Source organism: Phalaenopsis equestris, unplaced genomic scaffold (genome assembly GCF_001263595.1).
Source record: "Phalaenopsis equestris unplaced genomic scaffold, ASM126359v1 Scaffold000150, whole genome shotgun sequence".
NCBI lineage: Eukaryota > Viridiplantae > Streptophyta > Magnoliopsida > Asparagales > Orchidaceae > Phalaenopsis > Phalaenopsis equestris.
This window is the reverse complement of record NW_018164592.1, coordinates 331,419-403,507: the sequence shown is the minus strand read 5'-3', so window position 1 is coordinate 403,507 and position 72,089 is coordinate 331,419. Positions and strand designations below refer to the sequence as shown.

Genomic DNA, 72,089 nt, shown 5'->3' with positions numbered 1-72,089 from the left:
AACTACGTTTGTGTGGGTGTTGGTGTGTGCACATGCGCACTTGTTTGCCCACTTGTATGCATTTTTATTAATTCTATAAGGTTTTTTGTAGTTTGGAGATGTGTTCTAATTATTTTGTTTTATGGATAGACTATGGAGATTGGACTAGAGCCCTCCGCCGCCTATGTACATGAGCGAACCCACCGGAGGCGGTCCAACCAGTCATGGATCGACGACAGATCTCGTGCAACCTGGGTAATTGACGAGCAAAAGTAGTTTGATGTTAATACATGTTTGTTTTAACTGAATGTAACTACTTTTATTATAAGGAGAGATTCCAGCAGTTGAAGAAGAGACGATCCCAGGCATCGAGAGGTACTACAATCCGCGAGCGTGATTCTTGTGAGTATGACCTGCGGAGGAAGGCTACTGGAGGGAATAAGAAAAGTTGAGTCTACGGGCTCGGGTTGTAAAGGTTTGCCTACGACACTCACTCATCCACTAACGCATCTATAGATTCTACCTCTACCATACAGGATGAGGAGATCTCTAGGCATGTTCCGACATTCTCTGGTGAGATGGAGGTCCGCTTCTCTCAGATGAGGTCAAAGTTGGAGGCCAACATGAAGGCTGAGTTGGATTCCCTCCGACAGCAAATGAGGAAGAGTGGCAAGACAGCGACAGCATTGAAGGAGGAGAAAGCGACGGAGTATGATGCAGATGAGGTTGACGAGATACAGGATGATAATTAGGAGAGATATTTTTCATTTTTTTTATATTTATGTACATTTAGATATATTTTTCTATGAATAGTGATACATATTTTAGAGTAAATATATTTTATTTATTTTATTATTTGAATATATAATTTACTATTTAACAGCTATGTTATTTCGTTAAATGCTTGAAATTGTATATTAAATGTTGTGATAGTAGGTTTGGTAATTTAAATACGATTTTTCTTCTCATGCTACAGGTTTTCGACGACTTTAATAGTTTTATTTTTTACTTTTGCTTTACAGGTGTGGTAATATATATACGATATATATATATATATATATTGCTTATGTTACAAGTTTTCAACAGCTTACCGCCGGTTTTGTGATGATTCCAAACTTATTCGTAATTAAAACCGACGGCTAGTTGATGGACATTTTTAACGATGTCTAACTGACACATAATCAATGACATACAGTGTGTCACACAAAAACAACAGGTGCAACACTTTTCTGACAGTTAATTCATCAGTTATAAGAAACAATACATAAACAAGGCTTAATTGACGGATTTGTCTGCGTTAAAAACCGACGGGTGTGACACTTTTCCGACAATAAATCCGTCGGCTATAAAAAACAACGCACAAACGGCGGTTTTGTCTGCTTCAAAAAACCAACGGATGTGACACTTTTTCGACGTGTACTATGACCGACAGAGTAACCGTACGAACCGAAGACTCGAATTTTCTCGAAGAAAACTACAACATTAAATTGTTGGAAAACTGTCGGCAACATTTATTCAGTTGGAATATTAGTCGGTTTTGGAATTACCGACAAACTGTTTACCTTCGAGCATCAAATTGTCCATAACATTGAAAGCAAAGATTTTTCTTATCATAACCGACAGATTGTGACCGTCTGAAAAAGCCTAAATTCCTGTAGTGACCACCGCTACTGTCTTCTCACCACAACCATCAGTCACCTGTCTGTCACCACCAGCTATGACCTAAACTACTCGCCTTCGACCATCCTCTACCCGCTTTTTATTGATGCATATCGTTGTTAGGTGTGGTCGCCACCAGCTCTCATGCCCGCCCTCTACAAACTATTTGTTGCCATTCGCCACCCATCTGCATGCCTGGTCTTCTTTGTAATCTATATTATTTTTATTCTACAATAAATCAAAAGAAAAAGATGAAGCCCCCATTTATTGTACACCAAACCAAGCGGCCCCAAATAATCTAAACTTTAATAATACATTAGTTCTATAACGTATACATTTTGCCATATTACTTTTTGAGCAAATCAAACAGCCAAAAAAGTTTAAAAAGTAATCATTATAAATAAGAACTAATTGTTTATATAATAATGTTAACAACATAATGAGGCCCATGACAACCAACTAGATTTGACAGAGCCTTAGCTGATCATGATAAAGTCTACTTTGAACAACCGACCCTAACTTTACGCACTAATGTTTAAGAAGATTGGTGAAATCCTCGTTGGCGGTTCGACTTTGCCAGATAAAACATCTGCTTTTGAAAGCAATTTGAAGCCTACCACGTTTTTATTATCACGAGCGTTTAATTCAATTGTTGGTGGAGTGGGAGTGGGTCCAGTCACATTCAGGAATTTGACATGAATTGTATTTAAATTGAAGTAACAAAGTTTAAAACATTGGTCAGGACCATGCATTCGGAACATTTAAATATGGACAGATTAACGATGCTTTTCTCCATCTTCGATAGGCATAATTAATGAAGTGGTTATTGGATTTCAATTTATTTGTGGACTCAGACCTCAGAGAAAGAGTTGGAAAGGAGAGATAATGAGTCAAATAAAAGATAAATCATTATATTTTTGTAAGAGAAAAGGAAGGGAAAAACTCTCATTTACATGATTTCTCCTAAATTTATAGAAGGTATTTTCATTTATGATAAAATAGCTATTCATTACATAGATTTCTAGAGATGTCCGATATATCATTTGTTATCTTCTCTCGACTTCGACATTATAATTAATATTATCTCTGGTATGGTCGTATCTCAAGATTTATTTTTCTTGCCGCTCTTCTTTTTCACCCTACTTGGCATTTGAGGTAATTCGACGATAAGCAATTTCGCTTTAGAGCGAGTTATCCTCATCAACTGAGTCAATCTCTTGAATAATGAGGTGTACTTAGTCCCTTCAGCAAGTGGGTGAGCGATCTCGGCCACGCTTCACGCTTATGGGCTAACTGTGATAGATACACTGGCACTTCATATTCGGCAGTTAGTAATGGGCTGCTCATATTCGTCAACTTGTCAGCTTGGCATTAGATGGCAACACTAGGAAATTTGATGATTTACTTTGGTTTGTTGTCCAATTCTTAAGCCTGAATTCATTCTATATAAAAGTCATGCGCAAATTTGAAGGAGAACTAGAGAGATGGCATAACAATAATGAGAAAAGAAAAAGGCTAGGGTTATCCATTAGCCACTTTGGTTTTGAGATAGAGGTTTTTTAGCCAGGTTGAGCCACGCAAATATTGGCTGCCTTGTAAAGGCATAATTGGCTGTTTGAAGTGAAAAAAAATGTTTAAATAAAATTTGCTAATCAATTATTTGACTGGAAACACTAAATTTACATTAGATAAAGTTTCTTAAATGAAACAAATGTTGTTTCACCACTAAATTAGTAAAAAAAAAAAGTATGAATCAGTTAACTCAAATAAGGCATGAATGTGTCCTGAAGAGAGGAAACAAAATCATCTTCGATCATTAATAGAGTCATGAAAATTGCAGGTACTAAAACACTAGATTTTAAGTAACTTAAAGTCTTGAATTAGTTTGGTGGTTAACTACATAGCTTAGGAGGAAAAATATTCTACAAATAAATAATTATATAGGGCTACTGAACCGACCAATTTTTCAACTAGAAATTTTTTATGAATTTGGGCAACAATTTGTTCTTATGTATGCTATCATATTTTTTTATGTGCCCTACAATATTTAAAGTATAGCCATTATTTTTTGTTGAAGAATTTTCTAAGCAAATTTTTTTTATGGAGGACCATTATCAAATCAATATTACTCATTTATTAATGGTGTGAATTATGAATTTTACTTTGAGAATAATATTAATTTTGAAAAATTTAATTTTTTTTTATTTTGTAATTAAATACATAATTTATAATTTATAACTCATTTTGTTGACCCTTTTATATATGATGAAAGTTTAGTTATTATTATTGGGCTTGGGTTTGTATCATTCTAAGAGGAAATTAATAATAATGAACATTTCTATATGATTGAGGGCTTGAAACTTGACTTCAGAAAAATCTCTATATGTTCTTAAATCTATCTAACCAATCTAATCAATAAGGCTATTGTATTTTTTATATTTTAAAGGAGGATTTACCCAAAAAACCTTTAATGCGAGTATGACTTAATAATATATTGGTAAGGCCCATGAATGAATTTGGATCAGGTTCATCAAAAAAAGAATTTGATTGAGCTAACCTAGATTGTTTTGAATACATTTAGCTTGCAACTTGGCCTGGAAAAAGTTTAGTTGATAACTAACTCGAAAGCTATGTAATACTAAGTTGATTGTCTTTCTATCCACAATTTGCCTTTGGGCCTAATGGTCCATGCAACTAAAGAAAATGACATGAATAATTATGTGACATGACATAATATTATGTATTTTTAAGTAGTTCTATATTTTTTATTAAATTCTTTTCAATTTTTGTACAAAGATTAAACGACACAATAAAATCTATACAAAAGAAGTCCAAAGTTGGACAATGAGTAAGAGAAAAATTATTATCCTAAACCTTAACTTTCTAAGCCTAGGAGTTCATACAACTTGAACTTTCCCAATTTCTCATTGCACCAAAAGTGTGAAGCTAAAGAAAATATTCTTACATATTCAAAAATTGACGACGGTGGATTGACAAATCTTTACAACAAGACAAATTAACAATCCGAAGGATATTACTTGGCATACCTTGCACACTTACACACACATTTATCCATAATCTAGCACTACAAATTTGTGCTTTTATTTTAAATTTAGAGATTATAATTGAAGGTGTTGTTAAACATATTGATTTGTTATGCTTCTAATAAACACCTATGAATATGTTCGTACAATCTTACTATATAAAAATAACATAATATTTCTAGCAAAGCTAATGTATACTTCATAAGAAATGTTTGATAAGGGCTTGTTTGCAAGAGTTTGAAGAAATAAATAAATAAATAAATAAATAAAAAAGTAAAATAAAAAAGATAATGATTAGTGGCATTATTACAAGGAGAGAGATAATTTAAAACTAGAATTAAAATCATAAGAAAAGCTAAAAAGAATAAAAAGTAAAATTAAAAAGATAATGATTAGTGGCATTATTACAAGAAGAGAGATAATTTAGAACTAGAATTAAAATCATAAGAAAAGCTAAAAAGAAAGGTAATAAAAAGCAATTCTTGCTTTGAAGTAGCATAAGTTGCCAAGGGGCAGAAGAATAGGCTTGTTATAGTTCATATAGCTATGAATTATTGTTTTTTATTAATTGAATATTAGACTCTTGAACTAGAACGTTCTATCACATGATCCTAATGAAGATTAGTTTACTTGTTATATATATCTATTAATGGTACAAAGGTTATATGGATTGATATGATATATAATATTGTAATAGTAGATATTCAACTAATGACCGATATAATGGAGTCGTGAGTGTTTTATGACAGGTCGAAAATGTATTAACTTAAAAAAAAAAAATTTAATATTTTGGGCCAAAGTTCATTGGACCAAACGTACTAGGGACTAATTTATTCTGACAGGTGAGGTAATATCAGCGCTAGGATACATTTTTATGTTTATAATATTTATAGACCATAGGTATGATTGACACGTTAGTTGTAATTATAGTAGGTCTAGGTAAAATTTGTATTCTACATTGGTTGTAATTGTAATTCAATTATCATAATTATGATCTTACAAGGAATTTCTATGAACTCTAATTGCGATATAAACACAATAATTCTACTTTAGATCAATATAAAATGTAGGAGTATATATAACAAAGGTTTTCACCTTTATCCCCCACCCCCCTAACACACCAATGTCGTACCTGCAGCGCCCCAACGCCAGGAAAACAGAGTCTTTGCGTGTTTCATAGTTCGAGAATGTAATATTACAGCACTACATTGCAGCTCCCTGGTGCCTGTAATCAATTTTGGGTAGTTTTTTTTATTTATTATGTTGTTTTTTTCTAATTGAGGGGGTTGGATTTTGAATTCTCTTGTGCAAAGACCAAGAGTATAGTGCTATAGAGTGTTCCAATGTGTGAAGAGCGCTACAGCAATCCAAAGTCTGGAGAGACTTAGGTGTAGCGTAATTTGTAAGATTCTTCTGATTTTTGTTATAGTGAATTTCTTGGTGTTACGTGATTTCGTGGCTTTTTTTTCACATTAAATTTTGTATTTTTTTTCCTATTTTGTGTGCATCTATTCATAATTTTGTTTCGGATTTTTCGAATCAGATTCAACAATTTAAGCTCATAACTCTGTCAAATCTTTTTAATATATATTTCTTCATTTTATATACCATGTTCTTTTTCTCTTGTCAGCACTTATCAATGTCTGCTATATCATATATATCTTAATATTTTCTTTTCAAATTTTATTTTATTAATTGTCTAAAATAGGCATTTTTGCATTTCATATTTATATTGTTTTCTATGTTGATCCGGTACTCTTTTTGGTAATCTCGAAATGTCAAAAGAGGGGGAAACATTACATTACAACAAGTTACCTATTTTTCTTAAGTAAGCTGAGCAAATTGAACGAGAGTCACCACAGTGAAGCCCTTGCCAAGGGGCTAAGCATTGTCTGTAGTGTTTACCCATCCAAATGAAAAGTATTTCTACATTTCTCCATAAAGGGGTAGTTTCATGCATATCACTTTACCTATAATTTCATATTTACTCATCTCATACATAAATTTTTGGGCCATGTAAATAGATGCCACCAATTTCTATGTTTTTATATATCTAACATAAACATTATTTTTTATACCTAAATATTTCATATCACATAAAAAATGTCACTTTTTTTAACTTTTAAGAAGCGAAATACATATTTTTATTGATAAAAAGATTAGTATATATAAGTAAAAGTTACATTTTAGTTGTTTGATATGTAATACATAAAATATGAGTGGAAAGCATATAAAAAGCCCTAAGTTCTTTATTTTATAAAAAACAACAAATATTCTACCCCTTTATTTATTGAATTTGTGGAGCTTGGGAGCACTCACAACTTCAGGAAGCACACGACAATGACTTTGTGCACTGTAGCATGGCATAACCACGTCTGAAATGGGTTTTGCTACGCAAAATGGCAAATTGAAGCCGAATAATAGCATAACCATGGTACTGGTTGGGTCACTTCATCTCAATAGCATTAAATAATTATGTTGTGTGATGGCGTGATCACACTGACACTTACCTCTGAGCGAATTAGTTCTTAATCCTTTTGTTCGAGCTGAAGATAAGTTCAGAGTTCTAACGGGCGGTGTATTCTCTCGAGGGCATTGGTGTGGAGCGGTAAATTTTGGGAGGTGAATTTCAAAGCGAGGGCTTTCTCTTGCGAGATTGAGATGAAATTTAGAGCAAACTTCAGTAACTTCTATTGACTGTAGAGAAAAAATCTAAGTGAATAATTATGTACATTTGTTTCTTCATAGTAGAAATTTTTGGTGGTGTGGCTCCATGGTTTTTTCCGTTATCAAGTTTTTTGAAGTTAAATCCTGGTGTGGTTTTTCTAGAATTCTTTTGTTGCACATCTATTTGAATTTAATAATGGATCTCTCGAATCAGTTGGATCATATTTCGTGATGTAGTTTTAAATTCTAACTGATCGAAGTACAATATGTTTTAAATCTCTATCTCAACAAGTGGTGTCAGAGTGGTGGTGTTTGATTTTAGTGTGAGCAATGCCCGATGAAGCGAGGTACCCAAGTGGAGAAGTTCAATAGGTCAAACTTTATGTTCTCGAGGATGCATATGAAGGATTTGTTGTATCAGCAAAAAATGTATATGTCACTACAAAGAGTCACCAAGGAACCTGAATCTGTTAATTTGAAGAAATGGGAGGTGCTGGATTGAACAACCCTTGGTTTGATCCATCCTTCAATTTCTTCATCTTTTGCATTAATATAGTGAATGAGAAAACAATTATGTATCTCATGGTAGTCTTGACAAAGATATACGAAAAAACTTTCTACTTCTAATAAGATTTTTTTAATAAAGAGGTTATTCAACATAAAGATGGTGGAAGACAATCCATGGGTATAATATATGAGTAAATTCACCAATGTAACGAGTCATTTCTGTTATGTGGGGATTAAATTTGATGATGAGGCCAGGGCACTATAAATTTTGTCTTCTTTATCAGACAGTTGGGATGGATTGGTCATGGTTGTGAGTACTTCTTAAAGGAATATGAAGACTAACTTCGATGGCATTGTGGGGCTAGTGTTGAATGAAGAAGTTTGCAGAAAGACATTGAATGATGAATTTTTAGGTTCTACATTGAATTTTGAAAATAAGGGAAATAATTAAGACACAAATATAGGTAGAGATATATTTAATTTAAGGAGAGGAAAATTTAGGTCTAGCAGAAGAAATGGTAGAGGAGAATGCTGGAACTACATAAAGAGAAGGCATTTCAAGAACCGCAAGACTCCAAAGAAGGCCAGTGGTGGAGGACAAGAAATAAATCTCTCTACAAATCTCCACAGGTAAAATCCAACGCTACTCTCTAGTTTTATCTCTAGTCGACACTGACGCTTGGATAGTAAATTCGGGTATCCAAGATTAAGGTGCATGTTTTCAAGCATGCCCCAACAAAGAGAGATTCAAAAATTACTCTCATATTCATTTTGGAAAATTTTATTTGTGAGACAACAAGACTTACAATATCATGGAAAAAGATAATATAAATATTAAGTTGCCAAGTAGAATGGTTTGGAAGCTTACTGAAGTTAGGTGTTTTCCTCATTCAAGAGAAATTTGATCTCGATGAGCCAGCTGACAAATTCATATTTTTTAAATACTTTCATAGGTGATTCATGTAATATGACCAGAGGATCAAAGATAATAGCTCAGGGTAACATTGGTGGCACACTTTACTTGATCAATGAGATGGCATATTTCATTGTTGTGGTTGAAATCAATGTTGATGCATGTCTCTAGCATCATAGGCTTAGTCATATAAGTGAGAAAGATATGAATTATTTAATTTCTAAAAATAAATTTTAGGCAAATTAAAGTTTTTTTATCTAAAGATGGGTCAATGATGAATTCAAATAGGCTTAGTCATATAAGTGAGAAAGATATGAAGTATTTAATTTCTAAAAATAAATTTTAGGCAAAATAAAGTTTTTTTTATCTAAAGATGGGTCAATGATGAATTCAAATAAACTAAAACTAGTGCATACAGATGTATATAATCCTACTCTAGTTCTGTCCATTAAGGGATCCCAGTACTTTGTCAATTATCATGTTTATAGATGTTCATACCAAAAAGGTATGAACTTACTTCTCAAAGCAAAAATCTAAAGTATTTAAAGTCATTAAGAAGTGAAAGATCGTGTTAGAAAATGAGACATACTTGAAGCTAAAGTATCTTAGATCAAATATTAAGCAAGTATCGTGATCAAAAGTTCAAGAATTTATTTGCTACAAAGGATATCATGCATGAGTTCACTATTTGAAGGATGTAGCAGCAAAATGGTGTGACTGAGTGCATGAATAGAACAATTATAGAGCGTGTTAGAAGCATGAGATTGTATAAATTCTTGTTAAAACAATTATGGGTTGATACAGTGAATAGTAATATTTATCTAATTAATTGTAGTCTATCAAAACCTTTAAAGGAAGGCTTCCTGAAGAAGTCTAGTGTGATAAGGAGGTGAATAAGTTTCATCTATAAAAATTTGGGTGTTCTATATTATTTTATGTTGAAGTAGGGTTCAGGAGTAACATTAACTCGAAATATTTTAAGTGCACATTCATTGGGTATGACTTAGATGAGTTTCAGTACAAGTTCTGGTACTATCAAAATAAGTAATTTATCAGCAGCAGGGATGTCACTTTGAAATGGAGATGTACATGGATATGAGCATAACTCAGAATTAACATTAGTTATTTTTAAAGAGTCCAAGCATGTTGAGATGGACGATATTGGTGATCAGAAGGAAAGAGAAACAAAGAAGTGATCAATTAGATGAAGTATAAGAAATTCCTCAGTCACTTGTTTTGAAGTCAAGAGGTTCAGTAGAATTATGTGACCCCTACACAGATATTCTCTTTTTGTGTTGTTGTTTGCTTCTAATTAATAATGGTGAACCAGGGTATTTTGAGAAGGCCACTCAAATTAAAGAGTTTAGGGAGTGAGAGTTTTCCATTGATGATATAATGCAGTTTATTGAGTCAAATTGGAACTATGATCTGATGATATTACTAGATGGCTACACAACAAATGGGTCGACAAGCTGAAAGAAGAGTTAGATGATATCATACTCCATAAGGTAAGGCTTGTTGTGAAAGGGTTTTAATAAAAGGAAAGAGAGGAATACACCGATTTAAAGATGACAACAATCATATTTGTGCTAATTTTAGTAGCATAGGGAGATCAACATCTAGAGTTGATGGATGTCAAAACAACCTTTTTATATGATAATCAAAATGAGGAATTGTATATGGTGTAATTGCAGGGTTACAAGATTCCAGGAAAAGAAAATTTGGTCTACAGTTTGAAGAAAAGTCTCTATGGCTTAAAGCAGGATGTAAGATAGTGGAACAGAAGGTTTGACAGGTTCATGTCAGCTAGTGGGTACATGAAGTGTCAAGCTGACCACTATTGTTTTATCTAATACTTTGGTAATAGTTATATCGTACTGCTTTTATATGTGAATGACATGCTAATTGAAAAGGTAGATAAGGAGAAATTAAAGAATTTAAGGAGTAATTATCAAGTGAGTTTGAGAAGAAGGATTCAGCTTCAACCAAAAAGATCCTCGGCACAATAATTGACAAGGGCAGGAGTGCAAGTATACTGAAGTTATCTTAGATAAGGTATGTTGAGATGATTCTACAGAGATTTAACATGAGTGATGCAAAGCCAGTTTGCACCCACTTAAGTAGTTATTTTAAGCCATCTAAAAAGATGTCATTAAAATATGAAGTAAAGCAGGCACAAATGGGGAGAACTATGTATGCTTCAACAGTTGGGATTCTAGTGTATGTTATAATTTATATGATACCAAATATTACATTTGTAGTAGAAATGATTAGCAGATACATAATCAACCCATACAGGCATCATTGGGAGGTAGTGAAGTGGATTATCAGGTATTTGAGAGGAACATACAACATGACACTTTACTATGGATAGTGAAAAAAGTACTACAAAGTATATCTTCACTTTAGGGAAGACAACAATGAGTTAGGCTTCCAATTTTTAGAATATTGTTATACTCTCAACTATAGAGGTTAAATACTCTGTCATTACTAAGGCTAGCAAGAAAATGGTATGTCCATATGGCTTTATGGAAAAGTTGCGCAAGGAACAGGGGATTATAAAGCTTCATATCATCTTGCTAAGAATATTATTTTTCATGTCAGGATAAAGCGCATTAAGTTAAGGTATCACTTTATACTTTTTCTCTTAGAAGATGGACAGTTGTTTTTTGAAAAGATACACACAACTCAGAATTTTGCAAATATATTGATAAAGGTGGTAACTATAGAGAAATTGAAGTTATGCTTGGCTTCAGTTAGAGTCCAAGAAGGTTGTGAATGTGATGAGCCGCCTACGATACATAACTATGAAGATGGTACAGATGAAGGTGAATATATGGCGGACATGAGTCAAGTGCTACTAGTCTCCAAGTGAGAGATTGTTGGATTGATGAAGCCTGAAAACACCCACAGCCATAAGAAGCACAAAGTAGGGACCATGTGCACCTATGGTTTGGTGTAGCCATGCCTGAAATAGGAGTAGTTACACCATATGGCATGCCTACATCAAACAATGGAGTAACCACGCCTCCAGTTGGGATGCTTCATTTTGAATGCATGAAACAACCACGTCATCTGACGACGTGACCACGCCGATGATTACCTCTCAATGAATCGGTTCTTAATCTATCGCTTCGAGTGACAAAGGTAAGTTTTGACATGTGTTGTATTCTGTTGAGGGGTTTGGTATAGAGCGGTAAAGTTCGAGAGGTGGATTTCGAAGAGCTTTCTCTTGTGAGATTAAGATGAAGGTTTGGAGCAAAGCTTTGTAAGCTCTATTAATTGCCGAGAGAATATCTAAGTGAGTATTTGTATAAATTTTTGGCTCTTCATAATGAAAATTTTTGGTTGTGTGACTTCATGATTTTTTCTCTATTTTGAGTTTTTCCACTTTAAATCTTGGTATGTTTTTTCGAGAATTATTTTGTTGCACCTATGTTTTATTTTTTGTTTGGGACATTTCAAATCGGTGTGATCCAATTCTGCAGTGTGGTTTTGATTTCAAATTGATCAAAGCCCAATGCATTTTAATTTTCCATCCCAACATTACCATCCCTAACCCAATTGGACGTTACTGTGTCGAATCCTTTTTTAACTCCCAAGCACTAACTTGACGTGGGCAACGGGGGTGACGAAACAACGAATGCACGGGCAGTTTGCTTGGGAGCAATCAACAACATGCTATTATAAGGAGTGAGGACAACAACAAGGCTGTTTTAGCAGTAGAAAAAATGGTAGAAAAAATGATGGTGAAGTGCAGTTGGAAGAGCAAGCAGCGGCATGCTCTTGTTGGAAGAGCAAGCAGAGGCTTGTTATTGTCGAGTGGGGGAGAACAAAATAGTATGTGTGATTGTCCACACGTACGGATAATTGCTCGCCGGGAGCTCACATCACCTCGCATATGAAGTTGGGGAGACAAGGCTTGGCTTAAGGCGGTGTATAGAGTACAAGCAGTTTGTACTTAAGAATTTACCTTGGGAGAGTGACCTTACTTTGTTGGCTCAACAAGGAGAGTTGGAGAACCAATATAATAGCGTTAAATAAATAAATAAATAAATAAAATTTAAATGTGGAATATATATATATATATATATAAACAAGAATATTAGAAGTTACATATGTAAATAAAAAAATAAAAAATTATATGCATTTTGTTTCTTCACATCAACGAAGCACAGAAAAGTAATCTACCCTGCCAAATAGCTACAAACACCCGAAATCCTCAAACCGAACTTACAAACTCAACACTCAAGCGTTGGCCATGGCCACGGAAAAGAAGCAACAGAATTAATTGCTGTGAAGAGTTTTAGAAACATTGGAGCTTCCCTCCTCTCTTACTACTCCACATCTCCCCAGTCCTTGCTCAATATCACCTTCAACAGGGCTGCTGCAACATGAACCACTACTCCTCTTTCCCCTGCTCAAAATCCTTTTTAAAGATCTAAACTTTGACGTTGCGGGTGATCTCATCTCCTCCACCGGCGACGTCAAGTTCTCCCCAGAACACCTGCTCGTTCCCGCTATCGAAATCGGATTGGGTAACTCTTCAGCAAATCTATTCGGTATGCTTATCACTAAACTCCTCTCCGACTGAAGCGACAACCCCCTAGTGTTAAACCTACCATTATTTCTCCAAAACAGCATATTGGTTGGCAAAGCAGGGGATTCCGACGAGGGTTGTCCGGACGCCATCACCGGAAACACTTCACCTTCTCCGGAAGCCACCGGGCCAACTGGGCTACGACAAACGGGACACGTAAAGTGAGAATGCAGCCACATATCAATGCAATCAAGGTGGAACCCATGGTTGCATTTTGGAAGCAACCGAAACTTCTCTCCCTCGGAGAGCTCGCAGAGACAAACAGAGCATTCAATCCCGTCCTTGAAATTGCATCGCCGAAATTCAGCGGATGGAAGAGAGCGAAGAACGCCTCTGCTAAGGCCTCGTCTGGGAATTGGGGCGTCAACAGCGGTGGTGATGATGAGTTGGGTCCGGCTTTGGTCGGCGAATCTTCGGATCCAATGTTCTTTCACGTAGAAATAAAGGAAGATAGCGAAGAACACAAATAGAAAGAGAAATATGACTGCAGCTGTCAGGACCTTTCCGCTGATCTTTACAGTCATCACTGAGCCATGGGATCCCATATCCATACCGGGAGACAAATCTGTGTTTCCCATCACGGCCACTGCCTTCGAGTCTGAGATCCGAGTTTTGAAAAATGCAAACAAAATTGGATTTTGAAATCTGGTTTTTGAAGATTGGATGAACAAGAGACTTGAGGGGATGAATCAACACGTGGTTGGTTGCTATATATAGCATGGAGAGAGCGGATACAAGCAAAGACCTAAAAACTCGAAGTAAATGGGCGAGCGCAGCGCAACTGAGGGGCGGGAGAGAGGAAGATGAGACGGGGCGAGGGGACTTCCAGTCAAACGTTGTCAGAAGAAATCTAAAAATTAATGAAAATTTCCAGCTACGTCTGTCGTCTTAGGCCCGTTCGTAAAAGGAGACAAAGAGATACTAATATTATATAAAAAGAGAATATATATATATTCCATTTTATAAAAGTAATTTTATGTAATATTAAAATTTTGAATATCTCATAAATAAACAGTAAAATTTAATATCTAACTTTTCACACAATATTAAAAAAAAAGATTTATATGCATAAAATATAATTCTTATATATTTATATATTTAATATTTAAAATTAAATATTTACTTATATAATATTTTATGAATCTGTATGAAAAAATAGACGTCATCTTAAAAAAAACAATATTATTAGATTTATGCATAATATGTTTCTAAGTATTGGAATGTTATATAAGTAATTATTAGAATTTATTTATCAGATATGTAAATAATAAAAAATTTTATGGTAAATCCCCCTAAAAGAAAGATGCATAATATTTCTTTCTTGACTAAAAAAAATGCACATCTGTGGTATTCTAAAATAAAATAAATTAAAAAAAAGGTGCATTAGGTAATCTATATCCTTTTAATGGTCAACTTACATCATAATAGTATTAGTTTGAGTGCAAGGCTGATTCGTTCAAGTTTTGATGGATTCTTTATACACGGCTTGAATAAGGTGTAAAAATTTGACTATTTGAATTGGAATAGAAAACTAAATTACACAATTATGGAGGTTGTAAATGAAGTATTCATTTTGATAGAAATGTGCTTGTTTAATGATGAAAAATAGATATAATGAATCTTTTTAGGTTGTAGGGTCCTATAGTTCGTGCATACATATAATCCACGAGAAACATTGAGTTAAGCGAAGGAGGTGGAAAGGGATAGAGTTCCAACTCCATCGAGAGAGAGAAAAGACTCGTCTATTTATATGGCTTATACGGTGCCTTCACCTTTGTAGGGCTACAAAAAGAAAAAAAATAAGGAAATGTTATATTATAGGTCACACTGATGAGTTAGAGTTTCGTTACATTTGTTGTTCATGTAATCTTGAAGGATTGATTGGTAAATGATCGGTGGTGAAGCTTGATAAATGCAAGCGAGCTCTGCAGACAAGCTTGATGTATATAAGCGACCTCGACCGAGAAGCGTGATGAGTACAAGCGAGCTCGACGAAAGAGCTCAATAATTTACGAGCGAGCTCGGCGGAGGAACTCGCCAGGTCCTCCTTAAAAGTAATCCTTGTAGCTATCACTTTGATGGATGTGGTTGGCAAGTACGATATGTCAGTTATAGGCTATACGTGCATGATAATATTTACATTCTAAGAAATGCACGATGTAATATGCCCAGAAGGCACATTTACATTTGGGTTTTCTTGGCAGCTTAGAAAAAGAGCTTAGGATGTATAAAATAGTTCAAGTTACTTGATGCCGGGAATTTGAATGAAATAACTTCGACAAATCTAAATATATAAAGATTATTTATCTCTCTTATGTCATCAAACCATTAAATAATTAGAATTTAAGAAAATCTAATGGTAAATAAAATATAAAAATTTATAAAAAAAATGTATATTATTTATTATGGCATAAAGCAAATTAGAACTTTTCATTTTAATTTGAAACAATTGCTTTTTTATTCAGAAGTTTTTTTTTTTTCCATGGTTATTTTTGCTAGATTTTTTCTTTTTAAGAAAGTATGGTATTTGAGAATACCTCTTCCCATATGTACTATCAGTCTTCGTAGGAATTGGACACAGGTCAAAGGGGTCTTATGACTGACAACGCATCTGCTTACCAACTTGTTAGCAAAAAACACACGGCTTGTTTTTTGCTATGTATGTGTGCACACATGCACAACTAATGTTGTTACAATTTTTTAAATTTATTTCGCTTTTTTTTTTGTCTGCAAATTTTTTCGAAGTTCTTTATTATATAATACACTTTAAAAAATATTAATATGCAATAATTTTGAGTGTAAATGTGCTCAAATTTTATAAACTTATTTCTTTTAGGCCTTTACATACATACCACCAATTTCTACGTATTTACATATGTAACACCAAAACTTTACTGTTTACAATTATAATTTCATACCACCGAATTTCATTTGCATATGTAACCCCTATATATATATATATATAAACTACCTGGAATGGGAAAAAATAACGGGTCTTAGCCTAAATTACCTGGAATGGGAAAAAATAACGGGTCTTAGCCTAGTTAAAATAACCTATTATGTAATCAAGAGTACAGTACTCAATTTTTCACATAGATTAGGGAAAATTAGATTTATGTTAAAGTAATAAATGCTTTGAAATAACCCTACAAATATAACTATATAAGGTAGTTGAGATTTTAATTGTTCTAGTGAAACTACAATTTTTTTGGTGGGGATATAATGGTCATAGTTGCCCATAAGAGGTATAGTTGACTATAGAATTAGTAATTGGTGGCTATAATAGTTGTAATAGAGCTTTCAAAATTATAGTTGAAGGTTATAATAGTTGTATTTGGCTACAAAAGTCATAATTACATGAGGCTGTAATAGTTTTAATTGGGTGATAAAATTCATAGTTAGTGATGTTCAACAACGGTTGTTAGTTGACGATTTGGTGGTTGATGGGCTCTAGTGGTCGGCTACGATCTCAGGTGATCAGGGACAACCAATAAGACTTTATGAGTTAAGCTTTAGATATCAACTCACTCTTCTCTTTTTTCTCTTCCCCTTTCAAGTGAAGAATGGGGGCCTATTCATAGGTTTTTATGGTCATTTTGATAAATTTGACCAATCTGTTTAAACACTCGATGGGATAATTCACATTAATTCCCTTGATTGCATGTAGTTTTTTCAATATAAAAGTGTTTTAATAACATCAGAATTGAATGATCTTGGACCCATTGGATTTCTCTCGCCGAAATGCTCAATTTGAATACCAGCTTGTCAAATTTTGAGATTATTTGGTCTTCCAATTGATGCGTCAAAACTTTCAATATAACATTTCAAGTGTTTGATCTGGGCTTATCTTGATTTTAATTAGATTACTATCAATGTCATTTGTTTCTTCTTATCGAGATGCTCATTTTGACTATAAACTTGTTAAAATTCGGGCTTGGCTGATTATGAATTTTGATTCTCAATGTTTCTTACTTAAAATGGTTTGAGATTTTTGTTTGATGATAAAAAATTGTTGATGACACGTCAGATATATAAAAACTAAAAATTGGGTGGTATATGGTAGTCATTTGGTAGGTGTCTCTGTAATCTATATGAAATTTGAGCCATAATTATGAAAGAACAAAAAAAATTCTACAGACACTACTCAGTCACCTCAACGAAAGAAGTTTAAACCATTAAGAAATACTAATTTGCCCCTTAAACCACAGAAATGTAAAACTGATTAGGAGTATACAACGCTTAACACTTCATATGTCAATATCTTGATAGCAATTAAGGATGATGAAACTCTTGAGTGTCTACATGTGTTGAAGCTGAATGTAGGGAATCAAAAGCAGTATTATCACTTCTATCAAAGTCATGGTCACAATACTAAAGTATATTTTCAATTCAAGGATGAGATCAAACACAAATCTAGCAAGGGCACTAGGGCTAATTCATTCAAATTAAGATCATGCAAACTAATAATGCCCTTGTTAGGGTGCAAGAATACTAGAAGTAACAATGTGAGAGGCGTCAGACCATTGGCAAAATTGCAAATATCATTGAAGGACCGCTGTTTGTCAAGCTAGTTCTAATTGATGTCTGTGATGAGCCTTGATCAAAAAAATTTCATGTTAGCCACTCCATCAAATTTGATTAACCTGATCTTTAAGGGATCCAAGTCCCTCACCAAGATCCTCTTGTTATAAGTAATGGGATTGGTCGCCCTTGTTATAAGATTAAGAGAGTCCTAGTCAATGGAGGGAGTTCAACCGATGTCTTGTTCTACTCAACTTTCTTAGGTGTTGTGTTAACCAGGGAAAAGTTGTAGCCTTTAGTTAGATATTTCTGTAGCATTAATAATCAACTCATAAATGTCGAAGGGACAATAACTCTCGTTGTTACACTGGGAGTGTTCCCCTGTGATACGACTCATATGATCTTATTTCTTGTACTCTAAGTTGGAATCGACATATAATATCATCTTCGAAAGAAATTTTCAATCAATCTTTATGGTTTTCAATTCAATATCACATCTTAAAATTAAGTACCCAACACCATCCACAGTTTGAATTTTATCGGAGGCTTAGAAAGTAGCACGATTGTGCTGCTTTAGAAAAGCTTAACTGTGTCTATCAAAAACTCCATATTAAGAGCTTTGATCTCTAAGATGGGAATATATTCTAGTGAGCTTCACTAGTTGAAGATTCGATATGTATTTTCTTATCAATGAAACAACCATTAAAGATAGTTTAGCTTGAATATTTGCTTTCTAGTGGGCAAAAATTGGAGCACATGATGTACTTTGTAAAATTCAAGAAGTGTTTGCCTTAAGTTTGATAGATATGTTCGGGGTTGATTTTGAAGTAATTGTACACTCTTTAAAGATCAACCCCACATATAAGTCGATAATCCAAAAGAAGGAAAATGTTATATCATAATGTCAACAAGTGATTGAACAAGAGGTTGAAAAGCTTCTCCAAGCAAATTTTATACGGGAGACATATCATCTCATGTGGCTCACAAATGTTGGTATGATGATTTTTATCTACCTAGAATAGATCAGTTGATAGAAGTTATCTCTAGACAAATGCTTAGTTTTATGGATATTTATTATGGTTACAACTAGATAAATACGAATCCCATGATGAGGCATTGTTACAGAGTTATGTCATTCAAACTGAAGAATGCTTACGTGACTTATCAAAATTTAATGATCAAGGTATTCAAAGATCTCATCAAACAATTTATAGATGTATATATTGATGGCATGATATGCAAAAGCTTGGAAACCTCTCAACATATTTCTGACTTAGAAAAAAAATTTTATCTTCTTTGGGAATATAACATATGTTTCAACCCTGCCAAGTATGCCTTTGTAGTCACATCAGGCAAGCTCCTCAGATTCATCATCAGTCACCATAAAATCAAGGCTACCCCTAAAAAGATCAGGGCCCTCAATGAGATGATGCCTCCCATAAGAATAAAAAAGACGTAAAAAATTAAATATAAGGATAACCACTCTATCGCACTTTTTGACAAGATCAAGAGAAAATATCTCCTTTTCTTCAAGATATTGATAGGCATTCGAAATATAGGATTTTAGTGGACAGAATAATCTCAAGTTACCTTTGATAAGCTCAAAGCCTACATGGCTTTACATCCTCTTATATTAAAATAATAAAAGGCAAGACATCATATCTATATGTTGTGATGTCTTAACACGCAATAAGTTCGATCTTGATCAGGAAGGAGCAGAAGGTTCAACTCCTGGGTTGCTACATTAGCAAAATCCTTTTTGAAACGGAACATCACTATGCACCAACTGATAAAAAATGTCCTGACACAAATATTATTGCACAAAAATTATGTCCATATGTTTAAGCTTATACTATTAGTGTCTACATGAGCCTCTCTTTAAGGGCTATCTTACATAAACTGGAGGCATCAGGGAGTTTAATGAAGTGATCCATGAAATTATAAGAGCTTGATATGCAATTTTATTAAGGCCTAATATCAAATCACATGTGCTTGCTGAATTTTTAGTAGAATATACAATTCATGCCCTTATTGCCAGTCTTATTCTTCTTTGATTTTCTTTTTTGACACCGAATTTTGGAACCGGTATTGGTGTTTTGTTGATTTCTCCCAGACAAAATATTTTGTAATATGGGTTTCAATTGAAATTTCTTACAACAAATAACTTCGTTGAATACAATTCCTCATCTCTTGATTAAGGCTCACTTTCGATTGTGAGATTCATCATATGATCATAGATATTGTTTACCAGATAATAACCTCTTTGGTAGATGGAAATTTTAATGTTCATAATCTTCAACTGGAACAACATCTTGTCCTGGTAAAGTCACTCTTTGCTCATTTTCAAAAATTTAGATAATTCATATACTTTAGGAGTAAATTTCTCAGGTTGGTGCCCTCTCCAACTTAGCCAACTCAATAACTGGTGATTCATACAAAATGAGATGTATTGAGAATGTATCTTTTTTGTAATATTTGAAGCCCTTGAGAGATATTATCTATTAAGGTAATGAATGAACCTTCATGGATGGATCCTATCATTCACTTCCTTCAAAACAAAACACTTCCCAAAGACAAGAATGAAGCCCTTCAAGTACGGAGACAAGCAATAAATTTCATCATCATTAATGATGAACTTCACGAGAGCATACCTCAAGTGTCTGTCTATAATTGATGCTGACAACTTGTTGTTAGAAGAGAGCTCTGAAATATGCAATGAACAAGTGAAAGGAGATTCCTCGCTCTCAAGAGAATGAGGTAAGGATATTATTGGCCTGCTATGAATCGAGATATATTGAATTTCACCAAGTGTGAAGTTACTAGTTTTATTCCAGCCTCACTCACATGCCATTTATGAACTCACTTCTCTATAAAGCCATTGGTCATTTATGCAGTGGGGGATTACATTATGGGATTTTTTCTTATAGTCACTAGGCAATGAAAGTTTGTGATTTTAGTTGTTGATTGCTTCACCTAGTGAGTAGAGGTTAAGCTTGTAGCTAAGATCACAGAGGAAAATATGAAATAATTTGTGTAGAAGAACATCATTTGTCGTTTCGGTAATCCTGCTAAAGCCATTACTAACAATATGACTCTATTCACTATGAAGGTTTTTAAATCTTTCTGCAGGACCCCCATATCCAATTATTACACATAGTTGTAACCTATCCTCAGAAAAATGGGCAAACTAAACTCACCAACTATACCATTCTCAAGGGACTAAAAGCTCATCTTGAAAAAGTTGAGTGCAATGTGTTGAAGAGCTTCCCGGTTTTCCTTAGGCTTATTGCTCCATATCACATTCTCTAACTTAGAAAACATAGTTCAACCAGTGTGTTGGCATAATAGCAGTTGTCCCATGTTAAATTGAAATCTCCGGTCTCCAGGTTTATGATTTTAATTTTGATGTAGATGACAAGAAATTTCGACATAATTTGGATCTTCTTCCAAGAATCGGCGAAGTAGCCATTCTTAAAACCACTTCACACAACCAGAGGGTGCTCATTGTTTCAATATAAGAGAAAGACCTCGATATATTTCCATTGGGTACTTGGTCCTTTGAATCTCAAGATCCTCGTGAAAGGTCATTAGAGCAATAATTTTTTGTCCCTCTTGGAGGGGTCATACATGGTCATTGCCATGATCAAGTACAGAACTTTCATGTTGAAAGATCTAGATGGGAAGATACTTCCACAAACATGGAATAGGAAGTATTTTCACAGAGACTACATGTAATTAGCACAACCGTTCTACTTTGAATTTCATTGTTGTCATTATTTGTGTTTAGTCATCACTATGTACTATGCATTGATTTTTCTTCAATTTTTGATGTACTCGATATAGTTTTAAATAAAGAGGTTGTGTTTTATGCGTTATACGTATGACTTTGTTCGAATATAATTATGATTGCATTATCCAAAAAATTTTAGTGTCACTGTACATAAAGTGAAAAACACCTCCATTGGGGGCAATAAATCGAAACAACAACTAAAAGTTACTCACAACGTTCTTGAATGTGGTCACAGTCATATTTCCAAGAAAAAAAGTATGATCCATCTCGATATATGCCTCAAACTCGAAAAATTCATAATATTTTTTAGCACCTTATTAGGGGTTTAATCAATCCCAGGGAGACTCAATTCGACCTCCGTCATAATAACTTACAATCATCAAGTGGAAGCTTCAACTAACAACCTAAGTATGTCGAAAATTCCTTATAAATTTCAATATACTCTTCCATCACAAGTTATTGTTGCTGAGCACATGTTCCGACTAACAACTTGGGATAAGTTGTGCATCCCTAATTTATGATTTTTTATTCATCTCTGAAAACTCAACCCAAGACAGGTTGATATTGTTTAACTTCAAAAATTTTGGCAACTCTTAACATGATTTACAATTTGTAGTTATATTGCAAAATAAAGAATAAAAAGATATATCGAGGATGTAACATGAAACAAATTTACTATTATAAAATGTAGAAATTTACAAGCCCCAGAGATATACAAATAAAATGCACAATCAAAAAGTGCAAAAGGCTAAAGTTCAAATTATACAAACAGATACATCATCACAATATATACAAATTATATTAAGCAAATGAAAATCTATAAGAAGAAATAAACAGACAAACACAAACTACTAGTCAACTACAACATACTCCTCGTGGTCAGGGATACACCCTTGAAAGTCACTCCCCACTTCTTCAGCTTCTGAGTACAAGGGGGATCTTTAGAGAACTAGCGGGGATTAAGTCCCTCTGTGTCAAGTCTGATCTAATAGTGCACTGCTCGAGTTATGTTCTTAAGGCTCCAGATGAATTACTCCTTGATACACTCTTTTTGTAGCTTCTTCACCTCAATATCATATATATAGTTGTGAGTCTTCTAAGCATAATCCTGAATGACACTCATTAACTCAATTGAGTTCTTAAGGTCCTTAGCAGCCTTTGCACTAGATCTAAGGAAATAGACTTCCTTCTCAACCTTCAATCTTTTTTTTTCTTCTCCTCAAGTGCACGTGTGCTCGCTCTCAAACATTCAAGCTCTTAGTACTCTTGGTAAGGTTAGCATGTACCTCCCCCAGCTCGTCTCGAGTACCATCCATATCCCAATGTTATAACTATAGGAAAGTCATCATGGTTGACATCTCAATTATGCAAGAAAATCGACAAACTAACATCATTGAAATCATATGTAGAACAAATTCATAAAGAATTTTTAAAGAAACAGATGTACAATGCTCATATAATTTTCATTAAATAGCTTTTATTGTTTGATCAGGATTAGTATACATGCTGCTAACTTATACAACTTACAAACTTGACCTTTACAACAAAACATTTGCAATACGAGAAGAAAAAATGAATAGGTGCTCCCCCCCCAATTTTTCATGTACGCATGCATGTGAAAGAGCAAGTTAGGGCCCATTTGGGGCAGCTTATAAGTGCGACGACGTTTTTGAAACATCGCTTAACTGTCTGGTTTGCATTTTTTGAAAATGTTGTCAGCCGAGTTCGGGTTTTTGACACTAAACGCAGGTTGCGGGTCGACCCGTGCAGTCGACCCGCTGGCCGAGTTTCATGATAAGCTGCTTATCTTGAAACGCAGAAGCTGCTTCAAACAAACCCTTAATCAACCATCAAATATGAGCGAATACATATGCAGAACAAGACACACAAAAAATTTTCACGGAAGAAGCAAAGAGAAACACAGTGGTAGACAACAAATAAATAGCATTAAAAAATTCATAAAAGAGAAAACTTCACCGGATAACACCTAACGACACAAGTGATAAAGGAGGAGCGTAACGAGGGGTATATGCGAGAATAGGAGAGTGGGATTACCAAAAATCCGAAGGGACAATGACATCTTTAGCACCTAACAATAGAGCCCCCCCCTCGCCGCTTCACCGCCAGCCCCCCCCAAAATGATCAAATAAAAAAAAATCCCAAATCGGACTTCTATAATTCTGCAACTTAAATGTCACAAAAATGAGTCCCAAAGAGGACCTAAATTCTTCTTTTATTTAAAATCTAAAAGAAAATTTAACCAGACACAGCCCGTTTACCAATTAACCCTAGCGGTCAAGGAAACCAGCGTCCAACGGTCCACGATAGGCCAGAGGAGTCACGGACAGTAAGGTTGATCCCGCTACTTCACTTCATTCCACCACACCCGCTCGTCTCCGTCTTTCTCGGTCCCTCCCCTGACAGGTCACGGCCAACGTCTTTATATTATTCTTTAAGATAAAAACCTGAAAAAGGATCGTCGCGGCTTAAATTATTCAGTATATTCACGTTACCCAGTGCAGCTTGTGCTATGTGCCACAGTGTCGGCGTGTAAAAATGCGAGTAAAAGAAGCATTTTTTGTTCTTGTTTTCTACTTTATAGGAAATGAAAGGAGCATCAAGTTTCAAGCGAGGCAGCTTTGTGGTAGGGATAAATAGGAGAAGAGGAAGAATCGAGGAGAGCGAGATGATGCAGTTTTGGGTTCTGCTGGTCTGCATTTGGTCTTGGACTTTGGCCTGGGCTAATGGCTTCACCGACCCGGCGGATGGTGAGATATCAAGAGCTTTGCTAGCTACTTCGATCATGTTCTTTCTTTTTCTTTTCTGATTTATTGGTCTTGTTGGAGAAGTTTGCAATCTGGTAGCAGGAACGTGGTATTGATTATTTTTTATTGGTTTTATGATTCACTTATCTGTTTGGTTTTGTTCTTCAAGTTACTAATAACTGGTTTGCTCCTTGCTTCCGGGAACTGTTGTGGATTTTGGTTTGGAAATGTTAACTGTCGTGGTCTTGAATGCATGTTTGACTTTACAGCATTAGGGTTGATTTTTGTTGAAAGAAGGATAATTTTTTTTTTCTATTTTGGGTAGGACTTTTCCCAAAAAGAAAGACCGGAAAACAAGCTTGTAACAATTTTATTCAAATGACTGGAGAGATTCCTCAAAATCTGTTTTTTTTTTTTTTCTATTTGCTTAGCTTACAAGTAAAATGGAAGAGCATTTTGAGTAGATGGAAAATGCTATATTTTTAGCTAAATTGGCAAAAATTATAATTTTGTCCTCTAGTAGAACGGAAAAAAAAAATAAAGACATTGTTGCAATGTTATGCACCGGTAACATTAGATATTGACTAGTTTGAAGTTTAGATTTTGTTCTTCCCTAAAGCAAGCCATACTATAATTGCATGGTCTTTCCACTGGCAGTATCGGCTCTAAATGTCTTGTATGGTACTATGAATTTGGCTCCTCAACTTACGGGCTGGACAGCAAATGGTGGGGATCCCTGTGGCCAGTTCTGGAAAGGGATTACATGCTCTGGTGCAGCAGTTACAGAAATGTGAGGACTATAAGATCAACATGAGAAAAAAAAAATTTTATGCAATTTTGATATTTCTTATACGGGTTATCCTCTTCATCATGTTAGAAAACTACCAGGCATGCAACTTTCTGGAGCATTGGGTTTCTCTTTAAACACCATGATCTCATTGATTGAGCTGTATGTATTTTTTCACTCTTCTTCTGTAACAGAACTTGCTAGCTTAATCGTCATTAATTGTTGCTTTTACTGATCATTTGTGATGCTGACTTTTATAAAGTGATTTAAGCAATAATAATCTTGGGGGTGGAGGTCTGATACCATATAATCTACCTCCCAATCTGCAACGACTGTAAGTTAAATTGCTGCTGTTGTTTTCTTCAGGCTTTTGCCCTTCTGAACTTAATTAATATGCCAATGAATATTTTGCTGGAAAAACTTGCAGAAGCCTTTCTGGTAATACATTTAATGGAGGGATCCCCTATTCTATTTCCCTCATGGTTTCTCTTAAGTATTTGTAAGCAGTCTAAGTTAGTTCAAGATGCTTTATTTTTTCATCCTTTTCTGCCAAATTTAACCCAGCTGTGCTACTGGTAATTGTCTTTCATAGAGGCCTTAATCACAATCAACTACAGGGGAATTTGGATGATATTTTCATGAAACTTTCCAACCTCACCATACTGTAAGTGGCATGTTAGATTTCTATGATCCATTATTGGTAGATTTAAGTAATGATTTTACCTGATGAATTTGATGTATTTATATCAGCATTTAGGGTGCGTTTGGGGGGACCTTATTCACAGCGGTGACATTTTCAAAACGTCACCGGGCTGTTTGAATAGAGCGTTTTGGAGGCGTTTTTAAAACTCCATTCGTTTTTTTCTCTTAAACGCGGATCGCGGGTAGGACCTCGGCCGCAATCCGCATTTCGTTCAAGCAATTTACGATAAAGGCCCTCGTCACTCTCTCGTTTGCCTTCCTCCCAGACCCCGTCTCTCTGCCCTAACACTCGACTCTCTGGATTGCCTTCCTCCCGGAAGGATCCGAGCCCCTCGTCATCTCCTCTCCTCCTCTTGGACGTTCGCTCGCCTTCCTCCTGGACGGATCCGAGCCCCTCGCCATCTCCTCTCCTTCTCTTGGACGTCACTCGAAGAACAGGCGGAGCAACACAAGGAATTTCATGCCTGAGCTTAATCGCAACTTTATCGTGCCAAGATATCGCTCGATTGGTGAGGAGATGGGGCTCGGTTTATTGCAGTTCCTGTTTCTGCGTACATAGAAAAAGAGAAATGCGGAGTTTCGAAGACGTTCGAGAATCGCAGTCGCAAGAGAGAAGAAATGTCGATATGTGAACAGAGAAGAAGGTGTTGCTCGGTTCCTTTGATTTTTTTGTGTGCAAACCATAGTTTAGGTACATGTTGAATTTTTTTGTCCTTTGTGTGACCCAAACCCAACCATCTCTTTGAAGTACTTTGAGCTTGTTTTCTCAGATTAATGCAACATATATGGGAATAAAAATATAAAAATATAATTTATCTCTATTAAATGCATCATCAATCATTGCTTACAATCTCAACATAAATATGAATGTGCGGGTTTATATGTTTATGTATAAATATAATTATGCACTTATTTCAAGTTATGTAATGTCTTTTTATCTTATAAGATATCCTAGTTTGTTTAAATTATTTATTTAAAACAGGAGCAGAATGCTCATTTATCTAGAATCAGCTATTTTCCAAACACACAAACCAAACAGCCCGACAGCTTATCCGAATCAGCCGCTTATCAGCAGCTTATTAGGATAAGCAGTTTATCTGAATAAGTTGGATAAGCTACAGCTGCCCCTAAACAGACCCTTAATATGTAGTTTGGTGCAAAGAAAAAGTTTTAAATGCTTAACTACCTGTATTAACATGCTCAGATCCTCAATCCAAATAATAACTAGACTTAGAATTGTCATCCTCCAAATAAGAAACTTTTTTTTTTCCAGTAATTTTCAGTTCTATCTTTTTGTAGTTTCCTTCTTGTTATTTTCACGTTGCTTTCTGTTTGTAAGATAAAACAAATAGTTTTTTTTATTTTTTATCGAATGCGCTATAGTCGGTATGTATAAGTTTTTTAATCTAAATATTAGTTATGCATGTAGTTTCATGTGCTTGAGAGATGACAGTGCATGTTGTCAGGGACCTGTCATTTAATTCATTCTCGGGGGTTCTTCCAGAGAGTTTTCGCAATCTATCGAGTTTAACGACCTTGTAAGGCAGCTGAACTAGGCCATGTATCTTGATTTCATATCCTTTATTGAAACTTTAATCTACTGATCTTTGGTATCCTGCAGACATTTACAAAACAACCAGTTTATGGGTACCATAGATGTCCTTGCTAGTATCCACCTTGAAGACCTGTGAGTGAACAGTATCAACTTCCTGCAATGAATAGTGTCTATCCTTCATAAATTTCATTTAAATCATCCACATGAGAAAAGTTTCGAAATAGTCCCTTGAATGTTTATATGGGGTCATTTTAATCCAAGAGTCTATAAGAGTGCCAAATTAGTCCCAGAACTCTTTAAATTTGGGCTGAAATAGTCTTCATATTAAAAGAGTTTGGAGACTAAATTGACACTTTTATAGACTTTGAGACTAGAATAACATCTGCAAAGCTCCAAGGGACTATTTTGACACTTTTCTTTACCCACATATGGCATCTAATACTTTGTCTCCATGCTCATAGAAATGTTGCTAATAATCATTTCTCTGGATGGATTCCCGACCAACTAAAAGGCATTAAAAATCTTCAGTGAGTACTTGTTGAGATGAATACCATCAATTTGGCATATGCTAGACCAAAAAAATTACTTCTTAAAAAATTTTCTTTAGGAGCTATGGTAACTCATGGAGTGCAGGGCCTGCACCTCCGCCACCACCCTATACACCTCCACCAGCTCGGCGAACTCACCCTGGCCAAATATCTGGTGGTGGTAACAGCCTATCTGATGGTGTTAGTTCTCGGAAAAATTCAGGCTTTGGAGGTGGTGTCATAGCTCCCATAGTTATAGCTATAGCTATTTTGGCTATTGGAGCAATGATGGCCTTCTTCTTGGTAAAGAGAAGAACTAGAAACACTTCAGGTGAAGAGAAGAAGATTGACCAGGACTGTACTTTTACTCTTCCCTCTAAGGATGGAAAGCGTAAGGCATTTGTGCTCAAGTTTTTTTCTTTCTTTTCACATTGATAAATATTTTGCTTCAGCTATTCTGTCATGCCAAAATTTTTATGTCCCTTCATTCTCATATGATTTGTTCAGCTTTCTCAAGGATTTTAAATTCACATGAGATGAATTTTATGTTACAGAGATGATACACAACCATTCATCTGCGTTAATAAACACTGAAATATTGCATTCAGCGAATCCAATTATCCTTAAACCTCCACCGATTGAGCGGAAAAAATCATTTGATAATGATGATGATCTCTCTAACCAATCTACCATAAAGAAAGCAAATGCTGCTCCCATCAGAGCATTGGCTTACTCAGTAGCAGACCTACAGATTGCCACAGGAAGCTTTAGCATAGAGAACCTAATTGGTGAGGGATCTATTGGACGAGTCTATCGAGCACAAGTAAACGATGGCAAGGTATGAAACTCTTTTTCTTTATTTAAGGTATTTCATTGCATTCTTTCATTCTGGCAAATTATTTGTTCCCTGTAGATGAACGGTGATGCCATTTGTTTGCATCTCATATAATAACTCCACTCAAACAAAATAAAAGGAATAATGCAATGCAGACTATCCAGAAATACATAAATTTACACGAATATGATTTGCTGCATTTGTAGCCAGCATTGAGATTTTGTGAAAGAACAATGACATTTTTATGCTTTAGGTCCTAGCTGTAAAAAAGATAAACTCTTCAGCTCTGCCCAGCCAATCGTCGGATGAATTTTTGGATGTGGTTTCTAATATTTCACAATTACACCATCCTAATGTGACGGAGTTGGTAGGATATTGTTCAGAGCATGGACAACACTTGTTGATATATGAGTTCTACAAGAATGGCTCTTTGCATGATGTCATTCATCACTTGGATGAATATAGCAAGCCATTGAGTTGGGCAATCCGTGTTAAAATTGCTCTTGGTACTGCTCGTGCATTGGAGTAAGTCAGATGTTTTCTAGTATTAATTCATTGTTTACAATTCAACATTGATAAATTCTTGAATGATCTTCTATTACGTTTATGTATATTTTTTTTAGCTAGCACTTTCAGTTGAAATAATGCAATGATTTATTCAGTTGAAAGAGCTTCACTTTCACTATTACCTATGAAATTATTTGGTTTTTATACTTACGCTGTATCTATTAGAATTTTCCTATTTCAAACATCAAAATATTCACTGTTGCGAGAAATTTGAATAAATCTCAAAAACAGATTTGAGTGATCCAAAGCAAAACTTTAACACATAATAAGTGCAAAACAAAAAAACGAGAAAACCCAAGAATGGGAAAAAACAATGGAGCCACACCACAGTAAAAAATTCACTATGAAAAAAATGAAGATAATCATATAAATTACACCGCATTCAAGCTCTCCAAACTTTGAAACACTTCAGCATACTCCTCTCCTCTTACATGAGAAATCAAATCCAATCCTTCCCATCAGCAAAACCAAATCTTTAAGGAGAGAATAACTCAAATTCAATTACTGACACGGAGGCATTGTGATGGTGGTGTTGCGGCATCACGATGGTGGTGTTGGGGCGTCGCGATGGTGGCGTTGAAGAGCGCTGAGTACTGACTTTTGGGCATTGTAATGTCGTGCTTTTTAGTTCAACGCGCCCTTCCTTATGCTAGAGCATTGTTGGCCCGACATTGGGGCGTTACTGGTCCGATGTTGTGGTGTTCGGTATAGAAAGAATTTAGGGGCAGCAACCCGAACCCAATATTGTGGTGGCTCCCACCCCCTTTCTGGGCAAACTCACCATCAAGTTTGATCGAGGAAACTGAAAGCCTTGAGTGAACAATTGATTAACATGATCATGCTCCACATAATAACATTCACTTTCAAAATATTTTTCTTAGAAAAACTTGAAGATTTCTTCAAATTTAAAAAAAAAAATGTTAATGTTAAAGTTTATGTGACGGGTTAGAAGATGAGAAATATCAATATCAAAGGATGCCATTGGCCTTGCATGAAAAGGATATTTCATAAAATTTGAAACAGTGCTATGTGGAAGTTGAGGATGCCTTTGGCCTTGCATGAAAAGGATATTCCATAAAATTTGGAACAGTCTGCTATGTGGAAGTTGTTATATGCTTTAACAAACTTTATTTAAAGGAGATGAAGTCTCGGAAAAATCTTAAGGGATGTTTAGTTTCATGTGAAGTTTTAGGAAATAATTCAGCCACACCAAAAGAATCATAATCAGAGGAAAATATTCATCTACATCGAGCATATATTTATCAAAAGAAATGAAGGTTCTTAAAGATCTGGTGGAAGCTTGGATATACATAAAGTTTTAGGTGACGGTAAAGGTTGCTAATAACGTTATCTATAAGCAGTCAGTTCACTGCTATTATAATTATGAAATAAAGGACTATAATCTATCTTGCATAAAAATGAATGCAATGATATCTCACATATTATCTAAATCAGTTTTTGCTGTGTTTGAGATGATTTCAGGTATCTGCATGAAGTTTGCTCACCATCAGTTCTCCATAAAAATGTTAAATCAGCCAATGTTTTACTTGATGGGGAGCATAATCCTCACCTTTCAGATTGTGGTATGTCAAGTATTGTCCCAGCTTTGGAATATCAGGTAACTTTGGATCTTTATTCATTGTTTCCCTCAGAAATATTTCGAATTCTCTTTTCAGTTTCTTTTGTTAAACATACATTACCTTGGAATTTCCGTTAAAAATTGTGGACTAATTCGTAACATAAATGGTGTTTGAGGAATTTTAGGTTGGTGTATAATTTTTGCAATATTGAATAGACATGATCTCCATATAATTTTTATTCATCTTGAGGAGGCTCGCAATTGAAGACCATGAGAAATATTGTTGAGCATCAAGTTAAAACCTGTGTGAAATTCATGTGAGTGTTGAAACAAATGATGGTGCTTTGACTAATATTATAAATAGTTTCGCAATGATACAACAACAACAAGCCTTCATCCCACTAAGGGGGGTCGGCTACATGAATATTTTTTCTCCATTGCATCTTATTAAGTGTAATATTTTGATTGAATTCTAATAAATTAAGATCATGTTTTATACAACATGTCCAAGTCTTTCTAGATCTAACTCTGCCTTTCTTAACATAAGTCGAATCTAAAACATCTACTCTCCTAACCGGATCATCAGATAATTAACATTTAATGTGACCAAACCATCTAAGATGACTCTCTCTAATTTTGTCCACCACGGGAGCTACACCAGCCCTATCACGGATATAATCATTTCAAATTTTTTCTCTAAGTGTAAAGCCACTCGTCTACCTAAGCATTCTCATCTCGACAACACTTAGCTTTATGCTTGTCTTTTAAAGACCAACATTCAGCGCCATAGAGCATTGCAGGTCTTACCATCATCTTATAAAATTTTCCTTTCAGTCTAAGTGGTACTTTTCTATCACATAATACGACCAAAGTATTCCTCCACTTCAACCAACCAACTTAACTTCTACTAATAACAATCTCATTTATATCACCATCACTTTGAACAATAGACCCAAGATATCTGAAGTGTTCACATCTTTTAATAATTTGATCACTCATAGATACAACTCTGTCACTAGAGCTACTACTAGTAAAACTATATTCCATGTATTTAGTTTTAGTTCTACTCAAACGAAGGCCCTTAAAATCCAATGTAGACCACTATAATTCAAGTTTTTCTTGAGATTTTTCTCTAGTCTTATCCACAAGAAGAATATTATCAGCGAAAAAACATACACCATGGTACATCCTCCTGTAAATGTCCAGTAAGAGCATCCATAACTAAAGCGAAAAGATATGGGCTTAAAGCCAATCCCTGATGAAATCCAACTAAAATAGAAAAATATTTGGTCAATCCTCCTACTATTCAAACATAATTAACAACTCTAGTATATATGTCTTTAATGGCTTGAATATAAGTCATACCAACACCTTTCTTCTCTAGAATTCTCCAAAGGATATCTCTTGGAACCTTATCGTAATTTTTTTCTAAATCAATAAAAATTATATGAAGATCCTCCTTACTCTCTCTGTTCTTCTCCATCAAAACTCTTAATAAATGTATAGCTTCCATGGTAGACCTGCCCGACATAAATCCAAACTAATTTTGAGAAATCTTTATAATACACCTTAACCTATGTTTAATTACACTATCACATAATTTTAAAGTATGACACATCAATTTAATTCATCCAGAATTTGCACACTCACTTATTCTTAAAAATGTGGACTCTACTCTTCCTCCACTCCTCAAACATATTTTTAGTTTTTAAAATAATATTAAAGTATTTAGTAAGCCAAGAAATTCTTAAATCTCCTAAATATTTCCACACTTTAATTTGATACCATCAGGTCCTATAGACTTTCCATCTTGGTTTTCTTTAAAGCCTCTCCAACTTTTTTTTACTAATGTGACCGTAAAAATAAAATATTTTATTATTATTAATGATATTAAGATCGATCATATTTTCAAAAACTTCATTAAGAAGTTTATCAAAATAACTCACCCACCTATGTTGAATATATTTTTCTAAAAAAAATTATTTTTTTTCATCTTTAATATACTTTATTTGAGTTAAATATTTACTTTACTTTTTTTTGTTAGTTTATACATATATTTTTTACTCTCTTTAGTATCTAATATATTATAAAGATTACTAAAAGTAAAATTTTTAGCGTCACAAATTGTTTTCTTAGACTCTCTATGAGTCTTAGACTTTTTTTTTTTTGGCTCTCTAAGCTTTTACATTTAAACCAATTTTTTTAACATAACTTCTTTTTAAACCAATTTTTTTAAAAACCAATTTTTTTAACATAACTTCTTATATTTTATCTTTTCTTGCACATTATTATTCCACCATCAGTTATTTTTATTTATAGAATTTTTTTCTTTTAATTTTTAAATATATCTATTGTCACTTGCTTAATAGTGTTTGTTACTTTATCCTGTATATAATTTGCTTATTCATAAACATCCTAAATCTTGAATCTTGAAGTTTACTCATAAAAATAATTTTGTTTGTCTTTTAGGTGCCCTCATCTATTTATATGAATTTTTTTTTTATTTTATAATTTTTTATCTTAAAATTTAAAACTGATAATCGATGTTGAGTACTTAAATTTTCACTTTAAATTACCATACAACTTTTACATTCTCGGCGATCTCTTTTTCTCATAAGAAAATAATCAATTTGTGTTTTATTAGATCTATTTTTATAAGTAATAATATGTTCATCTGTTTTCTTGAATAAAATATTAGCTACAACAAAATTATATGCTAAAGCAAAATCTAATGTGATTCTACGTTCTTCATTAATCACTCCAAAACCGTAGCCACCAAGAATATTTTCAAAATCTCCAACATTCTACTGACATGATCATTTAAACTCCAATAAAAAATTTTTCTTCAAGAAATCATTTGTATTAAGTCTTCTAAGTCATTCCAAAAATTTTCTTTATAACCTATAACTAAACCTACTTGAGGAGCATAAACATTTATAATATTAAAAATCTTAGTACCAACAATAATTTTAAGAGCTGTAATTCTATTTCAATTCTATTATTTTTTACAACATTATCTTTCAAACTCTTATCTATAATTACACCTACATCATTTCTGGTGTGACTCTTGCCTGAATATTCTACTTTAAAACTTAAGTTATAATTTTTCTGTCTTTTCTCCAACCCATTTAATTTCTTCAATGCATAAGATATTTTTCTTTTTATGAATTGTAATATCAATTAATTCTATTAATTTACCTGTGAGAGTATCTTTATTCTATGACTATCTCCTAATATTAGTTTCATGGAATAACTTCTTTATTGGCATTCATCTGTAATGTGAGAATCCTTATTTATTTGACGCTACATCCGAGCGGCGGTATAGCGGTTATTGCACACTTTTCACTGTATTCAAGTCATACAGCGTGTTGCTTCTAGAGGATGCCCTAACATTTACACAATAATCAAATGGATTCATGTCTTGATTTTTCGGCAAATTTTACACTGGTTGTCAACTACCTAACGCAACTCTTCATTTTTCACATTCGGGCTTGGGACTTGGCAATGGTATTGTTGGTTGCGGAGTAATAGAAGAATTTTTTAAATCTCTACATTGTATAGAACTACATCAATAATCAACATCTTATAGCTTTTTATATTTATTATGAAGATGCTTATAAAAACGTTCAAATTGAGTTGCCTTGATAAATGTTTCTCACATACGATATTGTTTCTAGTCTTTTTGAAGGTAAGGCTTGCATACCTCAGCCTTCAAATAAGATGAGGCTATAGGACCTTGTACACCTATCTAGTAAGCACCATCACTAAGGCATTTCCTTAGAAAACACCTTGTACTGTGGGTTAGGTAATGTGGTGAGCATCTTACATTGATTAGAGAGATGTCTTTTAATACTTATGATGTAAAGAAGCTTCCAAAAATAATTTTAATAAATGTAATTATAAGATCTTCAAGTCTTAATTATGAATCTTGAGAAAGAACATGACGAGTTCAGGAAGACAGGAGAAGATGGAGAGTAATACATATAATGATGGAGAATAGAATATAAATTTTGGTTAAAGTACAATATATCATAGTCAAGGTTAAATTATTCCTGGCTTGCCCATGCTACAAACTGAATTAGAACTTCGAATGCAGCAGAACTTGTGATACTACAAATATGTAATTTTCCAAATTTTTAAAGTTCTTTTGCTGTCCAATTAGCTAATTCACGGAATAACTGAGCTTGAATGATTGCATGAAATTTGTATTACATTGTAATATTGGTATTATTTGCATCCTCATCAACCTTGCAGGCTCTTGATCACAGTATGGCTTCTGGATATAGTGCTCCTGAGGTGGCTATGTCCGGTCAATACACTCTGAAAAGTGATGTGTATAGCTTTGGAGTGATAATGCTTGAACTCATGACCGGCCGAAAGCCTTTTGACAGGTGAAGCTTAAGTCCAATACAATAAATTTTATCCTGTTACAACCAATATAAAAAATGAAATAATCAGATTTGAAAGAATGAAATATGATTACTGATGTTATAATCATTCTGGTTACTACGACAGTTCGAGACAAAGATTAGAACAATCATTGGCACGATGGGCGGCTCCGCAACTCCATGATATTGATGCGCTGGACAGGATGGTTGACCCATCCCTAGAGGGGCTTTATCCTGCAAAGGCACTCTCTAGGTTTGCTGATGTGATCGCCCTTTGTATTCAGGTGTGAATGATGCATAAATTTACATATTCCGTCTTTTCTTTTTTAAAGTTGCAGACAGGTTATTAACAATCTAAACCGTATATATTATTTTTGCTATATTGAATGTGATACATATGATTTTTTTAACAGGTTATTAACAATCATTGGCACTAGGTTTGCTGAGTTTATTTTTTGATTTTTACATATGATGAAGATATCCTTCCGTGTTTTAGGATGGATGTAAATCATATGTTTAAGAGATCTTGGCAGAGATCTTGGCATATGTGTGATCCACCCTAGTGTTTATCACAGTAATGTAAGTCTTGGTAATGACACCAGAAATCTGATCTGCTCTCTAGCAAATTGATTGAGTTCTTAAAATTAGGTATTATTAATCACTGGGGTTTTTCACCCAAGTATATGTATAGTTTCAATAATATAGGACTCTATTGAGTTTAGATTGTCAATCTCACAGAGAATGAGGTAACGAGTCCAATAAGAGAAGTTCTAGTCTGCTGCACTGAGGTCTTAGTTTGGAATGTAAATTAAAAGAGTTTTTCTAACAATTACTCGTAAACTATAGCAATAATTCTAAAACTAAACCTACTATATTAATTGGGTTGGTGAATATCAAGATATAAAATTACATTTCTCTTGTGATTGCATAAGTGAATTGTAGGATCGAATACTAAGAGTTGTTAATATGACTATTGACAAATATTATCGTATATCTTGTTTACCCTCTTCCGAGTGCTTAAAGAAGTTTGGTTTAACTTTGTACGTGTATCTGCCAGTCACCTAGAAAATCCCAATTTATACCCATCAAAACTCATCTCCATATCTATTTGCATTGCCTTATGGACTACTTTTCCTTCACCCACTAGTTCAATATGATATCCCTAGTTGTTCATGTCAAAGCTCTTCCAAGTTTTTATGGGTTCACAACAAGTTTTAACATACCATTTGACCAGAATGATAAATAAAAGAAGTACAAAAGGAAAGATCATCACATTATTGGATAAATGATCAATTCTATAAGCATTTTAACATCCTACAAATCATACTTATTCATCACAGGAGAAAGGAAAAGGAAATATACTCACAAAGTTTAAAGAACACCGTAGAAATCATTATTTTACTGAGCAAATCCACTAAATGTGTGTTTACGACAAATCCAAGACAAATGAAAACACGATACTTAGCCTTTCTCCTCTGAACAGAGATGAAAAGTTCCTCCAACTGTGAATCCAAGTCCTCCCTGCAATGCTGAAATGATCATCTTATAGTTTTTTTCTCAAAATCACTCACCAATCTCTTACGAAAAGTGGAAATTTACCAACCCTAGATTTCCCTAGAACTCCTTGGCTTCTCTCCACTTCTCCCAGACTTCACCGTCAATCGGGTTCGCTCTTTCGAAATGCACAACACCCCCATATAACTCCCAGATTCGTGTGAAATGAATTGCAAAAACAGCCGCAGGTCGTTCGAGTGGCTAGGCGCATAGAACTAGTGCCAAGGCGCTGGAGTGGAGCGCCTTGGTGCCCAGAAGTTGGCGCCTAGGCACTAAACTCTCGGTTTGGTGCCCTAGATTCTGGCTCCTAGGCACTTGGATGAAGCTCCTTGGCGCCCAGAGTATGGCGCTTAGGCGCGAGACTATTGAACTCTTGCTCTATTTCAGCTTTGTTTCGCTTCATGTGTCCTACCTCGTTATATCTTCAAGAAAAACATAAGAATATTTTTCTTTAAAGTGCAGTTTATCTAAAAGCAAGTGTAAAATAAAAAGGAAATTAAGCATGTTTTAGTACACATCAATATGCAAAAGTTTTAGGATACAATGATGATTTGTAATTTCAGTATAGCAAGCATGTCTATTTTTCAAATTAAGACAAAAGGAAAAATAAAAACGTAGAATAGAAAACATTAACAAAAGTGATCCAACTGCCTCTCCATTTTTTGAGGTCACTTCCTTAACATTTATTGGACAAGACTCTTGCCTCATGTTTGACATTTAGACTATGCACTGGACAACATTTTGTTACGTTTACTTCACTGCAAAACAAAATAATTGTTTATTTTCATTTTCTTAAGATTCATAAAATTTGCGTGAATTTAATCGTGATCATTAGCAGTCATTGCGTTTGAATTCAACTTCAATATATATTTTATTTATAAAAGGAAGCGCTTTTTGGCCCCATGATGAGAGTCCGCATCATGTGCCTAAAATTCCAGAACCCCCGTGTCACGGTGGGATCAAACCCTTGACCTGAGGAGACTTACAATGACCCCGCCACCAATAGGTTAAGACTTTGGGCACACGCTCACTCGCACACACACAGATATATATATATATATATATATATTTATTTATTTATATATTTCTTATTGCTCATTCTTAAACAGCACTGTAGTAAAGGAAAAATAAACTCGTTGTATTGCAGCCGGAGCCAGAATTCAGACCGCCCATGTCGGAGGTTGTCCAAGCATTAGTTCGCCTGGTGCAGAGGTCCAACATGAGCAAGAGAACATTTAGCAAAGAAAGATTTGATGCAACGGGAAGATATGATGATCCCCTCTTTCCATAATATCTGCCCTTTACCCTGATAACAATGCTTCTTTACTGATGTCTATATAAGAGCAGGTTTTTCTACTGGGAATCATTTATGTGACATGGCGCCTGGTTTATATATGACAGGTGATTTTTGTTATTAAAATTATCTAATTTAATTTATACTTTCCACCTGCTATTATGCACATTTTACACGATTGAGCTGCTGTTTTATTGTTGTCTGCACTACATTTTGCGTGCTGTGGAGTACATCCGAGTTCAAATCGATAGAATTGATTAGGTGAGTCGAGCTTAGTTGGCCTCACTTTCTCGGCCATGTTAGTGTTCGCCTACTTAAAAATTAGAATACCCATTGAGCTTGCATGATGAACTCAAGCTCATTGAATAATTGCCATAATCATCAGGCTTGAAGTGAAAATAAAAAGTGAAAAATCAAACAGTTGTTGCAAGGATGGTGGGATTGTGAATTGTACAAGCTCAATCCACAAGTTTAATGAATTTAGTTTGCGCGTTTAAACTTTTTCTTATGTTAGCCGTGCTCATAGCAAGCTTCTTTGAGGAAGATTCACATGCATACCGGTTAATTTGTATGCATTTACATCTCTTTTAACACCTACAAGTTCAATTTTTTTTATTTTTACCATCTTATCTATGCATTAAAATGTATTTTTTAAAAAAATTGATATAGTGCTGTATTTTATTGATATGAAAGCTTTTTGGTCTTATAGATGTAAGATTTAAATATTATTAATGTAAAGACATAAGTGGCATATATATATATATATATATATATATAATCAGACACGCCTAACCAGCCAACTACAAACCCAATAGGTAAGGGGGGATTTGAACCCTAGACTAGAGGGGACATAACGAACAAAGTTTATGCTCTACGAACTGATCTAAGAATGCGGTTATATATATATATATATAATTTGTCAATTGTATTTTATTCCTTTTGCGCCGCATGCTCAGATCAGTTAATCAGACATCTGCTTGTCAGTTGTAAGTCCCCTCTGATCTGATAATTTTTGGCTAATTATATACCCAATTAAATACTTGATGATAAATTAATCGAGTATATATTATTTGATTTCCCCAATATAGAGTGTGACACTCAAATTCTTAGGTGCATGAGAAATGACTCGGGCTTGTACAATAGCCTCCGACCATTTTTTTTTAATATATATATATATATATAATTTGTACGTTTAATATTTTGCACAACAAAAAAGGCCCAAAAAGGAAAGAAAAAGTAGGGGAGATTATAAAAAAATTACTTCTACAATACGTTTACATGGCTGCAGCTACCAGCTAAAGCCCCACAAATTTTTGGCTAATTATATACTTAAATACTTGATGATAAATTAATCGAGTATATATTTGCTAATGCCACAAAAAAACAACAAAAAAGGCCCAAAAAGGAAAGAAAAAGTAGGGGAGATTATAAAAAAATTACTTCTACAATACGTTTACATGGCTGCAGCTACCAGCTAAAGCCCCACACACTAAATAAGTTAACGAAACAAACCTAGCTTTCTACATCATAATACTGAGAAAGTTCCGGCAACCATGCCCGAGAAATTTTACGTACATAAATTTGATTAGTTTGGATCAACTCGGTAAATATTATGCACTCAGGCTTTGTTCTAAACAACACTGAAGAAGGGTGGATCTGCACGCTCTGTCCATTCGCCTTAACCCTGTCAAAAACAAGCGACAATTAATTAGTAGATATGTTAAGCTCCTAAACCAAATACCTGATAGCGCAATTGAAATTTTTATTTATTTTTGTAGTTTCTAATGGATTGAATGGCATGGTTGAATTGCTGCTATGTATATATTATGCAACATGAATCAGGCTGCTGCTCTCACTTAAGAAAACTCATTTCTGGAAGGGCTGATACAAACTATAAATATCTGATAATTATAGCAAACTTTATTATGAAGTTTAACTAGAGCAGCACATTTATTTTTTTTAGTTAATTTACTTATTCATCCCATGAGTTTTTCTTTATTATTTTCTTTCGAAATAAGTCGGTTCAACATGCAAACCATGTACTTTCAAAAAGCTGCGAGTCCTAAACCGGAATAAAAAAGGTACATCAAATCATTATATATCTAAATTACATGTAAGAAAATGGAAACAAGCGAAGTAGCTCAATTCTATAGTTAAAAGTTACACCATTGAAAAGAGCAAGGTTGTGAAAACCAGACCGGATATTGAACCAATATAAGGAGAGGTTCAAGGTTCAATGATTGAACTGTTGGATGACCAAATAAATCATAAATGTATTTAAAAATGTCAATACATAAGATTTACATCTCACTCAATTCATATGTATTTAAATAACTAATACCTAAATTTTAATTTTAACATGTCATTTTATCTATGCATGAAAACATATATTTCACTTTTTAAAAATTAAAATAGTGATATTCTATGTGATTCGGATAACTTTGGTGTTACAAATGTAAAATAAAAAGGGTGGGTGTTGAATATGTAAAATACATAAAATTGGGTAGTATGTATGTAAATGCCCGTGAATCACAAAAAGTTTTTCTTTTTTATATATGTATATATTATAAGACGGTGGTGAGACCTGCAATGCTCTATGGTGTTGAATGTTGGCCTTTAAAAGAGAAGCATAATAATAAATTAAGGGTTGTCGAGATGAGAATGATTAGTTGGATGAGTGGCTTTACACTTAGAGACAAAATGCGAAATGAATAAATTCGTGATAGGGTTGGTGTAGCTCTTGTGACGGACAAAATTAGAGAAAGTCGTCTTAGATGGTTTGGTCACATTAAACGTCGACCATCTGATGATCCGATTAGGAGAGTAGATGTTTTAGATTCGACTTGTGTTAAGAAAGGCATAGGTAGACCTAGGAAGACTTGGGCTTATTGTACTAAAAATGATCTTAATTTACTAGAACTAAATAAAAATATGACACTAAATAGGACGCAATGGAGAAAAAGGATTTATGGAGCCGACCCCACATAGTGGGATAAAGGCTTTGTTGTTATTGTTGTTATATATTAAACTGATTAATTATATAGTAATAATTTTTATTAAATTGTTTATTCCATAATGTAAATCAATATATCAAATATAATAATTTATATGTTTCATGTGTAATATTTGTGGCTCTAACTAAAAATATTTTTTTTCTCATGTTTGCTTTACTTTTAGTCCCACATCTCAAATATGTATTCACTATTTGATCTTTAAAAAAAAGAATGTAAAAGGTATAAACAAAGAGAAATAATTCTAAAAAGTTAAATATATTTTTGGATAGGTGAGTCGAAGACATTAAATAATATGTTTATTTTATTATTATATTGGTGGGCCGAAGACATTAAATAATATGTTTATTTTATTGTTATATTGGTCCAACACTTCTAACTTTTATAGTTTAGTTTCATCTTTCCCATATATTGAAAGGCATGAGAATATGAGAGCCATAGCAACAGGCCTATGGGCCTTTCACTTTGGGTTAGACCATGAAAATTTTGCATAAGAAAGCGGGAGCGGGCGGTTTGATAGAACCGCTACCGTTTTGCCGGTTTAAAGGTTGGACCGGCAGTTTAGGCAGGTTCCAGCTTGCAAGGCCGGTTTTTAGCCTACCTAGAACCGGACCACTGACCGGTTCACGGACGAGCTAGTTGAACCAGCCGGCTCGATCTTGTTTTTTAAACCTTAGATTTTGAAACCATATTTGATTGTAAAATGAAATTTTTAGCATAAATTAATCAGACAGTTCAGAATTAAGTTTAATGAGTGTGGTTCGCGTACTACTAATTGCAGAAAGAAAGAAGAGGAGTGTAGGTGGGTGCCCTACGCCGGTAGTAATTTCTCAAATAAAAACATTAGAAAATGATAGAAAATTATACCTATATGATCCATCAGGCTGCTTGTCTGCGGCATTGAGGAAGAAAGATGCGGTGAGGCATCTGTGAAACTGAAGCATATCATCCCCACATGAAGACAGAGACATATCCATTTGTAATAAATGCAATTTAATCTGACTGTAATGAGAGACAGAAAAGCAGGCAAATTACTAAGAGTTTTAAAACAAGTTATCATCATCACCATCTTCAACATTATCAAATTATTTGTAGTCTGTTGTATGAATCCTCAATTTTATTTTGATTTAGTTTTACGAATACTAATTTTTCATTCATTCCTACAAAATGTTACATGAGATGCCAAATCTATTATTTGAAAATATTTTATTGATACCATCTATAAAGTTTGATTGGATAAAAAAGAATAAATAATATAGAGCTCCTCATAAAAAAAATGATAAGAGAAGAGAGTTAAATCATTCATAAATCATAAACAAACCGAGATGCGTCTATACTAAAATACAAAATATTTTTTGTCCAATATAAGCTATGAAAAAGTTCTATAAAAACTAAGTAAGGTTCCAAGAAACTACAAGTAAAATCTTCTGGTCCTACAAAATTCACATATATAATTTTTACATTATTGTCACCAAAATATGAAAAAAAAATAATTGAAAACTAATAATATATTATTATGGGCATTCAATGACCTAAAGACAAACGAATAAATCTTTGTCTGTCTTCAGTTAGCTCAGAAATCTAGTATGTATGTTAGCTTTTTGTTTGGCTCATTAGTTAATGAATGAGTGAAACCTTAACCATGCACAAATATTGAGCTAGATTGCACGCCTATTAGGAAACCTCAAAGGCAACTTTAGTTTTAAAAGCAAGTGAAAGCAATAGTTTGCAGCAATTCAGTACAAGATAATTTTTAAAGAATTTATTTCTACAGGGCATAGAGGCGTGTACTTTAAGCTTCATGGTGTAGCCCATAAAAGTATTTACAAAATTAATAGAATGGGAAATGAGATGAATAATATTTTTTATATAACCATTTGACTTCGAGATTTGGTTTCAGGCAATTTATTCATACAATCAAGCTAAAGCTAGACGTGTTACTTTTTTACTGGAAAGAATGGCAACAAAAAAATACAGTCGTGAGCCCGATATAGAAAAAGAGGTTCAATTACCACCTCAAGTTCATCTCGCAACAGTAGATCAGAATTCAGTATTTTGAAATCTAATAAAAATTTAAGATCCTTAAAGAAGAAAATAAACATTGCATAAGAATTAGTATAATTTGAAAATAAAACTACTAATAATATTCATCATAGTAACTTGACAACAGCTGACAAAAAAATGAAATTTAGCAAGGCTAACCTGTGAACATCTAGCGCATGCTTTAGCGATCTATTATTGATGAAATTATCTCTGCACCACTTATTTAGACTTTTCTCAACTTTTTTCTCGTTAACATTAGCAGCTCCAATCTTCTCCAGGTGCCCAACAGCAGCACGAAATATAGTCACAAAAGTTAGATGGTCACCATCAGGACTCGAGAATTTTTTCCATGCAGATCTCGCCTTGGAATAGAAAACAACGGAAGGTAAACTATATAACAAGGAGGTGATAAACATACAATAAATACATGATAGTTTCAACTTTCAAGTTTGACAAATTGTTTTTAAAAAATGGAGAAAAAACCTGATGATGAAAGGGTCAATGAGTGCGTTTGGATGGTGATAATTTGAATGAGAATAACTCAAATAAAGTACTTCAGATAACCATGCAACAAGAAAATATCATAAAAAAACTACAATTAAATGATTGTTCCTCAAGGGATCAATGCATTGAGCACTAAGAAAATCACAAATAGGCAAGTTGAGTGCAATATCAATGATAACGTTAAAACGGATGTGCTAATAATAGCAATACTTGTGGCGTAATAATCATATTAAAGAGATCATGGGAGCAGTACCCAATCAAGATAAGGTGGGGAAACATAGACTGAAGTAATTCAAGCATGTATAATGGTGAGAAGCAGATATAACAATACGACAAGCAAATAAAGTTAATTGAGAAAAAAAGTTGTGTGAAAAGATATGAAAAAATAAACTTAACACAATGTGCATCACAAGAAGAATGAATGAGAATTTTGATTGTATTAATATGGTCAAAAGCCTTGATTTTTTGCAGACAAACAATACAAAGGAAAACAATTTACATACATACCACTTAGTTCCTAAGTATTACATATCTAACAACTAATCTTTACTTCTTACATTTATACCACCCAAAAGTTTCCTATTACATTAACAATATCATCATTTCAAATTCTAAAAGTAAAACACTTCTCATGCATAGATAAGGTGGCATGTATGTAAAAATTGAAGTTTAGATGTTTGATATGTAAATACATAGGAATTGAGGTATGCAAGTAATTCTTCCTCTTGTTTTTTATCAATACAATTGTATAATTATCACATTGTGATGATTCCACCTCGCCTTCACATGCCATTGAATATATCGGGATGTAATCAGTATATAGTACCTCTTCTAATTTTTCACGCGGAGCGTAAAAAATAGACTCTACTGAGAGCATTGCAACCACAATCAACATTTCTTCCAAGCACTTGAATTCCCCAGACAACATTAGAGCTTTAGAGTATATGGGATCCAAGGGAAATCGAGCCATTTGAATCCCAACTGGATCAGATAATTTACAATCATCGGTCAGAGCCCCTAAAAGGTACAGCTCTTGCAGGGATTGTTTAATGGCGCTCCTGTCAATGGCATCAACTAAGAGAAAGTTAATGTGATGCCCGATGCCACACAAATTAACAATGGCAACAGTAGGCAGAAAACAGTTAAGAAGAAATATTAATTATAGTGCAACATAATGACATAACCAAGCATGAAGCCCGGTTTTTCAATATTCAAAACATGGCTTCAAAAATTACAATAAGCACATCAACGTACGATAGAACATAACAAGGTAAAGTTAGCGTGCAATATAAGCTAAATGAAATATGAGATTCCCAAGTAGGCTTTTGAAACGCCAAGTGCAATAAAATGTGCATGTGTTTTTTTTAAGTTTAGCAATGTAGCGTTTTTACTAATCAGAGCATTGTATAGCATAAGCACATTATTTGCATAATATTTATAATTAATCAAACTTGAACCACTCCACAGAACAAATTTTTTACAAATATAATGATACATTTAATACTAATAATTTACAGCAATTCAAAATAAGAAAAATAAATGATATAAATAATGAAATGATGCACAAATAGCGAAGAAATGAGTGTGAAGAAAAAAATCACCAACAATCAACTCAAATGAAAGAGAATGGAGAACCAAAAAGCAGTAACTTGATGGCTATGATAAGTAGTGAGAAGAAACAAGCACTCTCGCCTAGTTACTATGAAAAACGTTGAACTGAACTATGAGATCTAAACTAAAATTTCACTATGAGCATGAGTCGAGAGCATTGCACATGCACAGGGCTAACACATTGCTTTGCTTTGGTTCGCTTCTAAATCATTGTAAACAATACTCATCCAAAGATAAAAAAGCGTCAGGAATTAAAGCTTCATTCAGTAAATTGTGTTCTTATGTACAAAATAATTTCAACCCTAATCTCATAGAACGAAACTTCTGATTTGTAAATGTGTTCATATGTACACATGCAATATAGCCTTCATGTAACACAATCTCTGCATAATAAAAATTGATATGTGCTCGATTTTCACGAGGCAAACAAGGGAAAAAAAAGTAAACAATGGCCAAGTGAAGTCCCAATCCAAATGACAGCGGATTTGCCAAATCAATTAAAAGCATAACCAAATTGAAAAAAAAAATTATCATAATAAAATTAAAATAAAAACACGGGGAGCAATCAGAAAAAACATAACAAAAAGTTTACTAAAATGTAACTCCTAAGTTTTACTCCTACGGAATGATAGGTTCTAGTTATGAGGAATGCAATTCAACTACGGAATAGAAAAAGACTATTACCCGTTCCGATAACACTGAAAATTTCTTCATTTCATGAAAGAGTGATAGGAGTGCAATTTTAATTAGCAAGACAGTACCCTGACAAATTTACTGGTTAACAGGAAGAATGCCATCATGCCAGTGAGCAAAAATGATGCAAATAACATAAAAAATAAGCATTTTCACCTTGAAGGTTTTTCCATGAAATCAAACCCAATAATATCATCAAAACCGAGGGCTTTAAGCTCTAGTACAACGTTTGAAAGGTTGCACCTTTTTATCTCTGGGACTGTAGAATCTATAAATTTCCAAAATTCACTTTCTGGATATAACCGGAAGCATTTTCCAGGACCCTCACGTCCAGCTCTACCACTACATAATAAATAAAGAAAAATCATGTTAGTAGAATATAGCACAAATGCAGACCATGCCACACATCTAAAGTTGTACTTTTAGGTAATATGTGTAGCAATAAATGTCAATCCATGCAGCAAGTTCATTTGGAAAACATATCAACAACGCATGAAACTATTGTCTGAGTTAGGTAGAAAAATAATGTCAAGCGCCACTTTGGGTCATGCTTGTAGTGAGGGTTGTGAGTAAGCCCATGCACTTGCTATAAAGCTAGATTAATACCCATTCAAGTTAGAAATAGAAAGCTTTCGTAAATGCACGTTAATATGAAAGTTTGAGGGTGAGATATGTAAATACATAAGAATTGTGTGCTATGCATGTAAGTGGCCCAAAATTTTAATAACATTACCCACAAATGTAGGAACATATAGATAATATGAAATGATAACACACATACTTAGAGAAACACCAACAGTTTGCATAAATGGTCATGAAAGGATTTCAAACCTCCTTTGAAGAGCTTGAGCTTTTGAGATTGGCATAATAATTAACGACTGCATCCCTGTAATGGGATTGTAATAGCGAGATTTCACGACTCCAGAGTCTATAACATATTTGACGCCTGGAATGGTGACAGAAGTTTCTGCAATGTTAGTAGCCAGAATGACCTGCATAAGCATTAAAAAAAAAATGGCACATTACGAGTCAAGTAAGAACATAAAAATTTAGCTAATTTTAAGATAAAGAAAAACTATAAAAATCACATTTTTTTGAAAGAAAATAAATAAATAATTTTTCATGGTTCGCGGGATATTTATGTAATTTGAATATCAAGACAGTCCTCAAGAAGAAAGCACAAGTTACCAACAAAGCATCAAAATCACTCTCTAAATCTCAGGTAATATGGTTCCAGTGAATATGACGCAGCTCCATACAGGAATCCTCTGTATTTGGTAGGATTTTTGTTCTACGAGAAAGTTTTGCAGATTTAAGTGGGCTTTCAACAGACTTCTGTGGGATTTAAGAGTGCCCGCTACTTTTGTGAGATCCTAACAAAAGTTTGTGGTATGCAACTTATTTAGGTAGATTAACTATAGTAATTATTGGGATATGCACTACTTAGAACCATCTATAGAGATAAATCATTTTCTCCGCATCTACTTTCAAAAAAATTTTAAATTAGTTATTTTTAATTAAAAGGGTCTTTGGACTTGTACATAGGGCACTATATTATATTTTGAATAAAATCTATTTAAATGTGTTATTCCTTCTATTTCATGAAGTCAAATCCTTGTTTAAGTGTGATCCTTCAAGATTTACAAGGAAGTTATCTTCTTGATTATGCAACAGACTTGATTCTACTGTTTGAAGACTTTTTTTTCCTTTTATTTCATATCTCTTATTTAAATCTTGTTATTGTTTTACATGTCTGATCATGTTAATTCAAGTTTGACATAATGGGTGTTCAATGATATTGTTGTTTATATTATTAGCATGGTTTTAATGATTATAAATTTTTACACATGTTTGGAAGGAAAAAATAAACCGTCTGTGTTTAAATTTTTTAATGTTATAGACTTCAAAACAAGTAATGCAAAGTTATTAAAATAAAATTTCTAACTCATAACTTATGTTTGTTTAATTAATGATTCTCAACATCTCCTATTAGATATACATTAAAATCCTAAACCCCACAACATCTTACAATAAATTTAGTGTCAAAATTTAAGATTGCATTATAATATCTTATAGACATACCGTATAAAAATTGAGCCAACTTACAAAATCACAAAATCATACAATATAAACAAATTAATTAAATTATGGTTTAAAAAATTTCAACATCACTATTAAAAAGCTAAAACTATGCTCATATGCTGGATGGGAGGCATCCTGAGGCATTTTCATATTAGGTAGATGACTTTGAATAAAAATGATATATTAATTCCAGAGAAGTTGAATTTGTCAAAATAAAACTAAATAAAACATTCTTACTTCTTTTGGTGAAGTGGTGTTAAAACAAAATTTAAAAGGGTTGGGCTAAAACATAGCTTTAAAAACATTATTTCTCAAATAGGGAACAATTGCATAATGTTTGTGTTAAATATATTATAAAATCTTATGGTGAAATATTATTTGTTTGTAGTCTACCATGTTATCAATATTTGTTTCATTAAAAGCAATAAGCCAAAAATAAAACAAAACTCGAGCTATAATCCAGCAAACATGATAAATGAGAAGTATACAGTTATTTGAAGTTAAAGAAACATTCCAGTTGTATTTATTTTAGGATAACCACATCATTGATTGATATTTCTAAGGAAAAAACATTATCATTTATAGCCTAATAAATGCACATCGATTTAAGAATTACACACGGTCAAAATTCAATCCAAATGAAAAAACTACAATTCATAAATATTTTTTAGATGAAGGATAAAATGCAGAGAAAGATTTACAATTATAACAACATGATTATACATCTTTTTTGTAAAATTTACAGGCGCATCAAAGTTTACAGCAAGACATATTCATGAATCTGAACCAAAAATTAAGCGAGTGTCAAAATCTGAACCTTAAGAATTTACACATAAGATCATTTCTAAACCTAAATCATAATTGTAATTTGAAACCAATCGCCTGCACAAAATTGAACTATGCTTGTTGAAGTTGATAAATCAATTATATTTTTTGTGAAAGTAGCACCACAGTATCTACATGCATATCCACAAATCAAACTTATATTACCTGTATTTTAAACTCTTGACCTTTTGTGCTTTATAAATTCTTTTAAGAGATGTTATAGAGTAAGTCAAAAGTGCATTGAAATATCTATGAATTAATTTAGTAATAACTACCTTCAAGAAAATCAGAAATTTACAATGTCATTTATCTTATCGAACCCAAGAGATATAATTTATCACAACAAATCAATAAACCATTTGGCTGATTTTTTTAAAGAGTTAGTTTGTCCTTAAGAAAGACATGTCATGTTTATGTGATTTGTTCATTAACAAAAAGAAAACTATGATATTCAATAAATATCAAATTTAAATTCTCTTAATCATCTACTCGTTTAGCCATTAGTTATTATGTATACATGAAAAATCATACAAGTCATTTAGCCTGTTTTACAACTCATTTGACATGTGCATGATTTGCGCAAAAAGTATTAGCATGAAACTATCAATTATGACAATTAAAAGCCTAATGCAAATATAAATTTGAGATATGTAAAATTCAAAAATAAAAAATCAAATAATGGTTCTTAATGAATGTTTTTTTTAAAGTGTGCTCCACATACAAAGCGAAGCGTTTGACACTAACTTAGCTTCACTGAAGAGTGTTTTAAAGTGCCAAAACAAAGCAGTCGGTCAGGTTCACAGTATAGCAAGATGGAATAAAAAGCTACTAAATTAGTTTAATTTATTTTATAAAACTTGATATTTTATTAATTTATTTATGATTTAAGATTTAGATTTTGTTATAGATTAATTTTTTTGTAATTTTTAAGCTTTTAATTATCGTGGTAAAATAAATATTTCAAAATTTTAATTTGAAAGCTCGCCCTTAATTTTTGCCTTCGAGTTAGGTATTGCACCACAATCTTTTATAATTCATATAAGCTTTTAATTCATACTTTATATTTTATATTTGTTAATAAAGGTGTTTATACTTTAGTAATTTTATATAACATATTAGCACTTTAGTTAATAAAAGTACAGCTTCGCTTTGGGCTTTGCATTTTGAAATAAAAATAAAAACTTGTGCATTGCATTGTGTTTTGCACTTTGATAACAATGGGTTTATCACCTTAAAAGAAAATTAACATCTAGAAAAATATGACTATTAAATCATATAACGAAATGGATGAATACGTATAACTTAAAAATCCTACAAAAAATCTAATATTAGCCTAATTTCTAATATATTTAATTTTGTTTTATATCATAAACTACCACTTATTAAATTAAATTATAGTCTCCTAACACACATCTCTGCAACCAAGTCATTGAACATTCCGTACTACTTAATGCCTTAAGGAGCTTGCTTATGGAATGCCAGAATAATGATGCTTACACGAGGTATCTAAAACCTAATAGCTTCGCATCAACTCACCCAGGCGATAAGCAAAATACCTAGCTCTTTAACATTGATCGTGAGGCTCTAATTTCACTTATTCAAAACTAAGTATCATAATCTAAAAAAATAAAGATAATAAAAGGAATCAAAGCCTTATTGAGCTCCATTCAACAACTTTTCATCACACATTTTGGCATGAAAATTTTTATACTGCCATCTAAATGTTTAAGCAAGGTATGTTCTTAGGAAACTAAGCAAAAGAAAACAGCTTCAATGAACTGAAAAATATATAAATGGAAATAATTTGATTTCATAAGTGGAATAACTAAATAATATCAAACTATATATCAAATTAAATCACTAGTTCCACCAATAAAAGCATTGTATCTTCATGGAAGCTTAATATGCCATCCATGACTAGTTTCTTCTTTTTTGGCAAGTTACGAAAACATTGACATACTTCAAAGGCTAAATAACAGAAAAATCACATCAAAAAGCAAGAAATTTTACTTTATGGAAATCATTTAAGGTGTAACTTTAAAGCACCAACAAAAAGTAATTAGCTTCAAAATGGCAATAACACAGCTGAGTGAAACAAAAAAACAACTCGTTACTTAAAAGTTCATCGATCAATAAGGAGGAAATACTGATAATTACAGGTTATCACAGCTTCTAAAAGAAGAATAATAAATTGTCAGATTTTATATTCCAAATGGATAAATGCATGATACCTTACGAAAATTGGATGGAGTTGGCTTAAAGACATTCATTTGCTGATCCGAAGGAAGTGTTGAATAAATTGGAACAGTTAGAATGTTCCTACTACGCTCAGGTAATTGTTTAAGTCGTTCGTGGACAAGAATGTCTACTAATTCAATTTCTTCTTGACCGGTCAAAAATGCAAGAATATCCCCGTGACCATCCTCCAAATGAATCTAACAAATAACGTGGAAGCAAAACAGTCACAATAATGTACAAACTAGCAACACTGTTAATGGAAATAACATGAATTTTGTAGTTCAACCAAACAAGCCAATAAAAGATAAAAGGAAGATTCGCATACATACCACTTAATTCCTATGTATTTACATATCCAACACCTAAACTTCATTTTTTACATATATGCCACCTTTCATTTTTACATATATGCCACCTTACCTATACATGAAAAGGTGTAAAAAGGTGTATTTCACATTCTAAAAGTTAAAATAGTGTTCTTTATTATGTGATATGCAAGATTTGGGTGACATAAATGTAAAAAGTAAAGTTTAGGTTTTAGATAAGTAAATGTACAGGAATTGGATCGTATTTATGTAACTGCTCCAAGATAAAAATGATATGTGGAAACATGGTAATTTGAAGTAGGTGAAAGGCTAGTTAAAACAAAAAAAAAGCGCGTACAAAATATATGAGACTTTTTTAGCCAATGTAACTAGATTATTTCATTTATTCAAATCAGCTCCTCAAAGTGAAAATGAAGGCGAAAAATGATGAATAAGCCGTGAAGTGCCCAAAAAAAGGAACTTTATAACTATTTATGTACAAAATATTGTTACCTAACATGAACATATCGTTGAATTAAATCTGGATGGTAGGCAAAAAAATGATGAATAAAAAGGATGGGCTATGAATGTAACATAAAAAAGTTTAAAAGCAAATTATATACCTGGAAAATAGCAATAAGAGTAGCATCAACGTAGTCGGGCTCTGGCTGGTATGTATAGAGTATATCCACAGGGTACTGACGCCCTTTAATGTAGAAAGCTTTAGCGCCGCAGAAGTACTCAGAAAAACCCTTTGCATCTAAGCTAGCAGACATTATAATCAACTTCAAAGGAGTAAATTTCGTGTTTGATTTCTGAATTTCATCATCAAACTTGACAAGGCTGTTTATATCTGGTTTTTCAAGCTTGTGTTGTTTTAATCTTGCATTTTGAACTTTTTTCAATAAGCCAAGGAGGACATCGGTATGAACTGTCCTTTCATGAGCTTCATCAACTATGATGATGTTATATCTAGAGAGGATCGGATCCAATAATGCCTCTCTGTATGCAAAAAGCTGGACATCATTCAGCATGACAATAAATGAAAGAATATAGATAAGAAAGTAAAATATTAATTTAATTTAACAAAAAAATTGTTATTTCAAGAGCTTCATACAACAAAATTGTAATTATACATAAAAAGAAAGTGATTAATTTTGCCCACACAGAATTTAAGCATTCTGCAAACAAGATTACCTCAAAAGCAAGCCATCAGTCATATATTTAATCCTTGTTAAACTGGAAGTTACATCTTCAAACCTGATTGCATAACCAACCTTCTGACCTAATTGAACATCACATTCTTCTGCAACACGTTTTGCCACAGTAACAGCAGCAACTCGTCGTGGTTGGGTGATGCCAATAACTTTCCCATTATGACAAAATCCAGCATTGAATAGATATTGTGGCAATTCTGTAGAATTACGTTATAAGTAAGAATACAATGTACATCTTATGAACCAAAGAGAGTAGATAATCAGGAAATGAATAATGCTTTACAAAGAATTTCAAATTTAGATAGCTAAAAAAAACTAGTAGCAGAGAAAATTACATTAGCATCATAAGTTTAGTAATAGAATAAGGTCTCTTAAAGCAATAGTTTGTAAGTTTCAAATTATACAACTCCCCCTTTCATCCCTTAAATTCTCACTATACTATATTATCTTATGCAGAAGCCTCTGATAGATCACAAATGAAAGCAGGAAAAAGAAGCTTAAAAAAGAATTAAAAAAAAGCTGCTTACGTGTAGTCTTTCCACTTCCTGTTTCCCCAACAATTATCACAGTATCATTCTTCCTTATCTCATCAACAAGTTTTCTCTCAACTGAAATTTAAGGGAGAATTAACGCTTAAATCACAAAATAAGAACAAAAATTTCATAAACACCATTGTTTGATTATGTTTGAAATGCACCTGATGCAATAGGAAGAGATCTCCTTTGTCGAAGAATCCAGTGCTTCCTAAAATCAAAGTCCGATAGGTGTAACAAATCTTTGACTTTCTTAAAATTAATAAAGAATAAATCACAGATGTCAGAAAAATTTATTACCTGTCCAAAGACTTGTTGAATAATTTACTTCCATGGTTGCCTGTTTTACTTCCATGCTTCAAATTGCCTGTTTTTTGTTTTTTGACGGGACTTCTGGAAATAGAAGGCATTGCCTCATAAATTGTCACAACCGCCTCCGCTCAGAATATCCTCAGGATACAGGAGTGACTAACAAAAAAATAAATTATCAAAATATACAGGAGTGCCATAAACCTAACCTCAAACATAACTTCAAAATAATTTCAGCTCATAATGCTAAAATATGCAACCATACCAACATCCTTAAGTTTATTACATACATCACTAAAATAGCATAGATTATTTCATTAAAATGATAAACTAATTCACAATTCAACAATAAAATGAAAAACCGCATAATCACATTGATAAGACTCACCAACCAAACAGAATGCCACATGTCAAATGCCTCACTTTGACTTAGAATAAAAAAATCCAAAAACCGAACATACCTATGTAAGTATAAACAAAGAAGATTATGACAGATTAAGAAATAAGTATATTAGGAAAGAAATCTTGGACAAACAAAAGATGAGACTAATCAACATTAGCCTGAATGGGTAAAAATAAAAACATTTAAAAAAATTTAAAAGAAACAAGATATTGGACTTCAAATAAAAGAATTTCCATGGAGGTCAAATATGAATCAATACATCATCAATCGATGTGATAGACCCAGGATAGTAATTATAAACAAAAATCGTAAAATGAAACAACACTGCTAGTCACCGAAAATTTCCATAAATCTAATTTAAAAATAGTCAGTAAGAGAAAGGGAAATTGGAAAGTGATGTAGAAGAGAGAAAGAGAGAAGCACTGAGTGAGTGATGAGAGAGAAAAAAATCGAAGGGAAGAAAGATGGGAAAGAGAAACGAGGGGATCGAGATGAGAAAGATATGAGTGAATATTGAGCAAGAGAAGACAACAAATGGGAAGAGCAAGGGGATTAACGAGAATAGACATGGCTTATTCAATATTGATATTCATATTACTATAAGTCACAGTGAGAGAAAATGGTTCCCTCCAAATTCTTAAGAAATATGAAAGCACCATCATCTCAACATGGTGTTTGCTCTTTTTTTTTTAATAAAAATGTTCAGATATAAAAAAGCATTTAGTCCAAGACTTCTATCTTTTTTTAAATTTTTAGATGGGATGCTTTACTTCTCTTTTTTTCAATATAAAAAAAAACACAAGTTCAAAATAAAGCCAAAGAATATTGGTCACTAAAGAATTTAGAACAATCTTATAAAATTACCTTTAAGAGCGTCATTAAAATTTGAATAAACTATTATTGTAGTATTTTCTACTTTTTTTACTTATATTAACATGTTTAATTCATATGAGAAATTGTTCACGCTTGGATTTAAAACAATTAAGTTCGCAAAATTTTATATAAATTTATAAAAAAAATTAGTGAAGTTATTTCATAATTTATTAAGAAGAGATTTGATAATGAGAAAACAAAAAAATGAACATAAAACTTTGTATGACTTAGGCCAAGACTTGTAGGTGAATAAGATGTATGTCAATATCAACAATAAAGATTTACTGGAGAACCTAATTGAATTGTCACTCCACAATATGATTGATGGGATATGTCTTATCAAAATCAGTAAAATATCAAATTAGCATGGGCGTCATAGGTTTTATTTCTTTAATAAATCCAACAGGCTATTTGTTTCACTGTTATTTAGATTAAGAGTTATTAGATGCATTTATTATCAATCAAATATTATATGTTTAATTCAAAGTTATTGAATTTATAGATATTAGGGTTTCAGCACAATCACATAAGAAACAACAACTTCATAAGCCAAATCATATTTTGTTATAATGTTAACTAAATTATCAGGTTTAATTACATCTTATCTTGAACCGAGGCATATATCTATAATTGGGTCAATCTTCAACTATATCTCCAAACATGCTGGCATAATAATTTCAGTTTTCAAAAGCCAAAAACTTGTAATGATAATCTAAAGCAGCAACAAATAACTTCAACCACAGCTTGAACAAAAAGCTAATTAATATGATGTGTCATTTTATCCTCGTATATGGAAAAATATTGCTATAACTTTTCTTACGGAAGCATTTAAGGTATTTCTCAAAAGGCCCCTCGACTAAAGCAAGTCACAAAGTCTGAAAAATAAAATCTTTTTCACGTGAAATATAACTATGGCTACTGAATAAGCAAATATTTTCCCTGATAAAGATTTATCAGGTATTTCTCACATTCTTAATTTCTCCTAACAAAATCATAACACTTACTTTCCTGAAGAACCTCATGATCACTGTTCTCATCTTCAAAATCAGTTAATAGAATTATGCATATGTTGAAAAATAAAGTCTTCCTCACATGAAATACAAAGATGGCTACTGAATAAGCTAAAATTTTCCCAATAAAGATTTTTTGTATGTTTCTCACATTGTTAATTTCTCTCAACAAAAATAAGAACACTTAAGCTAACTTTCTTGTAAAACGGTAAAACCTCATGATCACTGCTCTCATCTTAAAAATTAGTTAATAGAACTATGCATATGTTGTAACAGCTACCTTGGTATGACTATTCTATGAAAAAACTTCCTAAAGCAAACCTTACGATATAAATTAAAATGTTTACATTTGAATTTTAATTAATATCATATGTTATAATGCATGTTCTATATTCAGAAAAAAAATTGTTTGACAGCAAAGCGAAGCAAGAATTGACCGAAAAAGGAAAGCAAAGATTTATTTACCAATAGATGTCAGGCAAGACAAGAACAAAAGAATGAACACGCAGAAAAAAAGCTAGGAAGAGGCATAATCATGCAGAAGAGTTCCATATATTGCAGATAAATGAGGCATGAGAAGAGATATGCATGAAAAAAGAGGTGAGGCACGCAAAAGAGAGGTACTACGAAACTGGGGGTTGTCTGCAAAAAATTTGAACTCAAGCATTTTCAAAATACAGAATAAAATGGATGCATCGTGTTGTTTTTTTTATTTGCTTCAGTGTAAAGTATAGAGCATGGTGCACCACTGAAATGGAAATGGAAAATTACACCCTCACTATGTTGACATTCAAACATCCAACAGTTGAGCAACTCGAATATTCTGATGTAATCAACCTCATCAAATTAGAAAACAATAAATAATAATAATAATAATAATAATAATAATAGCGCAATTAATTGCCTTGCATTCAGTATGGAGCTTTGCATCGATATGAACTTAGCAACAAAACATATTAGTTGCAAATCATAAAAAAATCAAAAGTGTGTCCTTAACTATTGAATGCATTAGGGGATGTCCGGTAACGAATTTAGAGCAGGATTTAACCTGAACTTGATCTAAATCCTGCAAGATGGTCAGTTGACAAAATAAATCAGCGGATTTCACAAATCCGGATTTTACTGATTTTTCTGCCGTAAATCCCGGATTTACTGAATCTTGTGAATTGGCAGATTTAGTAAATCTGGGACGGGCGATTCGTGTGAAAAGGAAGATATGAAAAATACCTTCTTCCATCTGCCTCCATGGTTTTGGACAGGAGCGGTGCGAAAGGAGAAGAAAGATGGGTTCGGTCACGAAGGCCATGTTTTTGGGCGAAACTGGGTGAGGGGGTAGGGGAGGGTTTCGGAGAGAGAGGAAGGGTCTGTTTGGGGCAGTTGCAGCTTATCCAGATAAGCATCTTATCCTGATAATTTGTTGATAAGCTGGCTAGTTGTTTGGTTTGTGTTTTTCGAAAACAACTGATTATGGATAAATAAACATTTTGCCCCATGTTCTGAATAAGTTGTTTAACTGTTTAGTTTATGCTTTTGAAAAATAGCTTATTTACAGTTTTTTGTAGATAAAAGACTATTCACACATTATAAATTTTAATTTTGAAAAAAATATTTTTAAATTATGTGTATTATAAATTGTAATCAATAATTTATATTTTACACTAATTTTAATGACTCATTGTAGACTAGATGAACCAAAAAAAAGTGTGGAACAGTCATAGGCAATATCTAATTCCTCCACTATAACTCAATAAATAAAAGGATCAAGTTTTAACAAAAAATTTACCATGCAAGAGTTTGAATCAACTTAAAACAAAGAGCTAATAAGTAACACATGTGCCTTATCTAAGAAAGTGTCACTGAAACAGAAAAAGCATCCAATTTTTCTCACTTTTGTAGCAATTAAAGACAAAATTGCAGCAGGAAAGTACTTGTTGGGGCTCAAGTTGTCGGATTGGAGCTCATCCAAAAGTTCTTTCAAATTATAGCATTCCCATTGATGAGAAGAATATTCCATTGTTTCAACAGTTCTTTGTTCTATCCCTTACGTGACCAAAGGACTTCGAAACACAGAATTTTTTTCTTTTTTTTTACTTCAAATCACTGAAAGCTGGTACTACACTCTGCTGTTCTCCCAATAGAAAATAAATGGCTTAAATAAGTATTTCCTGAAAATTTTATGATTCATCTAACCCTGTCTATCAGCCCATTGCTCATTTATTCTCAAAACACAGTAATTCTGAGCAATGATAGGAAGTAGATTACAAGATCACAATTCTACAATTGTCAATAAATCAGAGGCTGCAAAAGACATAAATATGAAAATAATTAGGGAGAGAGCTTTACGATAAGAGAGAGGGAGAGAGATTTTTCTTGTATGGGTGAGTGACTCGCCTATAGAATGGATGAATAAATCCCAATCCAGGGGCCAAATTATCCATTTTATGTGTCATGAAAACCCTCATAATTTGGGGTGAGTCAATCTCTCATTATCTCATTCAAATTCTTTCATCATACTAATAAAAGAGAAGGCACATAATCGTTTCTGCACACACCACCTAAATGCAATAGAAGAACACCATCAGAACTCCAAATTCAAAAGAAACTTGAATCAAAATTGATAGCACAATAAAACAAAAGGAGTTAACTTTCAGTAAAAAAAAAGTCGCTTTAAACTAAAAATCAGCAATAAAAAAGAAAGCAGCTCTAACCATGGTGCCCTTCTCTGCTCGCCACATGCAACACATCGAACCCAGATCGATTCTTCGTCACGCACGCACATCGAACCCAGATCGATTCTTCGTCACGCACAACTTACCAGCATACTTCAACAGCTCAACGACAACGTCCAGATGCCTCTTCTCCCCCGCAACGAACATCACCGTCTCTCCGACCTCGTTGACCTCGTTAGACACCGCTGATCCAAGCTCTGACACCTCTGCATCGAAAGTGGGAAAGGGTAGTGGCCGAGGGTTTTTGAGCGGAGTCGGGAGAAAGAGACGCGAATAGGGAAACGACGCCAGACCGCGGGGCTCTGCGGCTCGCGTTTAATTAAGAGCCCTTTATGCTTATAAGTGCGGCCTAATTTTCAAAAACAATTCTTACTATTTATTTTGCACGTTTATAATTATTATCAGAAAACAGCATCTCTAATTTAGGGGATACGCAGGCCCCAATCAGCATTCGCAACACCCTCGTCGCTAATCTTTGACTGGCCTTCCCCTCTCCGCAAAGATTCCGCTCCTCCCTCCTCCGCACTTCCCAATCCACTGAGAGGTAAAAAATCTCTATCATATTATCTCTTCTTCACTCTTTCATTTATTTTTTTGATCTTCTACTTCCCTTCTCTACCCTAGATCGTGATCCCGAAGTTCTGTTCGCCATCCCGATCGCGATCCCTGCTTTTGTTCACCATCCCGATCGTGACTCTCGCCACTGTTCGCCATCCATTTTTTTGATCTTCTACTCCCCTGCTCTACCCTAGATCATGATCCCGAAGTTCTATTCGACATCCCGATCGCGATCCCTGCTTTTGTTCGCCATCCCGATCGTGACTCTCGCCACTGTTCGCCATCCTGCGACATTGCCTCTGATTGTGATCCATGCTTCTCTGTTCTGTTGTCGCTTCTCGCTTCTTTCGGCATTTATTTATGTGTTACTGTATTTATCTTGTTTTGCAATATTGGGATATGCTTTTGATGAGAAATGTGTTTCATATTTTTTAATAATAGTTGTTCGGTATGATTTCAATTCGAAAATTTATAGTTTGCTGATTTGAGATTTTCATATCATGTGTTTTGCATCACTGGGAACTTTGGGAGTCGTTGATTTGATTTGAAACCTTGTGTTTATGCGATTTGTAAGGTTGTTGAGCTTTATTTCCTTGGTCATCCTTAAGCACTTACGTGCATAACACCTAAATTTAAATACATATGTGCATAATTTTCAAAATTTATTTTTATGTGTTTGTATGTATGTACCAATTTTTGTAACCATTTATATTCATATGCAAAATTCTTATACTTAAGAAATTTTTCATTTTTGTTTACATATCTAACACTTCAATGACACCCTTACAACGGTAGTTAAGAAACTTAACATATTTTCTTATAGTGATAGTATTAACTCATTGTGAAATAGTTTATATCACAAATTCTTTCCCAAATGTTTTTCTAATATTAAAGTCTTCTTGAATGTTTAGAGCTTTATTGGATTTTTTGTTTTTTTATGCTCGAGTTATTGATTTTTTATGTCAAATTGTTGTAACATTATTAGATTTTTATGCTCATATTATTAAATGCATTCTTTTCTTATTTAACATTTCACTAGTAAGTACTGCAATGAATAAGAACAAAGAAGTTGGATCATCTGCCATGTGGGACAGGGAAGCAACAAATATTTTTTGTCATCTCAGTCTTAAGAAGGTGGAGTTAGGAAATAGACCTACGACATTTTTTAACAAAACAGATTGGCAGAATCTTACTATCAAATTCAAGGAACTGACAGGAAGAGACTATGACATGATGAAATTTAAGAACAAGTGGGATCAATTAAAGAAAGATTGGAAAATTTGGAAATAACTTAAAAGGGGAATTACAGGTTTGGGTTGGGATCCAGTAAAACGAACCATAGATGCTCCTGAGGATTGGTGGGCTGAGAAACTAGAGGTAAAGACTTACCTTATATCTTTTTCTTATTTCAATTTTGGATATATTGAACTGATTTAACTAATTCAATTTCAATTTTCTATGTCCTATGTAGTGCAGGTCGTGTCAGCAGCTAAGAAATTCAATATGAATGGAATTGATCCAGCAATGGAAGAGAAGTTGGATGGTATGTTCAGTGTGGTTGTTGCAACGGGAGCTCATGCTTTCACCCCATCTGAACCTAACTTCATTAGCACAGTTGCTATTCTTGGAACTGATAATGTAAGTGGCTCATGAGAAGTGCCCTGTGAAATCCATAGGTCAGTGGAATCCTCATCCGTTCCAAAACGACGTAGGGTGGAGAAAAAGAAGAAAGGAGCCGCATTCATCAGGAGTACAATTGAAAAACTTGCAGAATCTTGCACTGTTAAGCTTGCTGCATCACAAGATATATTTGTTGAGGGGTGCCTTGGAATTCTAAATAAACATGCTGAGGTTAAGGCGGACAAAAAATTATATCTCAATTGTGTTGAGTTACTACAAGTTCCAGTCCGTAGAGATTTTTTTGTGAAGTTAGAAGCATAATACCAAGTCGATTTCTTACGTTCTTTCTTGGAAAACTGATTGTTTTGAAACTGTTTGTACTATTTTGGAAAACTGTATTGTTTTGAAAATTATTTTGATTTCTTACTTTACTTCTTGGAAAACGGATTTGTTTTGAAATTGTTTATACTGTTTTGTTTTGAAACATTCCTTCTTACGTTCCACCCCAGCTTCTTGTTTTGTTTTCTCAAAACTGTTTGTACTGTTGTAACGGGGATTGTTATTTTTTTTTCTAGCACTTTTTTTCTTCTATGCACTCCTTATAGTTAACATTGTAGTTCTCATATCTTTTGTGGTTATATGTTTTATGGATGTCTTTTATATGGTTGAAGGTTATAACTATTCTCTTTGAACAAATTTTTGTAGGATGAATCCAAAACAATTGCAATATGTTAGACATCGACCAAACTTCATGTATGACATCGAGATATGTTAGCGATAAATGGGTTGGTGAGTTACTACCAGGGCATCCGACACGTTTCACAAACATGTTTCGTATGACGAAAGAGATTTTCATCGATCTGCTCTATGAACTACAACACCAACATGGTTTAAATGGCTTGACCAGAATGACATCAAGAGATGTGCTAACAATAACACTCTATATATTATCTCAGAATGAGTCTATTAGAGGAGCCATTGAATGATTTCAGCATTCATCAGAGACTATTAGTATGTATTTCCCCATTGGGGAGGAGCCATTGAACGATTTCAGCATTCATCAGAGACTATTAGTATGTATTTCCCCATTGGTATGAATGCTCTAGTAAGTTTAGCCTCTAAGATAATTAAGCCCGAGGATCCCACATTCCAGTCCATCCCGATACAAATTGTGAATGACCCTCGCTACATGTCATTCTTCAAGGTATATCTTAAACACGTCATTACTATATATAACTATTTACCTCTCAATCATTAAAAGATTAAACATTATTACATTTAGGACTGCATAGAAGCTATTGATGGAACCCACGTTGATGCACGTGTATCTGGCACCGACAAGGTGGCCTACATTGGATGTTGTCGTTCTCCCACACAGAATGTGATGACTGCTTGTGATTTCAACATGTGTTTCACATTTGTGATGGTCGGATGGGAATGCATCACACACGATAGTCGTGTTTTTAAGTTTGCAACAAGACGCCGAACTCATTACTTCTCGTACCATCTCGTACCCTCCTTCTGGTACATAATTATAGCAAATATATTAGACATTTATGAGTCGTTTCTAAATTACATATTTCATACAGATAAATATTATCTTGTTGACGTCGGATGTCGCTTACAAAGGGGTTAATTAAAGCCTTATGCTGACACGAAATACCACATTCCTGACTTCGAGAGGTCAAGCGGGATTGCACGTGGTAGAAAGGAAATGTTCAACAAACAACACTCCTCTTTACGCAGTGTCATTGATAAGTCATTTGGGGAATGGAAGAAAAAGTGGGTGATATTACGTGACATGCCAACCTACCCATTTCCGAAGCAAGTACAAATAGTTGTGGCAACCATGGCTCTACTCTGCACAACTACATCCGACGCCACCACTCTCGCTCTGACGTGGACTTTGCATCTATAGAAGAAGACATGCATCAGAATTTCATGTCGGTTCACAAGAAGCATTTGAATTCCATGTCGGTCATCCCATACCACATGAAGACTCAGAACATGCTTACAGTCGCGAAGGGGAAGGTACAAGAGAAATGACCGCATTGCGAGACCAGATAGTAGACAAAATTGCTCGATCATGACATTCTTTTTCGTGGGTTCTTAAATTTTATTTTCGAGTATGAATATACATATCTTTGGAAGAAAAGAAATTATAAACAAGGAAAACAATTTATATTGGATTTTGGCGAATTCAAAGTCAATTTTTGTTTCCTTTTTTTGTACAGTTGCTGAATGTTCTGTGAATTTAACCTTAAATTAGAACTAATTGAATTTGATGATGGTTCAATTTCTATCTTGCATTTTAGGAAGATTTCTTTTGATTTTTTGCAAAATTTTGAATTCCATAAGGTCTTGTTGAAGGCAGCAGCAATGCATCCAAACAATGGCAGACATCTGCTTGCTATGCTTCTTATATGTCCCGTTGTCCTTGCTTTATGCTGCTCCTACTATTAAAATCACCTCTTATAATTTATGTGCAAGATTTTGCTACAATCTTTTTTTACTATATTTTGTTAACGAGCAGTTATGTGTCTGTACTCTCAATTATTATAACTCACTCTTTGCGATAAATCGATCGATAAAAGTGCTTTTAGTTAAGAATTTTGATGTTAGATATGTAAAAATAAGGTAGAAGATTTGGACGGTCTAAATGTAAAATGTGGAATTTTGATGTTACACATGTAAAAAGATAGGAATTGGGTGGTATGTATGTAAATACCCTTCTATTTTTAAAAGTTTTACATACATAACACACAATTCTTGTATGCTTACATTTCCAATCCTTAAAATTTGATATTTACTTATATACTTCTTATGAATGAAAATATCTAAGTGGTATAGATGTAAAAATTAAATTTTAGGTGTTAGATACGTTAGTACATAAGAATTGGGTTGCTCAAGGAAATGCAATTATATAGAATTCTTATATGGCTGTTATGTGGATTTATAAAATATGTTTTATCAAATGTTGCTGTAATTTGCTTCATGTACGATTATGCAGGTTTGAGAGGCTTGATGGTCATTTATAGTGTATTTATAAATGTGGTATGAAATCTTTGGGTGACATAAATGTAAGTAGTAAAAGTTTAGGTGTTAATAACACATTTCAGTACTTCAGTGGCGCAAGGATTTGAATTTCATAACCAAGTTTCTCATCTGCAGTCTTCTCACCTGCCAATTGCTTCTTCCTCTCGTAGGCAAAATTGGCACGCTACTTCCTCTTCTCCTATAATTCCTGCAGACAAACGATAAATCAATTAAAAACAAGAATACTGCAAAAGCAAAGAAAAAAAAAAACAACCACTGATCTGCTATGTAGTGTTTTTTTGGATTTTATTATATTAAATATTTTCTCATTATATTGTTGTTGCAAACAACTCGACTGCGTGTGGTCGAAATGATCAGTTTTCCAAAAACAACTATAAATAAGCTGTTTACAAAACGCACAAACTAAATGGTTAAATTGTTTATCTAAAACAGAGGTAGAATGATCATTTCTCCAGAATCAGTTGTTTTTCGGACGCACAAACCAAACAGTCATACAGCTTATTCGGATCAGCTGTTCATCAGCATATTATCAGGATAAGCCTAGATAAGTTGTAGCTGCACCAAACAAACCCTAAAACAGCGAAACTGAGTTTTGAAATAAGCAGTCAGAACGTTTTTTTCCAAACACTGAGGTGGTGTTTTGAAAACGCCGTCGCAGCTCATAAGCTGCCCTAAACGCACCCAAAGGGTAGACAAAATTGTTGATTTAATTAAGGGTCTGTTTGGGGCAGCTGCAGCTTATCCAGCTTATGTTGATAAGCAGCTTATCCTGATAATCCCTGATAACAGCTTATCCTGATAATCTGTTGATTATCAGCTGATCCGGATAAGCTGTCTGGCTGTTTGGTTGACGCTTTTACAAAACTGTTGATTCTGGAAAATTGACAATTCTGCCCCTGTTCTGAATAAGTTGTTTAGTTGTTTGGTAAGTGCATTTTGTAAACAGCTTATTTACAAGTTTTTTTTAATTAATTAAATAATCTATGCAACAGAATTTGTTATTTTTTCAACAAAATAAAAGAAAAATTTTCAAACAAGAAAATACAAAAAATTTGATTTATATTTATATAACTAAAACATATCCGATCACAATCTGAACTTATTTTGTAAATGGATAAGTTGACATATCACGTAGAATTACTCATTTCTTCTTCCAAACCCCGAACGATCTCTCGATCACACCACGCAAGGATGAATGTCTTTTGTTAAAAATTTCTTTCTTTCCTCGTGCAACCCCGCTTCGAAATCAGTTATATAATATTTTGTATCTGGATATGACTTCAAATATCCCCTTTGCAAAGGATACCCGACATCTACTAAGTAGTACTTACCTGAGTAAGGTTTTTTTCATTAGAAATTTTAAAGTAATTAGGATGGTCGAAAGCTGAGCACGATTGTCATACCTGGTGGTGGATAAGAGAAACCATATTTTTTGTTGCTAGTAGCAAACTTGAAAACGCTTGAAAATGCGGCTGTCGTGTGCGCTACTTTCTCATCCAGTCATCACATATGTGAAACACATATTAAAATCACAAACAACCATTATATTTTGGGTTGGTGATCTACATTGTCGAATGTATGCAACTTTCTCTGTGTCAAAAATAAGTGCATCGACATGTGTTCCGTCAATAGCTCCAATACAATCCTGGGATGAACGAATTAATCAATAATAAGATCATATGTGTGAAATTTTATTAACTAACATTTAAATATGGGAAGCACCTTAAAGAACGACATATAACGAGGGTCATTCACAATATGTGTGGGGATGGACTGGAATGTTGGGTCCTCTGATTTGACTATTTGACGGCCAGACTCACAAGTGCATTCAACCCAGTTGAGAAATATCTACTTATGGTTTCTAAGGAATGTTGAAACTGTCTCCTCTCATTGATTCATTTTGGGACAAAATGTAAAGTGTTATTGCCAACACCTCTCTAGAAGTTTTTTATGATGAACCTTACAATCTGTGAAGGGTTCGAAGTTCATTAAGAAGGTCCATGAAAATTACTTTTGTCATACAAAACATATTTGCAAAACGTATCGGGTGACCACGTAATAACTCTCCGATCTATCTATCTCCAATATTACTAGCGACGTCATGCATGGGTTTCAATCAACATACGCGTTGTAGTAATGATATAACAACGTAAGGGTGAGAGCAACAATGCGGATTTGATTAATTTGTCCTTCTTCCATAATGTAAAATCTGGAAGAAATGTAGACTTTTAAACCAGATAAAAATGGTGATGTAATATCAGTAAACATAAAGAAAATGACAACTATGTAAACACTACATACATGTGAATTTAACTGCATGCAATAAAAATATAGAGAAAGTTACATACATGTCGCACATTTCATTGATATTTGCATATCTAATATCAAAGTTCGATATGTAGCTAACACATTCAAGCTTGAAAAAAAATACAATACATATAACGAGTCCATCACATAAATAACACATAAGACATAACGAGTCTATCAAACAAATAGTCAATGAAGTTACATAAATAACATTCAATCTTTCATAAAGAGCGCAAGTAGGGAAGACAAAATTCTGGGTCCAAAGTCTCAAAGAACTGCCTCCGGGTTGAGTTTTCTGGCAACTTGACATACTTAACATTCATATCCTGGTCTTGTTTAATATCAGGATATGTGTTAAGGATCTTAACACACTCATGTATTGTCATGAGTGCTGTCCTTCGCAGTTTTGGGATTATTTTTGGAAATTTCAATCAATGTCTCAATAGAACCTCTAACAAATGTAAAGGCTTTTTTATTTTTTGCAGGTCGGAGACTCTTTGTTCCACCAGTGGATTGGATATCTGTGTGGATTTGGCTGGGACCTTCTTCTGGATCAAATGCTCGGTCTCCATATCCTCTGCTAGGTTTGCAACGCCCTGCTCATTAGGGGTGAAAAAATGAGTTCCTGTTGCTACAACACCAGTAAACATGTCATCCAACTTCTCCTCCAAAGCTGGTTCAATTCCAATAAATTTGAACCTTTTTGCCGCTGGCACTATCTGTAACAAAAAAATAATCTAATCAATATTCCAAAAATATATCTCTAAAATTTACTTGAAATAGTTATGTTATTACCGCTAACTTTTCTGCCCACCATTCCTCAGGTACATCAATTGTCCGCTTTACTGGATCCCATCCCAATCCAGTTAATCCTCTTTTAAGCTCTTTTTAAAGTTTTCAGTCCTTCTTTAATTGATCACATTTGTTCTTTAGTTTCATCCTGTCGTAATCCCCTCCAGTTATTTCTTTGAATTTAGTTGTGATATTATGCCAACCTTCTTTATTAAAAAAAGTTGTGGGTCGATTTTCCAATTCGACCTCCCTCACGCATAGATCACAAAAAATATTAGTAGCTTCTCTATCTCACATAGTCGATGAACCAGAGTCTTTAAATTTACTCATCTTTTATTGTCACATCAACGGATGGTTAGATGACGTTATTACTGAAAATGAACCATTTAAGATATGGAATATGCATATGTAAAAAAAAATCAAAAAAGATAATGAATTAAAATATATATTGGTTTTTGGGTGAAACATAAATGTACTTTTAATATAATCATCATATATGAAACCTTTTTTTTTCTTTTTCTCTATTATTATAGTATCACTGTATTTGAGTAAAAACCAATTGAAATTTGGAACACATAGAGCAGAGTAGAAATTCTAAACCAATGCTAGCAAAAACAACCCAAAGGACCATAGACCATAAAACATATTTTCTTCATCCAACTTTTCAATTCTAAACCAACAACCCAAAGGGTATCATCATAACTTGTTAAAAAACCTACTTGGAAAAACCTGCTTCAACAACAATGTATTAGATCTACCATAATCATAGAGTCAATTTTCTTTCATACAAGTAAAGAAAGGGGTCTCATTGAAGCAAAAATGCTGAGTTGATAAATAATAACACCTTCATTGAAGTAAACATGCTTATCACCATCCACCATATTACATGCTTATCACCATCACGGTAAAAGAATATTTATTGAACCATTGCAAACTATTTGCATAAAGATAACGTGAGAGTAAAAAAATGTTTATCACCCAAACTTTCATTGTTGTCAAACCAAATATGCAACAAATAACAATAAATTTTTTGTAGCTTTATGTTGTTCCTTCTATTTCCCACTTTTTCTAATTTGCAAGCAAATTCATGTTGTTGAACAAAATAATGTATATGTACCTCGATGTTCTTTATAGACAACTATCCATCCCACAGAAGTAGAAAATTGCAGTCATCAACATAATGTAAGCTTTTTTACCCATTCAGTTGTGACAAACAATGCAATCAAAATTTTTTGTATGTATCAGCCTACAAAATATAGTAATGACCGAATGCATCAAAAACATGGCTCAAAGAATACCAAAGAGATGAACCACCACCACCAAAAGCTTTTTCAAACAAAAAATGAACCAACTGATACCTCTCAAATACAAGGCAAATTGAATACCAAATCGTAAGGAGCAGAACATTTCATCAATATCTTCTAGCCTCTCAAACAAACACCCTAAAAGAATCAATAACTTTGAATAGTATGGAGACCATACGAATGAAACATGCAAAAAAAATTTCGATTGATACAAATAAACGCATTTCGAAGATAGGTTAGGGATGGAGAATGGAGAAGAAAACCCTCTAGATGCTTCATACATATCACAATAACAATGGATCTACATTTTTACCGGCAATACTTACATATTCAAACCGGATCTAGGTTTTAGCCACCAAACACTTCCAAACAGATGGATCGACTGGAATCTCTCGACAAAATGGGGGAAAGGAGGGAGGAGCCGAGCGAGAAAAATGAGTTTTGTTACCTGCGGAGCGACGGAGGCAGGATCGACGTCGAACCTTTGAAGGAAGGTCGGTTGCGGGCTTGGGAGGGTAGCGGAGTAAAAATTGGAGCCCAAACGAGGATCGCAGGGCTTGGGAGAGTTGCGGAGTAAAAATTGGAGCCCAAACGCGGATCGCAGGGATATACCTGCTATCCGCGTGTAATAGAAATATAAAAACGTTGTTTTGTTCAACTTAGTTAAAACGTGAAATACAAACACTTGTGCGACGTTTTTAAAAACGTCACTGCACATTTAAGCTGCCCCAAACGAGCCCTAAGTTAATTTTATTAATTTAATTGATTAATAGTTAATTTTAGTTTATTGTATTAAATTTAATTATAATTAAAGAAATTTGGAAAGTTTGTATAAGTAGCACACAATTCTTATGTATTTACATATCCCACTCTTACTTTTTCTTGTTTATGTATATAGCACTTTATTGTTTTAAATTTATGCATGAAGAAATGTAAAAAGTTGTAATAGTGTTTTTTTTTAAAGTGATATTAAAGATTTGAGATATGTGTGTAAATATGAAAGTTTAAGTGTGGCGTATGTAAATACATAAGAAATATGTATTATGTATGTAAATTTTCCAATAAATTTATATGTAATTATTTAATAATTATGTAATAAATTTATTTTTAATTTATATTATTTAATAATTAATGCATTTAAAAACATTCTTAATAAATACAACTTATAATTAATAACTTGATAATTGATAAATGTTAAATAAATATTTAATAAATAATTAGTTTGATACAAATTTTTAATAACTAATTAGTTTAGATTATTTATTAAATAATATAATGAGAACAAAATTTAAAACAAAATAAATAATTTTTATCATAATAATAAAATAATCAAATTTTAATTATGATTTTTTATTGTGACCAACATAATAAATTTTAAAATCGATGCATAAGTTATGAAATAATTTCACAAGATTTAATTGGTTTTGTTAAATCCGTTGCCAAACAATTTTTGAGATTTTGCTGTTTTACGAATTTCTAAAATCTGAATTTATATGATATAATAAATCCTACTTACTTAAATCTAATATGTTGTTATATAGACCCTTAGCCAAAATAAATAATAATAGAATGTGCACATGATATGAAACACAATACATTTATCAAATCCGATTATTCGAATGAAAAAAATAATAATTATAAATAGTTGCAAAAAAGAAAATGAATTTCAAAATAAGAAGAAAAAAAGCTCATGCCAGCGTTTGGGATGATAGGACGGCAGAGCCGATAGATTTTTTATGTTGTTGATGTCGGTGAATGCAATAAATGTAAGGGCGTCGGCATCAGCGGTCAAAGACTGTGAAAGAGAGTTGTGAATGTTGTGAATGGGCATATGACCACGCGTAGTGGTTGTTGTAACTATGTCATTTGGCTAGCGAGTCTGAATGTGCCTCGAGTTGAGGCAATATCATCCAGCGACCATGAAATACTACATGCTTGCAAAATTTGAAAAAACCTAGGTAGGAAAAACACAACAATGAAATGCTTAATCTGTAATTCAGTCGAATCGAGTAAGTTTTGGATACAAACAAAATAAAACCAATTTTACTTCCTAAAAGGTGACAAACTATGCCTGTAATGATTGTTTGGCGACTTTAGGAGCCGTTTGTAAGCAGGTTTTTAGTATGATTAATGGAGGATTTAACCTAAATCCTATCCAACAATGAAAATGACATCTTTAAATCCAAATGGTTCTTAAATCTCGTTCTTCCTTTGTCTTGCCTTAAGTCTGGGATCTAGTAAATCTCATTTGAAGGATAAAATATTAAGTTCATAGTTTGAACATAGATTAACGTTCAGACTTCAATATCAGTATAGCACATGTTAGTTCAGTTGGACCTAATTCAATTAATTAAAAAATCTATTCGGTGGTGAGTTGAACCTGACTAGAAATGAGCCGGAAATTTGGAATAAGTGACATATTCAAGTATACATGCCCCTCTTTCATTTAATCTTTACGCTCAAGAGTTTTTTATTTTGTTTTTTACATCTAGGTTTTGTCCATAACGCTCTATAACTTTTCAAAGTAGCTTAGAAATCTTGAATGAGATTCACAAAGCTCAACTTCAGTAGAGCCGTCATTAAGGTCATTCGGTCGATTTTTGCTAGAAAGATGTTAAATAAGTTTTCGATTTTTTTGCTAAACTCATGGAGTTATTTATTACACAATATTTAGGTTTTTAAAGTGAAGCGAACCAAGCAAATCAGAAAGAGAAAATGAAGACAAAAAACAATACATCTTCAAGAAAATAGACAAAAGTGGCTTCCAAATGATTATATTTCGAAAATGAAGACAAAAAGCAATACATCTTCAAGTAAATAGACAAAAGTGGCTTCCAAATGATTATATTTCTTGATTACATTTATTTATTTATTTATTGTTTTTTCTATTCCTCTTGACAAAGAAAATAGATGAATAGATGGGTGCAGTGCATTATTACTCATGATTAAACCATATGTAATTATGTTTTATTGTTGGGGCCAATCTATTTTGGCTCATCCGTTTGATGTATTCTTTCATATCTCATCTTTGAACCCTATGTAATTATGATTTATTATTAGAAAACAATGTATTTGATTTGATGAACTTCTAAATATTCAATATAAGAAGAAGTTATAACATATTCATTTGAATCACCACTATGCCACCATTTTTTGAAATATGATAAAGCTATTAGAACAACAAATTTCAGCTAGAAAATGTGCATAACATCATAATTCATTGTCTCATATTAGAGGAACAAAGATATTGTTCATTTGTGAGAAAAAAACTGCATATTTCCATCTTTACCACCACATGTATCATTATTTTTCTAAAACACATATAATTTTTAGAATAACGATTTTCAAATAATATCAGTTCATAACATCATAATCTAATGTTTCTCGCATTAGAGAAGCAGAAAATATAGTGCTTTTTTGAAAAAAAAAACACAATATTTTCATCTGCATCAAAACTATATCATCATTTTCCGAAAATATGTTAATACTTTTAGAGCAACAATTTTCAAATAAGAAATATGCATAACATCATAACTTATTATTTCTCACATCAGATGAGCATAAGATATGATTCATTTGTGAGAAAAAAACACAATACATCCATATGTATAACCAAGCCGAGCATCAATATGTGACTCCTACTCCCAATGCAAGGATCATAACCAATAATTTAGTTGAAACTTTATGATACAAATTCAACCCAACTTCATCTATTGTTAAATGTGCTTGATTCTTATGTTTGACACATGAACATAAAAATTTTCTATCCGAAAGTTAACTAGAAGGTTGAGATGCTAAGTGCACGAGACACTAATTCATTAGTGAATATTTT

General features: G+C 33.4%; 3 protein-coding genes across 7 annotated transcripts; 1 reads left to right on the top strand and 2 right to left on the bottom strand.

Annotated features, from left to right (window-relative positions):
- Window positions 1-12,965: 12,965 nt before the first annotated feature.
- Window positions 12,966-14,165, bottom strand: LOC110021856 (RING-H2 finger protein ATL3-like). The gene has a single exon (XM_020720538.1). The coding sequence runs from the start codon at window positions 13,945-13,947 to the stop codon at window positions 13,057-13,059; it is 891 nt and encodes a 296-aa protein (XP_020576197.1). The 5' UTR covers window positions 13,948-14,165; the 3' UTR covers window positions 12,966-13,056.
- A 9,918-nt stretch (window positions 14,166-24,083) lies between these two features.
- Window positions 24,084-38,435, top strand: LOC110021847 (protein STRUBBELIG-RECEPTOR FAMILY 6-like). Of its 3 annotated transcripts, none has more exons than XM_020720522.1 (17): window positions 24,084-24,104; window positions 24,283-24,448; window positions 25,103-25,235; window positions 25,323-25,394; window positions 25,495-25,566; window positions 25,660-25,731; window positions 25,825-25,896; window positions 27,401-27,472; window positions 27,556-27,621; window positions 27,951-28,016; window positions 28,097-28,407; window positions 28,571-28,854; window positions 29,105-29,376; window positions 30,901-31,036; window positions 35,252-35,388; window positions 35,513-35,669; window positions 38,087-38,434. In XM_020720522.1, exons 2-17 carry the CDS (start codon window positions 24,286-24,288, stop codon window positions 38,228-38,230), a joined length of 2,229 nt encoding a protein of 742 aa, XP_020576181.1. In that variant the 5' UTR covers window positions 24,084-24,104; window positions 24,283-24,285; the 3' UTR covers window positions 38,231-38,434. The 3 variants fall into 3 exon arrangements, with proteins under 3 accessions (XP_020576181.1, XP_020576184.1, XP_020576183.1); XM_020720524.1 differs by lacking the exon at window positions 24,084-24,104 and adding an exon at window positions 24,160-24,178; XM_020720525.1 differs by lacking the exons at window positions 24,084-24,104; window positions 27,951-28,016 and having other exon boundaries at window positions 24,135-24,448; window positions 38,087-38,435.
- A 1,222-nt stretch (window positions 38,436-39,657) lies between these two features.
- On the bottom strand, window positions 39,658-58,943 carry LOC110021848 (pre-mRNA-splicing factor ATP-dependent RNA helicase DEAH10). Of its 3 annotated transcripts, none has more exons than XM_020720527.1 (14): window positions 58,599-58,943; window positions 58,234-58,445; window positions 53,596-53,763; window positions 53,460-53,506; window positions 53,290-53,370; window positions 52,743-52,959; window positions 52,169-52,547; window positions 51,234-51,437; window positions 46,927-47,087; window positions 46,252-46,437; window positions 44,618-44,849; window positions 43,447-43,649; window positions 42,112-42,246; window positions 39,658-39,917 (listed from the first exon to the last, which is right to left on the bottom strand). In XM_020720527.1, the coding sequence occupies exons 3-14, from the start codon at window positions 53,703-53,705 to the stop codon at window positions 39,746-39,748; spliced, it is 2,127 nt and encodes a 708-aa protein (XP_020576186.1). In that variant the 5' UTR covers window positions 53,706-53,763; window positions 58,234-58,445; window positions 58,599-58,943; the 3' UTR covers window positions 39,658-39,745. The 3 variants fall into 3 exon arrangements, with proteins under 3 accessions (XP_020576186.1, XP_020576187.1, XP_020576185.1); XM_020720528.1 differs by lacking the exon at window positions 58,234-58,445 and adding an exon at window positions 53,993-54,065; XM_020720526.1 differs by lacking the exon at window positions 58,234-58,445.
- Between the last annotated feature and the right edge of the window lie 13,146 nt (window positions 58,944-72,089).

Coding starts and splice junctions, on each gene's coding strand:
- LOC110021856 (XM_020720538.1), bottom strand. CDS start 13,947: ATGGGAAACACAGATTTGTCTCCCGGTATGGATATGGGATCCCATGGC.
- LOC110021847 (XM_020720522.1), top strand. CDS start 24,286: ATGAAAGGAGCATCAAGTTTCAAGCGAGGCAGCTTTGTGGTAGGGATA. Junction 25,567..25,659: donor CCTCCCAATCTGCAACGACT/GTAAGTTAAATT, acceptor AAAAACTTGCAG/AAGCCTTTCTGGTAATACAT. Junction 29,377..30,900: donor GGTACTGCTCGTGCATTGGA/GTAAGTCAGATG, acceptor AGATGATTTCAG/GTATCTGCATGAAGTTTGCT.
- LOC110021848 (XM_020720527.1), bottom strand. CDS start 53,705: ATGCCTTCTATTTCCAGAAGTCCCGTCAAAAAACAAAAAACAGGCAAT. Junction 52,548..52,742: donor ACTGATGGCTTGCTTTTGAG/GTAATCTTGTTT, acceptor TTTTGCATACAG/AGAGGCATTATTGGATCCGA. Junction 44,850..46,251: donor TTCATGGAAAAACCTTCAAG/GTGAAAATGCTT, acceptor TGCCATTGACAG/GAGCGCCATTAAACAATCCC.